This window comes from Silene latifolia, chromosome 9, assembly GCF_048544455.1.
Source record: "Silene latifolia isolate original U9 population chromosome 9, ASM4854445v1, whole genome shotgun sequence".
Taxonomy (NCBI): domain Eukaryota; kingdom Viridiplantae; phylum Streptophyta; class Magnoliopsida; order Caryophyllales; family Caryophyllaceae; genus Silene; species Silene latifolia.
The window spans coordinates 201,923,652-201,995,740 of NC_133534.1; the positions used below are offsets into that span (position 1 = coordinate 201,923,652).

At 37.6% G+C, this 72,089-nt stretch overlaps 1 protein-coding gene across 1 annotated transcript; it reads left to right on the top strand.

Moving 5' to 3' along the window:
* Positions 1–14,031: 14,031 nt before the first annotated feature.
* On the top strand, positions 14,032–32,151 carry LOC141600355 (uncharacterized). The gene is made up of 21 exons (XM_074420578.1): positions 14,032–14,250; positions 14,329–14,413; positions 14,532–14,571; positions 14,669–14,917; positions 15,081–15,180; positions 15,261–15,335; positions 17,814–17,912; positions 18,074–18,190; positions 18,636–18,751; positions 18,871–18,970; positions 20,944–21,299; positions 21,708–22,032; positions 22,809–23,008; positions 25,080–25,298; positions 25,551–25,737; positions 26,335–26,573; positions 27,712–27,804; positions 27,880–27,981; positions 29,212–29,569; positions 30,909–31,046; positions 31,129–32,151. The coding sequence occupies exons 1-21, from the start codon at positions 14,119–14,121 to the stop codon at positions 31,930–31,932; spliced, it is 4,134 nt and encodes a 1,377-aa protein (XP_074276679.1). The 5' UTR covers positions 14,032–14,118; the 3' UTR covers positions 31,933–32,151.
* The last annotated feature ends 39,938 nt before the right edge of the window (positions 32,152–72,089 follow it).

A 72,089-nucleotide genomic window follows, 5' to 3' on the forward strand; every position in this document is an offset into this window, starting at 1 on the left:
AGGGTTGTTAGACTACATGCATACTGATGTTTGGAGTCCGGCTAAAGTTACTTCTAAAGGTGGTTCGAAGTACTTTGTTACATTTGTTGATGATCATTCTAAGTATGCTTGGATTTATTTCTTGAAGCATAAGAATGAGGTATTTGATATCTTTAAGTGTTGGAAAGAAATGGTTGAGAACATAACGGTATAAAGTTGAAAACTATAAGATCTGATAACGGTACGGAATATACAGAGGGTTATTTCAAGAAGTTTTGTGATCAGGAAGGCATTGTGAGACACTGGACGGTAAAAGGCACACCCCCAACAGAATGGAGTTGCGGAAAGACTGAACCGTACACTTCTTGAGAAAGCGAGGTGTATGCGCTCTAATTCTGGGTTAGGTAGAGAATGGTGCGCTGAGTCGGTTGCTACATCTTGTTACGTAGTAAATTGGTCCCCACATTCTAGTTTAGGTGGAGACACGCCATATAGAGTGTGGTTAGGTGAACATGCGGATTATGACAAGCTAAGAGTTTTCGGATGCACAGCTTATTATCATGTAAAAGATAATAAACTTGATAATAGAGCTAAGAAGGCAATATTCTTAGGATATGCAAAAGGAGTCAAAGGTTATCGCCTTTAGAGTGTAGAAGATTCAAAGTTTATGATTAGCAGGGATGTTACATTTGACGAAAAATCTATGGTAGCTTTGTCAAAAGTTACGGTACCTAATGGTGGTGATGCGGTGATATCAAATAAGCAGGTTATTGTGATATAATCTGAAGACCAATCGGATTCTAGTCGTGGTCAGGTGGAGAATCGTCCTATCGTTGGTGAAGACGAGGAAGAGGATGAACGTGATCGTGAGGAGGTTCAGCAGCAGAATACACATGTTTTACAACAGCAGCAGCATGAATCTTTGGATGCTACTAAGCCAAAGAGGAAATATAAACTTGTTTATAAGCTTGGGTCAGACAAGCCTCTAAGACATTACGGGCAGGCAAATTTGGTGGAATATGCACTCTCGGTGGAGGATGATGAACCGGTCACCTTCAAACAAGCTATCAAAGACAAGGATAAAGAGAGTTGGTTTGTTGCTATGGAGGAGGAGATGCAATCACTTCACAAGAACAAGACATGGGAGGTCGTACCATTGCCTGCAGGGAAGTCTGCTATTGGTTGTAAGTGGGTGTATAAAAGAAAAGAAGATCATACTAAGTTATGCGGTACAAGATATAAGGCTAGGCTAGTAGCCAAGGGTTTGCGCAAAAGGAAGGAGTTGATTACAACGAGATATTTTCTCCGGTGGTGAAACATACTTCTATCCGGGTGTGGTTGAGTTTAGTTGCTCATGGTGATCTTGAGCTGGAACAACTTGACGTCAAGACAGCTTTCTTGCATGGAGACTTAGATGAGGAAATTTACATGTATCAACCTAAGGGATTCAGGTTGAGGGAAAGGAAAGTCAGGTTTGTTGCTTGAGAAAAATCTTTATATGGGTTAAAACAATCTCCCAGACAGTGGTACAAGCGATTTGACTCTTTCATGATAAAACAAGGATTCTCTAGAAGTTCTTACGACAGTTGTGTCTATATTCAGAAACTTTCTAGAGCTGATTATATTTATCTCTTGTTGTATGTGGATGACATGCTTATTGCTTCTAAAAGTAAGGTGGAGATAGATAGACTAAAGTTTCAACTTGGTAAAGAGTTTGAGACAAAGGACATGGGCGATGCAAGGAAAATACTGGGTATGGAGATTCGAAGAGAGCGGTCAAACCAGAAATTGTTCTTAAGTCAAAAAGGTTTTATTGAACGAGTTATTGAAAGGTTTGGGATGAAAGGTGCTAAACAAGTGGTTACTCCATTAGCTCCACATTTTAGGCTTTCTGGTAATCAGTTTCCTACTACAGCGGAAGATAAGGCAAACATGGAATATGTACCTTATGATACTGCAGTTGGTAGTTTGATGTACGCCATGGTGTGTACACGTTTGGATATTTCACAAGCGGTTAGTGTTGTCAGTAGATTCATGGCGAATCCGGGTAAGGCACACTGGAAAGTCGTGAAATAGATTTTGAGGTACTTGAAAGGTACCATTAACACTGGTTTGTGTTTTGGTGGAGATACATGTCAAATAAATGGGTTCGTTGATTCAGACTATGCTGGTGATCTAGATAGACGAAGGTATACTACTGGTAATGTGTTTAAAAATACACGGTGCTCTAGTTAGTTGGCGATCGGTGTTACAAGCTACAGTAGCACTATCTAATACAGAGGCCGAGTATATGGCAGTAGCAGAAGGAGTGAAAGAAGCATTGTGGCTGAGAGGTCTTTTAGATGATTTGGGTATGAAGCAGAATTATGTTAAACTAAGTTGTGATAGTCAAAGTGCGATTCACTTGGCTAAAAATCAAGTTCATCATGCTCGGGCCAAGCATATTGACGTAAGATATCATTTTGTGCGGGAAGTCATGGAGGAAGGTCATATTTCTCTCACGAAAGTACATACTGATGAAAATCCAGCTGACATGTTAACCAAGGTGGTGACAGGTACTAAGTTCCAATATTGTTTGGACTTGCTTAATATTTTCGCATATTAAGTCATGTGAAGGGATTGATAGTGAACTACGACTCGCTAGATCCCGGTTCAGGGTACGTAGGCAACCATGGTCACTGTGGTGCAGCCGATGACTAAGATAAAGCAATCTGTTCGTCCAAAATTTGAGGATTTTAAATTATGAACGAGGTGGAGAATTATGAGAATAGATGAAATATTTAGTAAATCTAAATATAGATAATGCAAAGCAGAGTTTGCTCGGGAATTGAGAGTAATAATAGGAAGGAAAATACATGTGAGGTTTGTAATTGTGTGAATGTTGTTCACTCAATTATTAGCATATAAGTTACTAAAAAATATTACAAGTTTTGTAGTTTTAATCATCACAATATATATCAACAAATAGACTGTCAGTTAATCAATCTTTTTCGTAGACATTTATATTTCTTCATACAAGTTTATTGTTCAGCTATATTATTTCTTGTTCAACTTTAGTGAGGATATATTTCATATTATTCTATTAGAAGTTTATAATTTCCGCTGCTACTCCAACAATTGTTCTATAGTACATACACAAATAAAAGGTAACCACGAACAGTAATAAATTTCTATGCTTCACTCTGGTGTTTTATGTATATCTTAAATTCATATGCTTCGCTCAGGCGTTTTATAAATCTTTGTACAATACGGTGTATCTTTATTTATAGCTAAACATTGTTGTTTTATTATTGTATAACTAGTTGAGATTCCGTGCTAAAGCACGACATTAAAGATTTAACATATTAAATTCAAAAGTAGAGATAATTTGAGTTTTGACTACTTCAAAGGGTAGTTTTTATGGTGACTGAATTAATGAACAAGGAATCGGTGATAATTATCACCAAAATTGTAACAAAACTATAATTTGATTGCACTCATAATTTTAGACAACGAAGTTAATGTGTCAGGTGACAGATATAAAATATGATTTTTGTACTTGAATTAATCAACCAAGGAAAAAAGAAGGAACCAGTTATTAAGTGCATGTTTGCCCTCAATTCTCAAAAATGAGTTTTTGATTTTCGAGCTTAATTTTTTAAAAATATTTTTCAAAAATAGAGTGTTTCTTACAGATCATATCCTTCAAACGTATTGCATATAGATAGAGATAATATTGAGCTAGATTTACTAAAATATACTCCAGACAACATATATAAATAAGGTATCATGTTGTTTCGAACTCAATATCTAATTATATGGTCACATTCCTCTAATAACCTTACGTTTTGAGATTTTTTTCACTTATTGCCTTATGTGTATGTTTAATTTTATTCCAGTAAATAATAGATGAATTTTAGAAGTTTATGTACTCCGTAATATGTTCATTATTGGTGATGGTAGAAAGAGTTGTTATGGCTTATGTCAAAGGATGTCAATAATCCCAACATTCATTGTTTTTTTTAACATGGAAGTTCTTGGTGCAGGTCTATATATGGTTGTTCAAGAAAAGATCCATGTCTGTCTCATCTTCATAACGGAGTCTTTTTTTTTCTTTTTTTGGGAAGTACAAAAAGATAAAGAGTGTATATATGCCTTAGTGTGGTGTTTCCGTATTTGTAGCTTCAATTTGTTGGTGGGCTTTCTTCCGCTACTAGTTTTAAACCCGTGCAAAAAATGCACGGGTCGTAATAACAGATGTTATTATTAATACATGATCATATAAATGAGTGTTATTAAATGTGCAATGCCGTAACATTATAAATAAGTCCATAATTCAAGATTTGACATAATAATATTTCATAATTTCAATAGCGGTCTTCATTCTGATGACATAATACGGTTTTTCATCATTAACGTAACTAACCAACATATAACGTACGTATAATTAAAGAAAAAACAGTTTTCATCTACGACAATGGTTTTTATCATTAATGTAATTAAAATAATCGATTCAATCGCTTCGAACCACTATCACGAGGATATCACCCTGGTTGGAGCTCGGGGACATTGCACATAAGTTGTATATGTGAGTAGTATTTTTTTTCAAAATTTGCTTTTCCAAAGCATGAGAGTCTAATATCTCCCAGGCTCACTACCACCGTCACCTCCATCATCTCTCCAACTCCCCTCAAATATTAAATAAAAATGAAAATCCGTCCACTTTCAATTTTATCTTATACCCCCATTCTCACTTGAAGGCCTCTTTCTATTCCCTTCAAGTTCCGATTGAAAAATCTCTCACATCAAATGTGCCCTCAAAATTTACTTCACACCTCATATAACAACATTTGCAGTCAATTATCGAAATTATATGTATGATACAAAAAGATCGATCTTTATGTATTTCCGACTATTGATTTCTTTAAAATTGATTTCTTTTTCTTCCATGCAGTATTGTTTTTTTTTTAACAGTAATTCACTATTTTTCCTTTTGTTTTTTTGTTTTTTTCACTATTCTTCAATTATTATGATTATGATGTCTTTCAGACCTTTATAGAAAAGTTATTTAAATATTGTTGTCTTTAATTATTTCTGTTTTTTAAGTATTTTTCCATATGTTCATCTCATTCAAATTTAAAGGATTTGACTTATAACATTAAAGCTAATTAAAGTGAATAATCGGGAGAACTTCTTGTAAGTATGATACGAAACTTATATGTCCTCCTTTTATATTTCTTTGCATTTATTTTAAAGTTTATATTTTTTTCGATTTGGAATGGGAACTTTTTCAAATCTACTTGTATTATACTGGTTATGTTATATTTAGTTCTTTTTATATTTGCTTTCATTTATTTTAAAGTTTATATATTTTCGATTTAAAAAAAAAACTCTCTTACGGAGTAATCTATTTTCTACGAATTTTTTTTATCTACCTCTACTATATTGTTTATGTACGAAAATTTAAAAAAATGACATATCAATATATTTTGTTGTTAAAATGTTAAGAAATAATATAATCTGTATTTGTGATGTTGGAATATAATAGTTATACTGATTTTTTTTATTTACCCAATGAATTTAACTACTCATTCCGGATGATTAATCAATATGCATTGTTTATATTTTATTTGTTCAGGTTAGAAGTAGGAAGACGATTATTTGAAAATTTTATTAATTTTTTGTAATTATAATTTATTAATGTGTAATTCTATAATGTATGATTTTGTGTAAATGTAATCTTAAGTAAATAAAATTAAGATGGTAAAGAAGAGTGTAATTAATTATGTAGAGATCATGGCGGTCCCCACGTCAGAAAAAAAAAAAGAAAAAAAAAATTATAACAGCCAATAGGAATCCTTTAAAGAACCCATCTTTTATACTATGTAGATTTGTGAGCCTCCAAATCTATCATACTTCGATAATAATTGTCGAATTTTCTAATATGTACCCTAAAGAAATTCAAATAACTTTAAAATTAAGTAAATTTAATTTTTAATTATGTAAATTTTATTAAACTACCTCTTCCAAGTCCCCATGGTTTCAAGATAGCTTATTTAATTTAGATTTTCCATAAAAAAAGAGAAATATACATTGATTTATGACATGAACCATACGAATAGTATATTAAATTGAATAAAAATGGTGAATACTTTATCAAAGTTACGGTTCGATTAGGATCATACTAGCATAGCTTGATCAGACACTACTTATTTATGTACATAAAGCAAAAGCGCCAAGCCATCTCATTTATTATGCAAATAATAAGGACTATATTTTTACCGATAATAAAATAGGGAGTAATTTTTTTACTGTTAATTAGCGTATACTCCGTACTTGGGTAATATAGCAACAAAATAAATAGTTTTTTTTAGTACACTACATAATACTGACAACTATAATATTTTAAAGTCGCTCCTTTTAAGTTCAGTTCAGCTATAATAAGTCCAGTTGATAAAATTTAAGCTCCTATAAGTTTAGTTCAACTCCTACAAGTTCAATTAAGAAAAGTTTAGCTCAATTTATACCCCGTTTTCTTTAAGTTAACTTCTTATAAGTTCAATTCAGCTTTTATATGTTCAGTTTAGCAAAACTACGTGAAAAAAATGGGGCCTTAGAGTATTATTACATCATAATCATAGGATATTACAAATTGGCCCGAGCATCGCCCGGGCATTAAATCTAGTATATATATAAAAGAGATTTTTTTCAGAACACGTGGTAATCTCCAACTATGTTAAAACACTTACAAAATAAAGTCAAATAATAGAAAATAAAAAACGGTATAAAATATTATAAAGGATTAAGATAATATAATATAATATAATATAATATAATATAATATAGGCAAGGTATTTGATTAGGACTCAAACCACTCCATCTTAAAATATATGTGGTATATATACCTCTAATCATCACATATTCTACCTAAATTTTTTTTACTGAGCATTAGAGAATTGTTTATTATTTTTATATATTTATGATTAATTAAGTTCTCTTAAATTCAAATTATTTGATGTTATGTATTCAATAATAATCGCTGTGTTTTTCTGCAGGATTATATGGGCGCATTCCCAATATTAATCATACGGAGTGAAATTGTTAAGTGTGAAACATTATGGTATTAGTTCCCTTTTGTTTATATATTGATCTTACTGGTTTTTTTAATGTTGGTTCTTTATTTGTTTTGTTTTAACAGTGAAGTTATATATGCATACGAGTATTTGTGTATAATAATATCAACAAAAGCAGGATGGATCCGGACTCCAAGAAAGACGATTGACCCTGGACCATAATATTATGCTGAGATCTTGAATATTTAATGCTTATATTAGTCTTTCAATCATGGTAAAGATCTATAAAGAGTTTAATACGTGTTACGGAGTATTATACTATGCTTTGTTTTACTTTATGAATTTTTGGTATATATTTCGTATTTAGCAAAGACTTTTGAGAACTTTCATACATACGAGAGCTTAATAATAGTGTACAAGTATATAATTGTTCCTATTTGAATCTATTAGGTTTGGTCATGAATAGATTCGTAATGGATGCGATTTTAAATAGTGAATTTGAATATATGAGTTCTTAATATTAGGTGTGGATTTTTTTAGTTCTTACGAGTTTGGATTGTATTTTAACACAAATTGCAAAGAAATAGATTAAGAACTTAAATTAACTTAAACTACTCCTTTCATTCCAATCATTTGTTTGTCTTTGATTAAAAGACCCGTCGTAAAAAATAGAAAAGATAAAAAAATAATTCTACACTTATTATCAATTATCATAGTATGAAATATATTAAATGAGTTTGATTAATACTAAGTTAGTATTTGATCTTATATTTAACCGTGTTTGATTTTACAAGGGCAAATGATTGACCTTTCAAGTTAAGGACTTTGTGACATTATGATTACAATGATTTATAACAAAACTTATTTTGACTAATCTTTATACATAATTTATTCTTTTTATTAAGTAACAAAAATATACTGTAAGAAGCAAAAAGAAATATACTTGGCCTTGGAATATCACATATATGATATAAAAGCTCTTAAGAGTATTTAAGTCTCCAAGTTTTTCAAACCATCTAAATTATAATTAATTTATTTTTGAAAACATCTAAATTATAAATTAGTATTAGTCATTGAGATTTTATCCAAATAAAAAAAACTATAATTTCTATAAAAAAAATTATAATTAATTTATTTTTGAAAACTAATATTAGTCAATTACAAAAATGGACAATAGTTAAAAAATTCCAATCTTCCCTTATTTAATGTATAATGTATTGCTTTTTTTTCCTTATTAAATTAAAAGCTAAAAAACTATAATAATTGTTAAATGTGAATCACATTATTTAGTTACCATGCATCACACGGGCACAAAATCTAGTGTTAGTAATATTATAAAAAAAGTTTATTATTCAAAGAACTTTTAGATTAAGTTATTTTTGTGTGAACCTATTTTTATTATTAAAAATAATGTTAGCATCCTAGATCTTTATGAAGAGAATATTTAAAAAAGCACAAAATAACAATAATAATATGACATTTTTATATTGGACATTAAAACATGTTAGCTTGTATAGTTGTATAAGATGGATAGATTAAAAAGAGTGAAGTTGACACGTTTTATTTATATAATCGGTTGGTTTTTTACTTACCTTTAATCAAATTCAGTTTCAATGTCAAAATTTATTTATACATCATAGCTAATTTTTGTACATTATTTAAAATGACAAAATTTATTTATACATCATAAGATTTTGGAGATTTTATTTGTATTAATTATACTCTATAATTTATATTATACTTTATACAAACACTATAATGTTTGGATCTAGAACTTTTCTATGTATAGAAATATAGGATACTAAATATTTTATTTGTGGCAAAGATTGCACATATAGTTATGGAAATTCTATTATTATTAAATAAGGTAATATTAATATAAAATATCAATGTTTAGAGCCCACCGAGTTTCTTGTTTTACAGAAAAAAAATATACTTACACATTGAATTTTTCGTTGGCCCACTAATATATTGAATTGTGGTGAATTAAGATGACAAAAAAATAGGCCCACTTATAGGAGAATGCATTTAGGCGGGAAAAACATTGAGTTTTCTTATTCTTTTAGTTTAGTGCGGATTTTTATATTGGACATTAAAACTGTGGACGCGGGCCCACGGGGGTCGCTCGGAAGGAAAAGCGAGCAAGCTTTTGCATTTGTGGAGTCGCCACCAATTTATTGTGGAAAATTGGAAACCGTTCGAATACCTCGTGCCATGTCAAGACACAAAGTAGTGACATGAACACCAAGAACTCGTTACCCTTAGCATTGTATGTCTAGAATGACTCTCGTTGATGCCAATGAACACGAGTGTTCACAGAAATCTAGAGTAAGGGGTGAGGGTACATACATATTAGGAAGCTCTTTTGATCGAACACCTAATCCCTCCCGCCTCGATAGCGGCCTCTACTAATGATTAGGGAAGTAATCACCTCTAACAACTCGCCTCTCCGTCATCTCCACCGCCAATTCGCAACAACCCAGATTATCACCACAAAAGAAGGTGAAAAAACCCACTAAAGATGAACATTACCCATGTATTGTAACACCAATTTCAATATTAAAAGAAAACCAATTACAAATACTAAAGTAGTAATTAATAATTCATTAATCAATCAACAATCCGAGTCAAAATCCTAATCAAGAAACGATAAAATCTACATAATGAAAACGAAATATAGCATTAATTTTTAAAAAAAAAAGAAAAAAAAAAGAAATTAACTCCAACAAGGAGGAGGAGCGTGATAATTAATGAAGGGTCTTCCATTGTTGTGGTCAAGATCCATAGTGTGCTTCAATTTATGAAAATATTTGAGAAAACTCCGAACCCGAATACGAACCCAATTGCAATCACTTCTAATATCACACATATGCATAACATGCTGAAAAACAAACATCTCGTAAAAAAAAATTGAGTTCTATTTCTGAGTTTTTATTTTTATGGGATATGAAATTATATGAAATTGGGAGAGAGTTTTTGAGCGAATATGAAGTATAAAAGGAGAATTAGTAAATAGAAGTAGTAATTGTAGAAAGTTAAGGGTTGATGTTTAGGTATGAATTGAAGAGTATAAGAGAGAGAAAGCTCAAGTAAAGAAAAGCATGGAGAAGGGCAATTTCGTCATAAATTTAGCTTTTAAAATAGAAAACTAGTTTTGTACCCGCGAAAATCGCGGACTTGTTCTATTTGTCCCATTTATTTGCTTTTGTTGACATCCATCTTTAACTAAAATATAAAATATTTTTTTTGTCGCGAATAAGCTATAAACTAAACATTTGTAAATATTTACTTTTTTTACATTATTTTTCATGATCATAGTAATATAGATAGAAGTTTTAATTTGAATTTTATTTCCATATATTTTAATACATGTTAATATTATTCATGAATATTTTGTAGTCAACAATTTAATGTAGCTAATTTTATAAATATAAATGTTTGTTTAAATTTTTTACAAATTTGTTATTTTTATGTATTTATGATGTACGTCATAAATAATTAAGCTAAAAACGGTTGCGTCGTTAGGTCGATAAACAAAGCACTTCAAGATCGCGGTTACATATCTGATAGGATTTTTTAAGAAAGTTAAATAGATACTATTAATTTATTTTTTCCTCAAAATCTATACTTTTTATCAAAAATATACATGTAAAATAGAGAATCTCGCCGATGATGAATGGAGATGCTTTGTAAGCCAACTAAAAGAGTAAAAAATATGTTTTCGTTTTTCACATTTAGATCCAAACATGTAATCTCCACTTTTTAATAGCCTCCTCACAATCAATAATCTACAAATTGAGATAGTTAAAATTAAAATTAAAATTAAATAAGCATCATCTTAATTACAAAACTAACTATACAACTTATTAAACGTTTAAAATTTTAAAATCTTAAAAGATAGAAATATGGAGTACTTTTAAGAAGACTATGAACGTTTGAATCACATGCACATATACACCTTATTTTTCACTTTTTCGCAAGTGTGCTAATTACAATATTTAAGATGGTTTTGAAATAAATCAAAAGTAACAATATGAGAAATTGTGAAGCTTTATAATCCAAGTTATTGGATTTTTCATTTACCACATATAAGACCTTTTAGCTACTATCTTTATTACTAATGAGGAATTATATGGATAAATTTTATGATTTAAAATTTTAAATAATGAGAGTAAATTCTTAATTTATTTTTGTAATTTAGTACATGATCTTATGGTTTTCACTAAAAAATATTATTAGTAGCTTTATAATCCAAATTATTAGACTTTTTATTTACTACATATAAGACCTTTTAACTACTATCTCTATGGTTAATGAAGAGTTAGATGGACAAATTGTACGATTTAAATGATGAGAGTAATTTGTTAATTAATTTTTATAATAATTTAAATCATGATCGGTATTATGATTTCCATCAAAGAATATTAGTAAATCTTATGAAGAATTTTAATAAATAAGTCTGATGTAGCCTTAATATTAACCAATATAAAAATGACATGTGAATTAAAATTAGATGTTTTAAGTAGCCTTTTAACTATATTGTATTTTTTTATTTTTTTTACAAAAACAGAGTTATAAAAAAAATAATTTACTAAGATCCTCTAAATTCGAATTAAAAACTAAAAATGTTTTTTGTTATATCAAGTGAGATAATTACGTACCAAATAAGTTTTAATATCATTAGAACATGGTTTAAGGATGGATATCAAGTTTTTTTTCAACTAAATCCTTATGTTGCCTTCACATTTTCCCATGTAGTTTTTTTTAACACACTATGTTAATATTATGAGAAGACAAATGAAGCATCACCTACAAAAATAGAATAAGAAACAAACATACATTTAACGATAATTCAATTAATCTTGTAAGAGGGTTTACATAAAGATAGTATAAAATAAATCTACCACAAAGCGATATTAGTGGATAAATTACAAAAAACTGTGCATTTTACAATAAGCTTATATAAATTACACAAACAAAACTCATATAACATACCTTATGTATAACGTAATTAACTGCACAATCCAACTTTGCAATAATAAGAAAATTGTACCATTCCATCTGCAAAAATAAATCAAGGTGAGAAATACAAATTGACATCAATAAAAGTTATTTAACCAATACCAAATAAAACACAAATCTTATGTATGATACTTTCTCCATTCTCATATGATGTACCCATTTTATTAAAATACTCCACTCATATATTCAACAAATGGGTACATCATATAAAAACGGAGGAAGTATAACTTTATTTTTTTCACAAATGCAAATGATTAATAAAAATTATATGCAATGGAAAGTTTCAATAACACATGAATATGATGCCAAAAGGTTAGAAAAAGAGGGTAAAAAATAAAAGTGCTTATTTTAAAGACTTTACTTATATTAACTTAGCATCAAATAAGGAGTTAAATTTTAGAGGAGAAAGGAATCATCAAAAAGGAAAAGGAAGAGCTAAAGAGAAAATGAAGAGTTAGAGATGAATAAGGAGTCATAAATGTGATAATAAGTATTCTATCTTAATTTTATGAATAAATATTATTAATTAGTCACATATTATCAAATAAAAGTTTCTTAGTGATTTTACGTTGTCGCATGTCTTATACATATGCTCAAGGTAGCCTTTTTATATTATTGTATAGATATGACATGTAGATTATGTTAGGTAATTTAACATGCCTTTAAGTTAGATATATAGATTTTGTATTTAGATTATAGAGTTATTGATTTTACATACATAAATATGGAGCAAGGAGAAATGTAATGTAAAAGGTTTGCACGAGAGTGATTTATAAATTATCTTATGAAATTAAAATAAGACATATAGTTGATGGTTGATAGTTTGTCTTACTTTTTAATTATATTTATAGATTATTATTATTATTATTATTAAATCCACTTTGCATGAGAGTGATTTAAAAATTATCCTATGAAATTAAAATTATCTAAATTTAGTTTTTTTACCATTAATTATGAAGTAACTTTTAAATGTGGAATTGATAAATTTTTTTCATGTGTACTACTATGCTAGTAATTCCACGTGGACTATATTTTGCCATGTCACAATTAATTGTTGCCATGTCACATTTGTCTACGTGGTGTTTAATGTCTAGCCTTTTAATAATATTTATAGATTTGAATTTTGACGGAATATGTCGTCGGAATGTGAAAATGGGTGCAATTTTTAACCTGAGAACATTTTATGAGAGTAAATTATTAAAAAGTTTTCATAAGGGAGTTATTTTAGAAAAGTGGTTTATAAAAGGGAGTAATTGTTAATTTACTCAGTTTTTAATCACCTAAAACGACATATAAAGAATAATGGAGGGAGTATTGGGTATAATTAAAATTGTATGTATTTTATTTTAAAACATTGAAGTTAAAACTAAGAAAATAAGAATTGAAAAATTTAATTTATTTTTATTTATAAGTAAAGATATTAAATGTTATTTATAAATTATATTATTTTTTTTCAATTATAATAATAAATTTTTTAAATAGGTCGCGTAAAGCGCGAATACTACCTCGTGCTTTAATAAAATTGGATTTAAAATTAAATACTGTTAATCCAATATACTAAACCGTAAAAATGAAATCATAAAAAGTAGTCGTATGAACTTGTTAGTTATAGAGATGACAAGTTTTTTGAGATTAAGAGCATTTCGACTAACCAAAAATATACTAAACCACCGAAGTGGCTTGGGTCTAGTGGTGTTACGGGAGTGCCGCAAGGTACGTACGTCAATCCTTGACGTCCCGGGTTCGACGCCCTAGACGGGAGCGCTGAGGTATTTGCATGGTGGCCCTTTGGGGTCTGTTGAACGGGGTGCCGGCTTTCCATGCTGCCGCGTATTCCAAGGTTTGGGCCAACTGGACATCCCCTTATGATCTCTGGTGTAAAGACACTCGTCATAGTTCTGACTAGGCGGATCCAATAAGGGTTGAAAGGAAGGCCATTTCCCTTGCTTGCAAAAAAAAAAAAAAAAAAAAAAAATATACTAAACCGTAATAATTCAAAATAGAGTTGTAGAGTCTTGATCATCTGTGCAGATCTAAGAAAGTGAAGAGATCTGGAAAAGAAGGAATGTTGAGATTAAGAGCATTTCGACTAACCAATGAGAAGATAGTGAAGATACAGGTCCACCCTACTCATCCATGGCTTGTCACCTCCGACGCTTCTGATCATGTTTCCGTCTGGAATTGGGAACACCGTCAGGTCAATTCCTTCTTTCATTTTCCCCAATCTAATCAAATCTAATCTAATCGTATCTAATCAATTCAATCAATTATTTAGGTTATCTATGAGTTAAAAGCTGGTGGTGTTGATGAGAGGCGCCTCGTTGGTGCCAAATTGGAGAAGCTCGCCGAGGGCGAATCTGGTAACATTCCTTGCTGTTCAATCCTCATTTTCTGCTTTTTTAGATTTTTAGATTCTTCCTTGTATATTGATTCAATTATGGCATTCTGTGTCCCGAAACCGTTGCTGTTGCTTTTCAGAGTCGAGAGGGAAACCTACTGAAGCAATTCGGGGAGGCAGGTCAGGATTTTAGATATTTAATCTTGACAGGATTCCTAATTTACTAGCTTATAAGAGCTGACAAATGCAACTTATTTTTTGTGTTTTGTTTCACAAGTGTTAAGCAGGTGAGTTTCTATGATGACGATGTACGCTTTTGGCAACTTTGGCGTAATCGCGCTGCAGCAGCTGAGTCCCCATCTGCAGTTAGTCATGTCACTTCCGCTCTCAATTCTTTGGCTCCAGCTACCAAAGGAAGACATTTTCTAGTTATTTGTTGTGAGAATAAAGCTATTTTTTTGGATTTAGTCACAATGCGTGGTCGTGATGTACCCAAGCAAGAGCTTGATAACAAATCTCTTATGTGGTAATGCACTTGTTTTCTCTTTACTTGAGTCCGTCTGTTTCATGTACCCAAGCCAGAGGAATTATTTTTAAGTGCTCCTCTTAGCTTTCATAGTCATACCTGTTGCCTCTCGGTAAGATATAAATAATTATTGATTAATTTGATGTGCAACCTGGGATTGCAGTATGGAATTCTTGTCTAGATCCACTGCCGGCGAAGGTCCATTGGTTGCTTTTGGTGGATCAGATGGTGTAATAAGAGTTCTGTCAATGATAACATGGAAGGTTAGACAACAAAAGTTGGATAATTTTTCTTCACTTTTGATGTTCCTTTGGTTGATGAAGGTGCTTATGTATTGCTGCAGCTTGCTAGAAGGTATACGGGTGGCCACAAAGGAGCTATAAATTGTCTTATGACATTCATCGCTTCTTCAGGCGAGGTAGTACTCACTCTTCATTAACTAAAGTTCAAGTTCTGACATAATGTATGTTACTTGTTCTAATTTTTCTCGAGATCTTGATTAACCTGTGACTGGTGGTTAAAGTATTCGTATTCATGAATGAAGCGGGATTGAACTGGTACATTTCCCATTGAGATTTTAAATTGATTAAATTAACCATGCCCTAGGTTGACCTCTCTGCTTTTATTGCCACTTGCCAATAGTTCTTTTAAAACTAGACCTTTGTAAAACTTGGTTTTTCTGTTATTTGATTTTCTGTGTGGCAAGCCTAGAAAACATAAGATCATGGATAAACTAGGTATTTGAGAACTGCTTAAGCTTACTCCCACCATTTCTTTTTTGTTAGCCTTATTTTCTCTTGAGGTTGTCTTAGGATACCGCTGCATACAACAGAATTTTTGTTTCTGTCATATTGGTCTTCGGGAAAGTAGCAAATAAACCCCATACGTTTGACACTATGTGCATATTAGCCCCATATCTTTCAACAAGTGCAAATAAACCCCACTACTTTGTACTATGATGCATTTCAATCCAAATGTTAAATTTTTGTAATTTAAAAATATAAAAATGGAGCTAACATAATTAATGGATATTATATAACCATATATGGTATTACTAAATTGTTAAAACCCAATTTTACCCTTTTCTCACACCAGGCCTTTACCTGCCCCCCTCGAACCATCACACCACCATCTTCACCACCTACTTCCGACCACCACAAACCTCCTGAGTTTAATTCAAAATCATAATCAACCACCAAGAACTTTGCCTCTTTGCCTCCGACCACCCTTACCACAACCCCATTTCCATTGAAACCGACCCAACCACACGAACCACCATCCCTCACCCCCCGAAACCTATAGTCTCCCCAAAAATCCCCATCCCAATCATTGAAAACCTTCGTCGGAGCGGGCGGATTTGAGGCCGATGGGTGGCGTGTGCATAAGGTCGACGTAATGCGGGTTAGATGGTCTAGTGGTGTATGTCGGTGTAGTTAGTTGGTTGTGACTTGTGGTGTAATGGGCTGTGGAGGGTTGTCACAGGTGGTGGTGGTTGTGATTGTGGCATGTAGTGGGAGAATGCAGTAGAGTAAAACATATTGAGAAGAGATTGTTAAGGGTAGGTGGGTCTATAAACCAATATAAAGAAGAAAAATCAAATTAGAAAAAGAAAAAAAAAAGTTGTAAATTGAATATCAGTAAAACAAATAAAATGGCGGTAAGTTGCACCAAAAGCTAAAGTAGTGGGGTTAATTTGCACTTGTTGAAAGACTTGGGGCTAATATGCACATAGTGTCAAACGTATGGGGTTTATTTACTACTTCCCCGTTTTTTTATTTGGTTAAACAAACTCATAAAACTTGAGGTCAGAGGCCAAATTTGGCAGTTCACCATAGTATCAATATTGGTGAACTGTAGCCAACAAAAAAGAACATAGGCATGTGAACAGGCACGAGCTGTTTTGAACCAACTAGTAGTTGGAGGTAGACATGGAAACCGCATTGTCTGTGATTAGTTACAAAAATTATACCTACAAATAACAATTGAGAGCTACAAAGTTTGTGGATGATGGTAAATAGGAATTAAAATATGCCCGATGAGATGAGGTAGATCTATCTCGCCATATGGTTCATTTCCTGTTGGAAGCTACCTTGCTTGTACTGTAGAATTTTCTTTAATGCTTATATTGTTTAACTAGTTTAGACCCCGTGCAATCATATAGATTTTTTTTTTATTTTGAATAAATTACTTATACAATAGTGGTATATCTCATTAATTGTTCATATTTCCCGTCATTGTACTTTACATTGAGAAAAAAGTTTTATATAAATTTGATTTATATTTTAATTAAAAATATTATAGTTTAAATTTGGGTGTTGATTTACGTAGTACACAATTTACTCATTATAGTACACTTAGGACCATACTACCCCTCTCATTTCCCTCCCACATTCTACTGCACAAGAAAAAAAGGAAAAGCAAACAAACATGAAGTTCAAGAATTTCACGTATAACCCCACCACCCCATCTCTAAAAGGGTATGCAAAAGGAAAAGCAAACACACATGAAGTTCAAGAATTAATTTTAATGAAACCAGAATAATTTAATGAAATAAATCATAATTATTAGTTTCCTTATTTAGTGAATGCACATAATTGTAATTAGCTTCCTTATTTAAGAAGATGCTTTTTGGAGGGAAAAATTGTGAGAATACCTATTCTTTTAGTAGATAGGGGGATTTCTTCCCATTTTTGATGGGCCACAGAGAAGATATTCTTTAGGCTTTGGGGGATCCATTATGAAAATGACTTGTAAACCTTTGTGCACTTCCATTTTCACGAAGTAGCAAATGGTAAACAATATCTTTTGGGAATATCTATGTCCAACTGGGACAGCTTCGAGTGAGTCCCTTTTTATGGTTGGATTTCAAGAATGATGTTATTCTGCATGATTGTAGGGGTTGCTGGTTTCAGGGGGAAGTGATGGTTTACTAATAATGTGGAGTGCAGATCATGGTCACGATTCACGAGAGCTTGTACCTAAGCTCAGTTTGAAGGTATATGATCGGTTCTCTCCCTTGTGATGATATTCTAAATTGTATATATTTGTGAAAATTGTCATCAGAGGGAGAACCTGGAAAAATTATGATCTATGATTTTATCTGTTAACAGTTTAGATTTTCGCTCAACTTACTGTTGACTATTTGATCACTCGTAGGCACATGATGGTGGGGTTGTGGCTGTTGAATTATCTAGAGTATCTGGAGGTGCCCCACAGCTTATCACAATAGGTGCTGACAAGACACTGGCTATATGGGATACAATCTCCTTCCGGGTAGGTTGTAATTTCTGAGAAGTGGACCATGTTATGTTGTGAGATTTCTGGTAAAAGCTTGAGTTATTTAAGCTTGGCTCATTATCTATGGGCTATTTATCTGATTTATAACCTAGAAGCTAAAAGCCAGCAAAACTGTGTATACATTTCTAGCTGCTCGTTTGAGAAAATATTGAGCGGAAAGTTAATACCGCTGGTGACGAGTGTCAGTGTGATAAATTTCGGCTGTTGGTTTCACTTTCTTCTTCCCAGTTAGATGCGTTAAGTTTTTAACAAAAAAGGCCCAAGATGTCAAGCTTTCACATTTCACTTTCTACATGGTATTATGTCAAGGTTTGAGACTGTGATCTCGCAATGTGGTCCCAGTAATCTTCTAAATTTTGATAACTTAGTCCTGATGCGATGTCATTTTATCATCTTCTGATAATATTGCTTCTCTTCACAGGAGATGCGGCGGATAAAACCTGTTCCAAAGATGTCTTGCCATAGTGTGGCATCCTGGTGCCATCCCCGCGCTCCAAACCTTGATATTCTGACTTGTGTAAAGGACTCCCATATATGGTAAGCATCTGCAAGTCCTTGAGATCCACTCTTTCAATTCACCTGTAGTTTATTATGGCTGTGGCAATTGAAAATTATTGGATTTATGATCCTTTGTGGGGACCGTTGTATTCTGGCAGGGCGATTGAACATCCCACATACTCAGTGCTAACTAGGCCATTGTGTGAACTAACTTCACTTATCCCTCCACATGTTCTTTCTCCGAGCAAAAAGCTTCGGGTATGTGCTTAGATTTTATGTAAATTGTTTTTTTTTTCTATAATAATTCTATTCAAATTGTTTAATTTGGTATATAGGGTAGGCTCAATATGGTGCACCGTGCATGAAACCTGATAATATTGATCGGTTGGTCTTTTTGGGTTTGTGTTAGATAAAGTGACATTATTTTGGCCTGTGGTTCTGGTGAGAACTTAGTTCAAAAGCACGGTTCGTGCGCGCCTAGGTACCTTTGGCTTGCCTTGTACACAAGGCACACTATTATGTAATTTGTATGTTTTATTTTTTTTGCGCTTTTACTATACCTTACCATTTGCCCCATTATTTCTAGGTTTACTTTACACATTTACCTTGTTAAAATTTAAAAAGGGTGTTGGTGCGCGAAATTATATGTTGAAATATACAAGTATAGTTGGAAAAATAGTATGCATCATGCACATGAGATGTGTACCTTTGTACTGTAGCCCTTATTGCCTAGGTGCACCTCGTGCCTTTTAGAACTAAGGAGGACACCTGCTTTTAGGGAAAACTTCGAGTGTTATACCGTTAGGAGTTGAAGTTTCTAATCGTAAATTGGCGGACCTAATCTGCTTCCTAAATGCTGAGAGCACTTCCTTGCCAAAAATCAAAACCGAGTATTTGAGTAGTTAGAAGTTTAGAACTTGTCTTAATTTGCTCTTAAAGTTGTTCCTCAGAAGGTTTATTTTGCCATCTCTTATTGAAAATAATTTGGTCTTAGACCATCCACATTGAAGAGAAGGCCCTCTTCCTTTCTTTTATTTCTTGTAATTTTCTCAGTTGTACACATCACTTTCTCTTTCTTTTACCCCACTTCCCAATTTCTTCGTCCTCTTCCTCTCTTTTTCTCCACATCAAAGAGGATGCTCCCTTTTTTTCCCCCACCTTTTAAGTAGATTCCACTAGCATTTTTTTTTTCTCTTATATGGCACTTGGGCCAAGACAAGGAATCCTCCATAAATGGAGGATGTCTTCCTCTTCCTCTTCAAAGAGGATGCTAAGAGGATATTGCCACATTGAAGACGACATCCTCTTAGATGAGAGAGAGTGCTAAGAGGATGGTCACTTCTCTTTAATGTGAGTGCTCTTACACGTGGTGGTATAGTTCTGAGAGTGACACTTAGGCCTTGTTTGGATAGAGGAATTTAGGGAAGGGTGAAAAGAGAAAGAGAGAGGGCTGATATCACATGTTTGGTTGGTAATTAGGTTTCAGGGAAATTGGGGGGAGGGGCGTCAAATTTCCTTCTTGTAAGCCATATAAAATCTTTTCATCGTAAAAAGTATTTGAACGGAAAATGCCCCCGGCCTGTACCATTCCTTCCTGTACTCGTATCCAAACAAATGGTGATATATGTGCTTATTTATCCCATAGGGTGCTGACTTACTTTGGAACATTTTGTAAATGCATGTGATTTGGACGCTGGAGGCAGACATAAGGAATCTTGTCCGGCACTGTGCTTGTTATATGGTGGATTGGTAGTAGTCTGTTTCTCTAAGGGGTGGTTATTGTTATGTGATCCATAGTAGTTTTGGCAGGAAGGAAAAATAATTTGTAGTTAGAGCATCTAACTCATCCAAGATAATGTGATGATTGTAAGGAAGCTTCTCTGGTATTGTGCTTGTTGTATGGTTGTTGTCTGTTTCTGTAAGGGCTGGTTATTGTTATGTGATCGTGTATGGTAATCTGGCGGGAAGGAACAAAAATTTGAAACTCACCCAAGAAAATGTGTTGATTGCTTGGACACTGGAGGCAGAAATAAGGAAGCTTGTGTGGGGATTTTAATGGATGTATTGTTGTTGTCTGTCCCTGAAAGGGCTGTTTATTTTGATGTAATTGCACATTGTAGCCTGTCAGGAACTAAAAATAAGTTGAAAAGAGTATCTAACTCATCCAAGATATGTTGACCCTGCTTTTATTTTTTTGGTTATATTTTAAATTTATGTTTTTGGTACTACAGGTTTATTGTATGGTAGCCCATCCTTTACAACCCCATCTAGTTGCTACCGGAACAAATATTGGTGTGATTATTAGTGAGTTTGATTTTCGAGCTCTTCCACCTGTCGCTGCACTACCATCACCACCAGGAAGTCGAGAGCATTCTGCTGCGTATGTTGTTGAAAGAGAACTTAAATTGTTGTCTTTTCAGCTGTCAACAACAGCAAATCCATCTTTAGGTGGCAATGGTTTATTGGCAGAGTCAGCGAGGTTAAAGGTAGACTCAGAAGCATTGCTGATTAAACAGATTAAAAAGCATATCAGCACGCCTGTACCACATGATTCGTATTCGGTTCTTTCTCTGAGCAGTTCAGGAAAGTAAGTTACCTTGTATCCATTTTGTTTTCATCATTTTGAAAATCTGTTCATCTAATTTATCTTGTGGTAACCATTGATTAATAAACCTCTTACGCCCCTTCTTGTTTTAAGATTCTGTTCTGACTTGAAGGCTAAATATGTTCCACTCTACTACCTTTTCTCAGAGTTTACAAGGATTTAAACATAAAAGTTGTACATTAGTTCTTTAAATTGTTGTCTATTTTCTTTTGACAATTCTCAACTTAAATCTTCATTAATAATTACTTGGAACTTGGCCACAAGAGTGAAAGTATAATCCTTCCAGAAGTAGAATATAGTTGATTATTTTGTTTCTGAAAGAAGTCTTCATTTGTTCTATGGTTGGTCAAGAGATTATGTTTCTTAACATCCTACTTCGGTTAAACACAGGTACCTTGGTATTGTATGGCCGGATATTCCTTATTTCTCTGTATACAAGGTCAGCGATTGGTCGGTCGTTGATTCAGGGAGTGCACGACTCTTGGCATGGGATACCTGTCGTGATAGGTTTGCTATACTAGAATCTGCTGTGGCTCCACGCATTCCTATAATTCCGAAGGGGGCTTCATCTAGAAAAGCTAAGGAAGCTGCTGCTGCCGCCGCCGCCGCCGCTGCGGCAAGTGCAGCTTCTTCTGCCACTGTCCAAGTTCGTATTTTACTGGACGACGGGACTTCTAATATTTTGATGAGGTCAATTGGTGGAAGGAGTGAACCGGTATTGCTCTCCTTTAGATATCAGTTCTTTTAACTCAATGTTTGATTTTGTGGCTTTAATGAATCTCTTTAAATCAATCCTGCCCTCTCTATTTCAGTGTGGTTTATTTTAGTTTTGTGGGAGGTGAAAACTTTATTCTGCGGGATATATGTACTTCCGTTGGCTGATGGGCCGAGTAAATCTCTTGAGACTTCTATGATGAAATTTTGCTGCAGTGGATGACACCTGTCACCTACAGTGTATTCAGTGAATAGGCAGTTTAGACTTTGTGATGTCGTTAACTCTGGTTGCATGTTGCGATTTGTGGGGTGTTAGATGAGAGGTGACATAAGTCCCAACCCCTGTTCCTTAACTTTGCCACGAAAGGTAATGTGAACGTTTTGGAGTTGGAGTAATTCCTTCTTAATCTCGTTTCTTTGGATGTCACTTTGGTGTAAGAGTTAAGACGTATAAACTGTGGTAAAAGAAATTATGAGATTGTTCCTTGTAATTTATCTTCAATGACTTTACATTAAATTATGGTGATATCTTGACTACTTAATTTTGAGATGAGTTCTGGTTTTGAGGATAAAGTTATACTAGTACTTTATTCTGGCACTTTAGGAATGAATATACTCGCCACTGTGGCTTTAGTGTAATAGCTGGGTTTGCTGCTTGTGCTTTGTGCTCACTGAGATCCTCTCTTGATGGTATATGGAAATTAAAATCTTTAATCACTGTGAGGTATTAAACCATTTCTGGATATTGTGTGAGGGCTGAACTGTTCTTGTGGCCAGGTTATAGGTTTGCATGGAGGTGCATTGCTTGGTATTGCGTATCGGACTTCTCGCCGAGTTAGTGCTGTTGCAGCCACTGCAATCTCAACGATTCAGTCAATGCCTTTGTCTGGCTTCGGCTCTGGTGCTTCCTCCTTTAATGCGTTTGATGATGGTGTTACCACTAGTGCTTCTTCCACGCTGAATTATCAGCTCTATAGGCGAGTGATTATGTTTCATGCATTTTAGTTCTCTCATGTAATAGTCATCATTATTGATTTTGGATCTAATTTGTTTTGAAGTTGCCAAGCTATCTCTATTTGACGAGAACTACAAAGCCTTAATCTCAAAATAAAAATTTCGGGTTGGCTGACCAATCGCCATAAGAAACTATTGTTATAGGACACACCAATAGAAGACATGAAAGCATATAGTGTAAGAAAGATGAGGAAATGAGACAAATAATAAGATAGAAATAAAGAGAGACGAGACAAAAGAGTGATTAGAAGCAACAGCGGAAATGAGAAAGAAACAGTGAACAAAGGGCAAGTAAAAAGTGAGGTGAAACAAAGAGTAAGAATAGCAAGAAAAAAAAAGCAAGGAAAAAAGAGAAGAAACTAGGGTAAATAAAAGATAGGAAGCTTCATTGGCTCAGTTTGAACAGCTTTAAGAGTTTGAGTCTTGTTGGAATATAAAATCCACATGTGCGTGTCCCATATTGTTGGGAGAAGAGAGATTGTACCACTTTATAGACCAAGAGGGCTACACCTCCTATTGCCAATTGGTTTTAGGATGAAACTTCCCTTGTATTTGTACGTGGTTCGTCTCTCCTCCGTTCGGGTAAGGCCCAAGCCCATTTTCATGTTCAAACATTGTATTAGAGCCCAAGGTTTCATCCTGGGTTTCGAAGTTAAACTGGGCTCAAATTATGCCACCAGTGGAGAGGAGGCCTCATCTGAGGATTCGTTAATTCCCACTTCGGTGCGCTCCCATGGTTTCGAAGGGACCTCACATATGAGGGGCGTGTTGGAATATAAAACCCACATGTGAGTGTCCCACATTGTTGGGAGAAGAGAGATTGTACCACTTTATACACCAAGGGGGCTACTCCTATTACCAATTGGTTTTTGGTTTTAGGATGGAAACTCCGTTGTGTTTGTCAAGTGGTCCGTCTCTCCTCCGCTCGGGTAAGGCCTAGACCCATTTGCATGTTCTAACAAGTCTAATTGTTTGTAAGCTTTTTTTACTCTTAGAGTTTGAATAATGTAAATGTGTCTCGTACGTCAGACTAGCTTGCCTTGCACTTGCGAAACAATCTAGAGTTTATTTTTTCGTCGCTACTCTTTTTTTGCTCAGTTTTTTCTCCCTTCTATCTACTTTTTATTGTTTCATGGCTCCTTAATTGGCCATCAAGATTTTGTGTACGAAAAATTCTTAGATCCTCTAGGAGGACAATAAATGTGTCCTCTCTAACCAATAAGAACCTTTCATTTCTAATATTTTCTTTATATTTGCCTTTATATTATAAGGAAAATATTAGAAATGAAAGGTTCTTATTGGTTAGGGAGGACACATTTATTGTCCTCTTGGAGGACCCAAGCATTTTTCTTTTGTGTACTTGTGATTTTTTATCTAAATAGTAATCTGTATCTTTTTGTGTAAGATAGGTCACTGTATTGCCAACATGATGAAAAGATTCTTAATAACTAGAGCTGCACATCTCCGATTTGCTTATAGTTCCAGCCATATAATAATTGATACCAATATTGAGCTTCAAAAATAAATGTTTGGAAATGGAACTCAATATCAAAGTTGGATAAATTTGTGTACTAAATTAAATTCTGAATGTAATTGCCCACTCGGTTAAAGCGACTCCATAAAATAGTTGAAATTCACGCTCTCGTCTTTGAAAAGAGATCGACATGATTAAACCTCAGGGCCTAGTGGTGCAGCATATCGGTAACGGTAAAAGTACAGCTGATGGGAGCTTTTAAACATACAGATGAATATTTGATGGAAAAAACAAGACAATATAGAAAAAATAGAATTTTTCTTCTACTTTGGCTTTGGTTATTTTCCTTATATAAGCTTCATAGAGCTTAATACTTTTTAACGTCTTTGAGCTAATGTCATATCTCTACCAATATTTGTACTCCTACTGCAGGCATATTAGTAATCGGTCATTCCTTACGCTTTGGTTTCCTAAAGATCACATTGTTTACTATATGTTTCATGCTGTTACTTGTTACATACTTCATTGCTTAGTACTTATTTTAGAAGTCTTGTTTGCAGCTGGGAGACTTTCCAACCTGTGGGAAGTCTTCTGCCTCAGCCAGAGTGGACAGCGTGGGATCAAACAGCTGAGTATTGTGCTTTTGCCTATCAACAATATATTGTCATATCCTCTTTGCGCCCGCAATATCGGTATTTGGGAGATGTTGCAATTCCCTATGCAACTAGTGCAGTTTGGCATCACAGACAGCTATTTGTTGCTACTCCGACTACTATAGAGTAAGCTACATAGGCTAAACTTAATTTAATGATTGAATCTCTTGTGATTAGATCTCTATTATTTTCGGTTGTGGTTAGCCAACTGATTCATTTGAGTGTTTCAATTTAATTTTGATTTCGGCTGTGAATGCCTATTGTCTTGGTTAGCTAACTGATGTGCTGGCTGAGTATCCCTGTCAGAATCCGTATGGAGTTTCGAGCTCAGTGTCTCCTTAATTTTAATTTTGCTTATTAATATTACAATTAATTCAGGGTGGTTTTTGTGGATGCTGGGGTCGCTGCTATCGACTTAGAGACTAAGAGGATGAAAGAAGAACAGAAACTGAAAGATGCACAAGCTAGAGCCGTTGCTGAGCATGGTGAACTAGCATTGATTTCAGTAGATGGTCCAAAAACTGATATAAATGAAAGAGTTTTACTGAGACCACCAATGCTACAGGTATTGTGCTATCTTTAAGGTTTTGACTTGGCATGCTTCTTTCTGCAGCTCCTCTCAGCAGTTCCTCTTTTTGATCTTGGGGACTTGTGCATTTTAGGTTGTCCAAGCTTGATTTGACACTCTCGTTTTCTGTGTCATGGTCTCTTATAGGGATGATTTGTGTTAATGGTAAATTTCTGTGGCAATTAACACACTCGTGATTTTCTGATAAGTTGTTGAAAGTGAGATGATAGAAGTAGTGTTTGCAAAATGCTCATTAATTCCTCAGGCACAAATGATCCAGAATTTGTAATTTCCCAAGATGATGTCAACTTTTTCTATTAGGAGACTCAAATGACGTAGGCACATTACTCAGAAACGACTTTATTCCATGAAATTCCTTGATCATTTGTTACTAGCTCCAAATCAGTGGAGGTACTATTTGTTTGGTATTTAGATTTGACGCCTCTTCCCATTTTTTTAGCCGTTGGTAATGAAGACTGAAGAGTCGACTGTTATGTGTGAAAACAATCTAGTTTGCCAACAAAACAATTTTCATCTACGTTCCTGCATGTGTAAATATTATCTAGTCGTTGATCGATGATAATATCATTGCAGGTTGTAAGACTAGCTTCATTCCAGCATGCTCCTTCAGTGCCGCCGTACTTAACATTACCAAAACAATCAAAACTGGATGGGGATGAAGGAGTACATGAGGAAAGAAAAGCTCATGAGGTTGCCGTTGGTGGAGGTGGAGTAGCTGTTGCTGTGACTCGGTTTCCCACAGAGCAGAAACGACCTGTTGGGCCACTTGTGGTTGTGGGTGTTAAAGATGGAGTACTTTGGCTGATTGATAGGTAACTGCTTCTCTAAGTTGAATCTCTGAAGCATCTCTTTGTTGGGAATTCCCAAAGGTTTTCGTAAAGGTGTTAACAGATGCACTATATAGCTTTCTGAGGAACACATAGATTATTAAGAATTAATTTGTAACACTCGGGTATAATTTTGCGTAATTTATTTTTGCAGTACGATTTTTACTCATTTCAGTACTTTTTACATCAAATTTTCCATTTGTTACCCTTAACTAAATAAAATCAAACCTAATTCTCTCTACGCCTACCTATTATTGAAACCTTAATCTTCTTCAACCTCTTTAAAAACTCAATTATGAATGATTATTCATTTATTCAGTTAATTCTTTAATCCTATATTAATAATTAACTCTTTCTTATAATTTTGTTTTTTAATTAGGGTTTGTATTAATTAATTTAGGTATAATTAGTTTGGTATGGTGGTGATTTATGGCGTCATCGGTGTAGTTCGACGGTGGTCCGTCGATGACCTGAGAATGGTGGTTGGAGCCACGGTATGGTGGTGGGAGGATTAGGTGGTTGTGTGAGGGTTCGGATGTGTTGGTAACGTATTACATTAAAAAAACTAATCAATATAGCAAATTAGTACGTAGTACATACACACATCGCAAACACAATTTCCTCCGTGCTACTCAATGCAGTACATAGTAATCTACTTTTTAGTACTTTGTAATACTTAGTTGGCTGATGAATCTCTCAGTGAACATTGACGACAATTGCTGGAGTATTAAGTTTATGAAATTAGAAGGAAAGGAGGTTTGAGATTAGATGGAGAATTATAATTAGAGAGAAGTTAGGGAGGGAAATTGGGAAGAAAAAAAATAAAAGGGGTATAATTGTCAAAAGTGTACTATGATGAGTAAAATGTGTGCTGCGAAAATCAGCACCCTAATTTTATCATCTTGATGTTTTTATGTGTAAAGTTTTTTGGGAAAAAAAAGAACTTTAGGATATGTGAAATTTCTATTTTTAGGGTAAATGAAAACAAATCGATATAGATGTTGGTAACCAATCACTGCTGTGTTGTTCTTCATTTATGTTGTTGCTTCCGTCTCTAGCATATCCCTTGTATTACTTAGTTGCTTTACACTTGTACTGTTTTATACACTGAATTTTTCCGTAGGTATATGCGTTCCCATGCTTTATCTCTCAGTCATCCTGGTATACGTTGCCGTTGTCTTGCTGCCTATGGTGATGCTGTCAGTGCTGTAAAATGGTATTGTTGAACTGTTCTCATTCCTCTAAATAGCTACTGTATAGGTTCATGTACTGAATTCCCCTGCATTTTCAGGGCTACTCGACTTGGTAGAGAACATCATGATGACTTGGCACAATTTATGCTTGGGATGGGCTATGCTGCAGAAGCTCTTCATTTGCCTGGAATATCCAAGAGGTGAAAAGATCTTGGTCATGATGTTATTGGATTATTTACTTTGCTGATAGCCTGACACCACCAACTAGTCTTTATTTTAAGAAATTTTGGTACTTATTACTCCCTCCAATCCACACCAAACTTCCCATTTTCCTTTTTCTCTTTCATACTTCAAATTTATTTGTTCTGTTCGGATTTATTACATGTTTTTACCAACTTTCTTTTATATTAATACTTGGTTCACTTTTAAGGTATTCCGGACCCTTAAGTTTTATTTCGGTTTTCTAAACCGTTTTAATCTTTATTCTCGATTTAAATTCTAAGTTTTTATAAAAGAAATCCGGACTTCGATTTTAAAACCTATAAGTTTACCTTGACTTTTGTATTATGTTTCACCCCCCTTGTGTTTTTATTGGGTGTGGGAATGCGTTATTTTCTAGACGCTATTGTTGGATAAGTTAAGTTATCTTTTGGGAAGGCAATCAAGATCATTGAGGTGGGAATGCGTTGTTTTCTAGACTTTTCAATGATTCAGAAGAACCTTCTTTTTGAAGCTATTGTTTTCGTTTCCTGCAAACAATTGGCGGGCTTGCCTAATTTGGTATTTAAAAGATTTGATTATCCCGTCTTAGAAAGGGATTAAGTGAAGTGATATGCTCTTAATGAATTTGGCAGAAAGGGTATGCCATTAGGGGGATACTTTAGAATATGAGGGGATAATTTAATTCCTTCGAAAAATATTACAGTATTGTTTTTGTTTGTCCTGCTTTTAAGTAAATAGTGGTTTTCTTTTTCTTTTTTTAATCAAATTAAACAAGTGCCTTATAAGATAGTAGTTTCAATAGATAAATTAAATATCCCTACTGCCAATTTGCCATTGATTGTATTGTTGAAGCCAACCCCCTTGCCCTCCTAGAATAGTGTCATTATACAGTTTGCAGTCATCATCAAAAATTTTAATGTCCATATGCAGTCAATTTGCCATCTTTCCAACTTGTGTCTCTTATGATTTACATATTCTAGCAGTATCATGAGGGGAGACTTGTACGCACTGGTTTACATAACATTATAATTGATAATTTGAAACAGATGAAGTTGTTTCTTTTCCAGTTTTAAATTTTACTATGTATTCCTTCATTTATTTAAATAGGTAATCTGTAACGGATGTAATTGATTTGGGAACTTGTTATTACAGCAGTTTAATGCTTGAAGGTGTATCTCTTTATAATATAATAGTTTTTTTGAATATAGGTTGGAGTTTGATCTAGCCATGCAAGGGAATGATTTGAGGAGAGCTCTCCAATGCCTCTTGACAATGAGCAATAGTAGGGAGATAGGGCAAGAAACAGTAGGGTTGGATTTAACAAATTTATTAAATGTAGCTGCGAAGAAAGAAAACATTGTTGATGCTGTTCAAGGTATAGCGAAGTTTGCAAAGGAATTTTTGGATCTTATTGATGCAGCAGATGCAACCGCACAGTCTGAGATTGCCAGAGAGGCTCTTAAACGGCTAGCAGCTGCCGGCTCCGTTAAGGGAGCTTTGCAGAGTCAAGAACTAAGAGGCCTGGCTTTGCGGCTTGCTAATCATGGGGAGTTAACACGCTTGAGTGTATGTTTCTCTAAAGCTTTACTGACACATGATCTAAGTATTTACATAAGGGTATGTTTGGTGTTCGGATATAATGGTGGGGAGGCAGGAAGGGTGTGGAAAAGAGTGGGAGGTTAGAAAGATGGGAGGTTAGAAAGAATGGAGCATTGTATTTTCCTTCCAAATCTTGCTTATGCTTGAAGGGGTTTAATTTGGCTTGTTGGGAAAAAAATCGCTTTAATTTTTCCTCCAACCGAACTTGCTCTATCCAAAAAATGGTTTGACTATATGTAATACGCCTTTGCACGAATATGTAATAAGTGTACATATTGTTCACTTCTTAGAATATATGTCATTGACACAGATTTTTAAACAAATACCGAAATATGTCTTAATACGGATAGAATATACGGGTGAATAAGTTTGTGGTTCACTGGGGTTTTCAGCGAATCTGATCCAGACATGTGCTTCCCTCCCTTTCTATTTATATCCCTCCATCAAAACTAAGGGTAAGATTAGTTTCTCAGGCCAATTATGATGGAATTTGCACAGCTTCTACAGAGAAGATGCTACAGAGAGACCCTTCTGCAGGACATGCATGGAGAGGTTTCTTTAGTCTAGGCTAGGAAATGCCTTTTGGAATCTTGTCGTATATTGAAATAAAAAAATGACTAATCATCAGTGTACATCAGTGTCTATATTTCTGGTCTTTAATTTTACAGTTTCATATATATTCTCCTACTGAAAACCACTGTTATTTCGGTATCCTGATCTCAGAAATTTCTTTTGAGGTAATTTCATCTTAGGGTGCTGGGCGGTGTTAGAGTTTAGTCCTGTTTGGCTCATACGTGTCTTTTTTTTGCGATTCATGAGATTTACTGTTCGTTGGCCTGTAAGATGTATTGGAATAAGCTCTTAAAATCCCTTGTGCATCTTTTCTCATCTTGTAGCAAATGGTTGTCTTATTTTCAGTTAAGTGTCCCATGGAAGCAGTTGCTAAAATGGTAAAGTCGGCTGTACCCCATACACTGCCAGAGTGCTAGGAGCCTAAAGCCTCTTTAAAGGCGCATTAGGATAATGGTCATGATATTCTACCATTTTCAACTTTGCGTCATTGTTTCCTTTTGTGATGTTGGAAGGAAAGAGGGGAGGGTGTTAACCTTAAATTCTGTTGCCAAATTAGCTTGAGTGCACGAGTCAGATTCGAATCTATTACAGCCTATAAGAATTATATAGTGTCGAGATTGTCTACTTTTGGGACGGGGTTGTTACTTTTTCTGTCATCTGTTGCTTTTGTTTTATTGTTACTGTATTTCTTGGTCTTCCTCATTAATCTAAATTTGGTGTTAATTCAATGCAGACACTGGTGAATAACTTAATCTCACTTGGTTTGGGACGTGAAGCAGCCTTTGCAGCTGCCCTTTTGGGTGACAATGCTGTCATGGAGAAAGCATGGCAAGAAACTGGAATGCTTGCAGAAGCTGTACTTCATTCTCATGTATGTTCACTTCAATTTACAGGCAGTCAGTACTTTCTCACTGTTGTCACATATTTTCTGATCACTTCATCAATGGTATCAGGCTCATGGACGGCCAACTTTGAAAAACTTGGTTGAGTCTTGGAATAAAATGCTCCAAAGCGAGATTGAGCATACTAGACAGACAAAGACAGATGCAACGGCCGCATTCCTGGCGTCTCTGGAGGACCCCAAGCTACCAAGTTTAGGCGACACTGTTAAAAAGCCGCCTATTGAAATTCTCCCTCCTGGTATGAGCACTCTATCTCTATCTATTTCTGCTCCAAAAAAGCCGACTCCTGCAACATCGGGTTCCCAACAAGAGCCTGGGAAGCCTTTGTTATTGGGAGCACCTCCTCCAGTAGCTGCAATTGGTGGGACACCGCCTGCAAACAATGAAGCACCGCCAGCAGATGGTGGAACACCACCAACAGATGGTGGAGCACCACCGGTGGATGGTGAAGCCCCACCGGCTAATGCTGAGGTGCCACCAGCAAATGGTGAAGCACCACCAACAGATTCTAGCGACAAGAGTGTTACACCCCCTGTGGTCTCGAACCAAGCAGTACATACCACGGACTCGAGCAAGCCTGAAGGAACACTTTCAGAAGAATCTATGGCAGAAAGAACTCCAGTACCAGCTGATTCAAGCTCACCAGATGTTCCTGTAACAAGCGAGTTAAGTCAAGGAGTTGATGTGCCTGCAGCTGCCACAAGTCAACCTGAAGCTTCATATACAGCTGATTCAAGTCAGTTTGCGTCAGGTGCATTGACTTCAGATTTACTTCTAATTGATGATGGTGGACCAGAGGTCGCTAAGCCAATCACATCAACATCTTCACTAGGAGGTCTAGAACAACTTTTCTAGAATGTTTTGGGTATGTATAACTTGTGAATGTAATACGAATGAGTTGGTAGATTTTGTATAATTAGCAATTTACCCTACCTAATATATAGTCTTCGTCTTGGGGTACTACATTATTGAGCCATTGTTTTTGTATGTATCATCATTGATTCCCTCAATTTCTATCTGGTGGTCTCGTTGTGGATTTACTATGGACCTATTATTTGAGTAATTTCTGGTGTACTTTTATTTTTTGGGGATAATTATGGTTTCTTGCTAGCAAAGCCTAAATAAACCAAACTCCAGTGACCGAGACCACTAAGAATAAGAATAGTCAGCGTAAAAAATTGTAAGTAGAAAGTACATAACAAGGACAAAATGCCAACATGACTTTGGATTCAACTGGTCTCCCTTGTGATGGGTTACCATTTGTGGTGGATATTTTGTGAGTTAAAATGGTAACAAAATGGGTTAGTGGAGAAAGGGGACCACATAAATAGTGTTGTAGAGAGAGAAAAAGTGGGTACTTTGTGAGGTAAAATGGTATCCGTCACTCAAGAGTGACGGATATGTGCCGTCACAATCAAGAATTTGTGCTTTGGATTACCCTTGTGATTCTTATGAACAAGATTTATTGTCTAGTAAATAACTAGTTCATGACCCCCTTGAAGTAAATCACGCAAAATAAATCCGAGCTCGAAAAAACTTTTGAAAATATCTGAATTGATTACCGATTAAAATATCTGAATTGATTACCGATTGAATGTCCGAGTAACCTGAATAGTACTCGTAACCTAATTCAGTCCGAATTGAATAGAAACTAAACCAAACTCAATATAATCGAAAGATGGTCGGAACTTGAATACACCTGAATCAATAATAACTTTAATTGATTGACTTAATAAAATGTTTATTTTCTTATAAAATCACCCACTTTATATGTTGTAATTAATTATTTATTTATTAATTATATTTTAAATTGTTACATTCGAACTGAAAAATATAAGGAATATTAAGCTAATTTCTTGACTTCGACATCAAGATGATTTGAAATTCACCAGAACTGATATTGATCTGAACAGATCTATATCTAACTCCAATTAACATAATCGCTAACTGAAATGAAGCCGATGAAATCGAACGAAACTGAAACTTAGATCAATCCGAAGAAAATTGAATTGATTTAACTTGATCGAAATCAAACTGATTGACCCGTTCCTTTGTCTATTTAAGAGCAATTTTGGGGATGTTTTGCTTGATATTTTGCCTTCTAGATTTTAAATCTGTTATCCTGATAAAAAAGATAGGTAACATGGTATGAGTGGATTGCAAGGTAGAGCATGTAACACCCCTGATTTTTGGCTAAAATAAAAACTAATAATTATATATAAAACTCGTCAAAAAAATTCACGCTTATAAAATTTATAAGCAATATATCGTAAAAAAAAGTTGAGACGATAAAATTAAAAGACGTATATCACTAAACAAATCATCTTACATATTGGAGTACAAGTACACCAATGGGATTAGGGTGACACTGCCATCCCTAGTCATGTATATTTAGACGTGTCAAGACTCGACCCAACCAGTAAACCCGACGCGACCCGTTATTCACAGTCAAAGACCTATAAATCTTGACTCGTGAGTCGCGGCCCGCCTGACCCGAATCAGAAATGACTCATTTTTTTAGGGTCAAAACCTAATCCAACCTGTTAGACTAAAGGTAAATCAAGAATATTATTAATAATTATATATTAATTTTGAAATAAAATATAAAAAATGAGGACTTTGACAGGGGGATCTTCTCTTCCCATGTCTTTTTATCATCTGTATGGAAATGTTATCTAGACTATTAAGAGGGCTTTCTAGGCATGAGGGCTTCTCCTACCATCCTAAATGTTAACTCACCTGATTGCTGATGATCTCCTAGTTTTTACTAAAGGAGATTTACTCTCAGTAAAAGATGTTGCAACTTGTCTTACTCTTTTTGATGAGCTGTCTGGACTCCAAGCAAACCCTGCCAAAACCAACCTGTACTTTAGTGGAGTTAGTGACGTGGTCAAGAGACTCATTCTAAATGACACGCCAGGGAGAGTTCTCATTTAGATATTTGGGGCTCCTTCTATTCAATGCTCGAATTGCTAATGATATATATCAACCATTACTGGACAAGATAAGAGCAAAAATTATCCCCTGAGTTATGCAGGTAAATCACTCCTTATTAACTCCGTGATACTCCCTCCACAAACCTATTTTCACCCCATTTGCTTTATTGCGGTCTCCAATACGACACTTTGACCGTGTTTTTCGAAGTTTATATGTTAATTTTTTTTCTTGAATTTTTTTTTCGTGAAAGATGTCATGAAAAAAAGTGTAAATATTTTTGTTTTATAGTCTAATAATATTTATTGTCCAACTTATTTACGGTCAAAGTTCGGAAACTTTGACCACCCAAAAGCAAATGGGGTGAAAATAGGTTTGTGGAGGGAGTATTTGTTATGAATAACTTCTGTGGGGAAAGTGTTCTCTTGCCAAAGGGTATAGTAAAGAAGATAAACAAGATTTGCAATGATTTCTTGTGGGGGCATTGAGGATAGTCAAAGGAGGCACGTTTTCATGAGCTGGAAAGTTATATGGCAACAAAATTGCGAAGGGGCGTAGGTATAAAGCAATTCATGGACTATAAAACCAGTGTATATGTTGTACGGTGTAGAATCTGAGCTATGTGTCAAAATATCCGAGCTTTATATTAAAGAATATGAGCTTTATTAGAAAGTATTGAGTTCATTCATTTACACATTAAAAACATGAAATTTAAATTAGCTAAGAAAGAATACACGTAAGCTCGGATTCTTATACTTGGTTGTACCATGCTTATGGTACAACTGGATGTATAATCCTATTTGTGGGTATAAAGAAGATCTTGAGTTGGAATAGTGCCTGATACGGCTATCGCAACCCTATCAAAAATAAATCAACCAGCTCAACTAATATAGTAGAAGTAAGTCGGATATCGTACTCCACAGGGAGGCTATTATATCTACTTGTTATCTAGTCCGTCACGGTAACATATTGAGGTGTTTGAATTTGTTTTCTAAACTACTAAATGAGGTTAAGGCAGAGAGAAAAAGAGCAACAAAAATCGTAAAATGAAATAAGATGTGATCAAATAAAGAGAAGAATGCCAGGATGTCGGTTCACCATGGTATCACACAATTCTGCTAATGCTGAGGTCAGTCGGTCTGATGTGAGAAGGGTAGAGGAAAGGTCATCTCGGTCCGCTATCCGCCCTAGAAAACTACTAACTTAGCTCTCGCCCTCATTAATGTAGTCTATTGTTCATAACAAGTCTGTTCATACCAATCTCTCGATCTAAGTCTGAATTTAACCGGACTAACTAGTTTAGAAGTGTGCACTCAACTAAACGATTATAATTAAATTGCTATGAGTCAGTTCTCACAATCAAAACCGTCTAAACTAATTATAACATCATTGTTTTACTACCATGGCTCCCCTAATCCTAGCACAAAAGGATTTAGCTACTCATGGCGATGAATAAAACAATAACAACGATTAAAGTAATAGAAGACAAAATATAACGATAAACAAGGTGAAATAACATAAACCTAATAACAATACTAATTAGAACAGAAATTAAGCGCAAGGATTGAATGAATGCAAAAGAAAGACTTAATTAAATAAAAAGAGTAAAGAGAGATTACTAGGTTTGAGATCCGGAATTTGAGAACGAAGTAACGTCGAAAGAGAGAAATTGTCTACTGAGTAATTAGGAGTAAAGTATCAGATTAAGAAGTGTGTTTAAACCTAATGATGTCTTCTCTTTATATAGAGAAGATATTTTATTAACCTAAAGGTAATTAACAAAATAAATAAGTTCTCGCGAATAATAGCAAAGTGCTCGATCGAGTACTTTGAGACTCCTCGATCGAACACTATTCCAGCAGATCCCCTCGATCGAAGAAATAATGTACTCGATCGAGGACCTTCAAATTAGCACCTCTCGATCGAGAACAGCTGGGTCTCGATCGAGCATTGTTCACCACCCATATTCACTCGATCTAACGGAAAAGGCTTCGATCGAGTACTTAGCCACTGAACCAGCTTCCTTTCTTCGTTGGTTAGCTTCTGAGACTACTTCACGCTTCCTGAGGCATATTAATTCCGCTCCAATTCTTCCATCTCCATAAATGCATGCTAAGGGAACTGGAAAAGGCATGCCTGCCAATAAGACAAAGAAAACTAAAGTATATGATTCGGGGGACATTTGTAGCATAACACTATGTAAATTACATAGAAATACGTGCAATAAAGGCTCTAAAAGACTATATGAAATGCACGTATCAAACCTCTCCAAACCAAACATTTGCTTGTCCCAAGCAAATTATATGCAAAACTAACTAATGGAATGGAAAAGAAAACTCAGAGCTAGCTCCAAGTTGTCCACTTAAACCGATTTAATGCAAACAAAACTGACACTTATAGCCAAACTAGTCAAGTGCAAGCGAGTTGTATGATGTTTATAATAAAGCTGAACTGTCGACCTTGCAAGACCTTTAAAAATGGACTCTCACGGGTCACTCTTCTCTCATGAAGCAAAGGGTAAGCATATGAATGTAAGAAGAGAAGAAAATAGTCGCTCACCTAAACTACGACCCACATAAACATGCATGCAGTTAAAATGATAGACAATTCTAACTACCATACATACATTCCAACCAAATAAAGTCCGTCACAGCGAGGGCTTACAAAAGTTATGGGAAAGTGAAGCGATGGGAAAAGAAAAGGCAAAACATTTTGGATATGTGAGGTAATAGTCAAGCTAGCTACCTAACAAAACCGAGTGAACCAAATTCGATTCTTAATCCAATAAAATTAAGCACAAGTGCCCCTTATTTCGGCACATACTCACTAAACCGTATAAAACATACTCCTCATAAAATATAAATAAAGCATAGGAGTGAAAACCTCCGTTCAATCAAACTTTTTTTTTTTTTTTTTTCATTTTTTTTTCATTTTTTTTTCTCTTTTTCCTTTTTATCACGGTTCTTCTGTTTCTTCTTCTTCTTTTTTATTCATTTCTTCACGTTTTTTTCATTTTTTTTTTCATTTTCAATTTTTTCATATATATCATCCGCCTTCCTCCATAAATTGCCAACTCCAAGTAATGCAATGCAAACCAAATCCGGATCAATAGACAAAATACCGCAAAGACATATACTAAACTAGCTTGACAAGGCAGGCTAAATTTGGGTGTAGCTAATGGTCAAAAGGCAAATTTGGCTAAATGTGGAGTTAAATGGGTAAAAATGAGAGAAAAAGGAATCTAAGCACCTCCCTGCATGTGACACCAACCACTAACCCGAATGTATGTAGGCAAAAAGTAATTGAATTTCATATACGTGCAAATTAATGAAACATGCTATGCAAGGAGTATACTACTCACAATCCTACATGAACTGGTCATAAACGACACCATTTTTAAGGCTCTAATATCTTAGAAATTATAAGTAGTTTGCCAAAATTATCAGGTCAAGTCTATTTGTTCAGCTATATATAACATTAACTCGTAGACTATGCAAATGACAAAGCTAGTAAGATATATGGATGTCAATCTCACCCGCACCCGCTAAATATCCATCCACCCGATTTAAATGTACGAACGAAAACCCGAAATAAATGGATGATGAATGGATAATGGATAAAATAAATGGATGACGGATGTATGATGGATGAAGCTAAATCCAACCCGTCACCCATCCGCCACCCGCTATTCTTCCCTTTTTGAAAAAAATACATATTTATATAAAACGTAAGCTAGTCAATACTAATCTACTTACTTTTTATATGTTCAAGCAAACATTAAGTTACAAGATTTTTGAAGCAGTTAGTCTAATACTAATTTACCTTACATATTTTTGGGTAAAATAAAATTCAATACCTTTTTAGGTTTATAAATATAATTAAATCATCACCCATTTATCACCTGATCCACCCGTTTCATCCTCGGATGATGGATGGACGGGTGGTGGATGATAAGTTTCACGGATGATGGATGAGTTGGATGGTGTTTTTAATGTGATGGATGGATGCGGGTGAAGCTTCACCCGGCCTGAACCCGATCCATTGACATCCCTAGTAAGATATCAGTTTTGTTGAAAGGCTTAAGTGAAATGACTAAATGTAGTGCAATTTCATCACTGAAATTCACTGTTCCGACTCAACCTATATGTAAAACTAAACGTGAAATATTTTGAATTTTCGAATTTTTCGATTTTTTTTAAATTTTTCATAATTTTTTGAAATTAAAATACAATGCAAGCGAAAATGCAATAAACGTGAATGCAAAACATATGCAAATGCAGACTCAAAGGATGCATTACCCTCCCCAAACCAAAACGGACAACGCCCTCGTTGTCCTCCAGCATACACCAACAGAATAAATGGGAGATGGGAAAAATACAACCAATATATAAACAAATGAAATAAATGAAATGGAGATGAAAAAGAATAAAAAGCAAGAAATACTCACAATATATACGAACTTCCCCAAACCAGTCAGCAAACTGGGGAAGTGAGTAGACCAGTAGCTACTCGTCAGTCTCCTCCTCGTCAACCACCTCGTAGGTGGAGTCCGTCTCCTCCTCTCCTCTTCTCCTCTGACGACCTCCCGCGACAAGCTCAGCTCTGTACCGCCCCTCCTTTTCAGTTGTGTCTTCCCCGCTCGCTGGCTGTGGATACCTCTCCGCCGGGAACCGGTAGAAAGAAGGATGTGGCCAGTCAGCTGGGATAGGACGTCCTCTCATCATGTGGTACTCATATAGAGGGAATAAGGCAAGTGACTGATCCCGCTCTATACGAGCCACTCTACAGCGCATCTTTAAAAGCAAAGCGCCACGACGCCCTTGGTCCATGACCTCAGGCGCCTCAAAAGTAGGAGGAGCAACAAAATTAGCCGGCAAAGCCGACTGAGGGACAGAGGGTGTTGGTGTAGGGGTAAGGATAGGTGTAGGCGTGGACGTGGACGTCTGCCTAGCCTGTGTCTGTGTAGACCCCTCACCGACTTCCCTAACAGTGGGGGAAGTCCTCTTCCGCTTCTTAGATGCGGGGGTAAAGTCTAGGCGGTAGGAAGGAAGAGGCGGTGGTAACCTACCCGACACAGTAGTCAAGGGTAAAAGACGGGGTAGGTCAGGTGAAGGTAAAGTCACAGACGTGGAACTGCCTGTCTTCCACGTCCGTTGGTCCTTTGTTAACAAATACATAGCCAACATGGCTAGAATATCAATGACATTATCCCTATCTAAAAATTTAAGACTACGGGGAAAGTTGGGAAAAAGGCCACGGGTAATGCGAGTCACTAACCCGCCACAAGCTATCGTACCCGTCGCTACAGTGTTAAAATGTTGAGCTGTCAAGTAAGAAGTGTTAAGAACAAAAGAGTCACCGCTATCAATGTTCAGGTAACCCGCTAAAATGGACAGCTCAACATTGTTAACATCGTTGGGCTCGTGACGACCAAAAATGGTCTCTCCTAGCAGACGGATAAAGTAGCGGGCTGGGGGAAGGTGGACGTGAGCAACACGTCGCTGACCAAAAGGAGTCTGTGCAAGTGTGGGCCAAAGCAGAGCCAGGAGCTTCATAGGAGGCTCCTGAGGACCGTCACTAACAAAACCCAACCGACCCCCAAACTCAGCTAAGGTCCAGGTGTAGGTCGTGTTGAACAGTCGAAAGGAAATGAACTTGCTCCCGGGGTCAGATGCATAGGCCGCAGGTGAAAAGGTGAAAGAGCTAAAAAATTCTAAGGCCAACTGTCTGTATGTAAACTCTTTCATTGTGGCCAAACCCGACATCCCCGTTCCGTTGAGCAGCTTAATAACGGGCTCAAAAATCCCCAACTTTTCCAAGGGTGGTCGACGCAAGAAACGGGTCGATGTCACGTCACAATCCATCAAATGTAAGAAACGAGTGCGATGAAGCGGGTTTATAAAGCATACATGCGGAAACTCAGGCAGAGTCTCCAAGGAAGTGTAGACGGCGTACCTAGAAGCGGTACGTAAAGCGGCAGCTCTAAACCCCGTAGCCTTTCCCGCACGAGAACCCGAAGGAGCTGCAGCAGTAAGAGAAACAGTAGCGAGGCCAACAGCATTAGTAGTGACTGGTGTGGGTACAAGGGCGGTGGAAGTGGTGATAGCAGGTGTCGACACAGCAGGGGTCAACACCGGAGTAGGGACAGTAACGGCAGCACTAGGGTCCACCTCCGCTGTGGTGGTAACAGTAGCGGCAGCAGTAGCCGCGGTGGTGGTGACGGTGGTAACAGCAGGGACCATCCTCTCAGAAACAGACGGAACAGTAGCGGAAGTAGAAGCATAGCTAGTCGATAAACTACTATCCATCCTATAATCACAAGACAAGTTCTAATCAAAATGCAATTAACACAATCAGATTTTTCCCCAAATCAAAATTTTCGAAACCCTAATTTCGAAATTAAGCATGGAAACGCAATTAAACATGAAATAGGAGGGAAAAAACTTACTTGTGACACTTACCCAACACAAATGATCAGCTAAAATCAACAAAAAGCACAAATCAATCGAAATAAATTCGATTTTCGCGAACCCTATTTCAAATTTAGCCCCAAATTGATCGAAAATTAAAGGAGCAAACAAGGGGGATGATTTAATTGATGAATAGGAAGGTATTGGGTAATTTAATTGGTAAACTAAGGGAAGAATTAGGGATTTGATGAGAGATCGAATGGGAGTGTCGAGGGATTTGGGGGAAATAAGATTGAACAAATGAAATAGAAAGAGGGAAAGAGATACTCCCTCGTGCTCATATCAGGTCATTGTGCTCGATCGAGTGTTTTGAAACCACTCGATCGAGAACTTCCCTCCTCATTTGCTCGATCGAAGACTCTAAAGGTGTTCGATCGACTACTTTTCCCCTACTCTGCATTCTGCTCGATCGAACGCTGTGAAGTTATTCGATCGAGGGCTTTTGCTCTTCAATTTTGCTTGATCGAGTACAGGGCAACTCGATCGAGAACCCCTTAATTTTGACCTTTCGATCGAGAACTGTAGATTACTTGATCAAAATATTCATCTTGGCATTTTGCTCGATCGAGCACAATAAGTGTTCGATCGAGGATATTCTCCTGGGCACGCTTTCCAATGGTCAAGTATGTTCCCAAACCTGCATAAAACACAGAAATACTTCCCGCAAAAATACCAAAACCACAGTACGTAGTCTATATTCGGTCTTATGCTAATTAAATCTAACTAATCTAGACTATTGTCTAAAAGCAATTAAAATGTCTAACAAATTCAAATTACAAAATGTTTATACAAATGGGATGACGTCCCCTTTTATCTTCCGAAACACTTGAATAGCCCAAAAGAGGGCTTCTGACTGGAGGAGGTCCCCTCAACATCGCGGACCGTCCTTTTTGGCTTCCATGAACTCGAATTAATTGAAGGAGAGTAGTCCGCATCCAAGTATGCCTTTACTCTCTTCTTTACTTTGTCATGCTTTTTCCTTTCATGGCCTTTGTTTTTGGCATCTTCTTTATCAGTGAGCTAAAATTCCACTGTACTTTTACCACCGGGGTCTCCAATGTCCAATCCGCCTAGACCTGTATCAACAGAAATGATAGAATGGTCCTCCATTTTGCTCCCAATTTGGGGCGAGGTGTTAAAACCGCATCACATGATTCAACATTGTTGATTGGAGGTTCGGTGTCAGGGTCAGTAGAGGGTAGTGCATTGCAGGGCTGGACTTTCATAGGATCCCTGCGAACGCTAGACTGATAAAAAGTCAACTCCTCATCGCCTACCTGAAAAGCTAAAGTCTTCCCTCCGATATCTATTACTGCGCAAGCGGTAAATAGAAATGGTCATCCTAAAATGATAGGAGTATAAGAGTCTTCGGGGATGTCCAAGACTACAAAGTTAACGGGAATAAAGAATCTCCGTATCTTAAAAGGTATGTCCTCTAAGACACCTAAGGGCCGTGATAAAGTACGGTCGACCATGCACTGTCATATTAGTACAATGAAATTTAGTCAAACCAAGCCTCTTAGCGAGAGACAGCGGTAAGAAACTCACACTAGCTCCCAGGTCGCATAATGCATTATCAATTAAATGGGTCCCAATATAACATGGTATAGAGAAACTACCCGGGTCAGACAACTTAGGTGGGGTCTTATTTTGAATAAGGGCAGTGCCCGCTTTAGTCAAAGCCACCATCTTATGGTCATTAATGTGCCTCCTATGAGCTAAAATATCTTTCATGAATTTCATATAGGAGGGTACCTGGGTTAGTAACTCAGGGAAAGGTACATTAATATGAAGACTTTTCAAAATTTCAGCAAATTTACCGAATTGTTGTTCAATCTTCTTGCTCTGCAATCGCCTCGGAAATGGGACCGTAATCGGGATAGTTAGTCCTTCATTCTTCTTTGCCAAAGAATTATCGCAATCAGCATCAGATTTACTCGATCGAGCATCAATACCTTTCGATCGGGTAACTTTCTCAGTAATAATGCTCGATCGAGCACCTTCATCTACTCGATCGAGGATAGTATTTTCAGCAGTGCTCGATCGATCACTTTCAGCTCCTCGATCGAGGACTTTTTCAGCAATATCCCTCGATCGACCACCTAAAATCAATCGATCGAGGACTTTTCTTAGATTTAACAATTTCTCGTCAAAAGACGACTGTTCATGCACAGTAACTTCAACTTCTGGGTCAGATGGTTCAACATTCTTTTCTGATATTTTGGGCCCCTCATAGGAAAAACCACTCCTCAAGTTGATCAAATTTACCGTCTCATGATGTTTCTTGTCGGGTTGTGACGGTAAATGCCCAGGTTGCCTTGAAGATTGATTAGCATCCAGTTGAGCCATTTTAGATTCAATTGACTTAATGGAGGCATCTTTCGCCTGGTCTCTCTTTTGCAATTGAATTGTCAATGATTGCACCATCGACTTCAACTCGGATATATCACTTATGCCACTAGAAGAGGCACCTTGTTGCGGCGGTACGAAAGATGAAGGCTTTTGAAAGCCTTGTTGTTGAGCTTTATGAGGTGGCACATAAGCTTGTTGCTGCGGTGGAGGTGTAGGATTCAAGACATTTTGAATAGTGCATCTCAAGTTAGGATGAACTCCAGCTTGGTTTTTGTAATAGGAGCCTCCTTGCCTATATTGTTGAAAGGCATAGACTTGCTTCTTTTCACCTAAACAATCCACGGTAGTGTGACCATCATTACCACCACATCTCTCACATGAGACGGTTTCTTGTCTAGACAACAAGTGAACCGTCTGTTAATTCCCCGCGGCCTGTAACTCAAACTTATCAAATCTGGTATTCATAGCTTCCAGCTGAGCCACAAGTGCACTATCAACAGTAGAAACCGTTCTAATACCACTTCTAGGATTCCCATATTCAGCACAATGGGTGGCCATCTCTTCAACAATTCCCCAGCCCTTATCATCATCAATATTTTTCTGGAATCGACCATTGGCTGCAGCATCCAAAATAGCGCGGTGGTCATCATACAACTCATTGTAGAATTGGTTGCACAAAAACCACTAGTTAAACCCGTGATGAGGGACGGACCAGACCAGTTTCTTAAACCGATCCCACGCTTCATACAAATTGTCTTCTGGAGTTTGTTTAAAACTCGTAATCTTCCCTCTCAATGCATTGGTTCTTTGTGGAGGAAATTAAAGTATCTTTTGTAAAAAGCGAGAGCCAAGGTTTCCTAATTGGTCATTCCAGCTGCAACTCTATCCAAATCAGTTAGCCACTCTCGGGCTCCATCAATCAGAGAAAAGGGAAAAAGGGCTTCCTTTATCTTATCTTGAGTCACTCCCTTAGTAGCGGGAATGGTGGAACAGTAATCAGTAAAGACCTCTATATGCTTTCTCGGGTCTTGCCAGCTACTCCCCTGTATAGATTCCTCTCAACCAAATTAATGTAAGAGGGCCGAATGTCGAAGGTATTCCCATCTTCTGTTGCAAGATTGAAACCCTTGGGAATGGAAGCAGCCGTTGGCTCAGAATGGCTCGCAATATTAGGCATCTTCACAGATTCAATAACTCTTGCAGAAATAAAAGTGTCTTCCTCTAAAGACTGATCTTCTGTAAATGTAAAATTTTCAAGGTCATGTTCAAAAGTACTCAAGGCTTCCGTTTGACGATTCTTTCTCAACAAGCTCTGTCTATGGTGAAAAGTCCGCTCCGGTTCAGGATCAGCTGGCACTAATTCTGACCTGTTGGACTCGGGCATACACAAAACTAAGAAAGAAAAATAATAAGAACTATCTCAAGGAATTAGAAATCCCTTGAGACTAAGATAAATGAAAATAGACAAGTGAATAGGCTAATCGCCTCCCCGACAATGGCGCCAAAATCCGACACGGCTGTCGCAATCCTATCAAAAATAAACTAACCAGCTCAACTAATATAGTAGAGGTAAGTCGGGTATCGTGCTCCATAGGGTGGCTATTATATCTACTTTTATCTAGTCCGTCACAGTAACAGATTGAGGTGTTTGAATTTGTTTTCTCAACTACTAAATGAGGTTAAGGCAGAGATAAAAAGAGCAATAAAAATAGTAAAATGAAATAAGATGTGATCAAATAAAGAAAAGAATGCCAGGATGTTGGTTCACCATGGTATCACACAATTCTGCTAATGGTAAGGTCAGTCGGTCTGATGTGAGAAGGGTAAAGGAAAGGTCCTCTCGGTCCGCTATCCGCCCTAGAAAACTACAAACTTAGCTCTCGCCCTCATTAGTGTAGTCTACTGTTCATAACAGGTCTGTTCATACCAATCTCTCGATCTAAGTCTGAATTTAACCGGATTAACTAGTTTAGAAGCGTGCACTCAACTAAACGATTACAATTAAATTGCTATGAGTCAGTTCTCACAATAAAAAACGTCTAAACTAATTATAACATCAATTTTTCACTACCATGGCCCCCCTAATCCTAGAACAAAAGAATTTAGCTACTCATGACGATGAATAAGACAATAACTAGGGGTGTAAACGAGCCGAGCTGAGCTCGAGCTCGGGTGGGCTCGGGCTCGGCTCGAAGCTCGTCGAGCCTAAAAAATTGAAGCTCGAGCTCGGCTCGGGAAAAGCTCGAGCTCGACTCGAGTTCAAATCGAGCTCGTTTTGTCATTATATATTTTCCATTTCTCACCTTTTAAATCTAACTAAATATAAATATTTTTGAAAAATAACTAAATTATAAAATAGTAAAAAATATTATATCATAATATACTTATAAAAATGTCTAAATAACATATAATTTGAAATAAAAATAATACTACAATATATAGATTATATAAAAAAAATTATAAACGAGCCCAAACGAGCTTCCGAGCCGGGCCTTGCTGAGCTCGTGCTCGACTCGTATTTAGCCAAGCTCGGCTCGAGCTCGAGCTCGAGTTTGTTTTAACCGAGCACGAGCCGAGTTTTGACTGAGTCGATTTCGAGGGCTCAACGAGCCGGCTCATATCATTGACAGCCCTAATAATAACAACGATTAAAGCGATAGAAGACATAATATAACGATAAACAAGGTGAAATAACATAAACCTAATAACAATACTAATTAGAGCATAAATTAAGAGCAAGGATTGAATGAATGCAAAAGAAAGATTTAATTAAATAAAAAGAGTAAAGAGAGATTACAAGGTTTGAGATCCGAAAATTGAGAACGAAGTAACGTCGAAAGAGAGAAATTATCTACTGAGTAATTAGGAGTAAAGTATCAGATTAAGAATTGTGTTTAATCCTAATGACGTCTTCTCTTTATATAGAGAAAATATTTTATTAACCTAAATGTAATTAACAAAATAAATAAGTTCTCGCGAATAATAACAAAGTGCTCGATCGAGTACTTTGAGACTCCTCGATCGAACGCTATTCCAGCAGATCCCCTCGGTCGAAAAAATAATGTACTCGATCGAGGACCTTCAAATTAGCACCTCTCGATCGAGAATAGCAGGGTCTCGATCGAGCATTGTTCACCACCCATATTCACTCGATCGAACGGAAAAGGCTTCGATTGAGTACTTAGCCACTGAACCAGCTTCCTTTCTTCGTTGGTTAGCTCCCGAGACCACTTCACGCTTCCCGAGGTATATAGTAATTCCGCTCCAATTATTCCATCTCCATAAATGCATGCTAAGGGAACTGGAAAAGGCATAATTCCCCTACTTTCGGGTCCATTCCTACCAATAAGATAAAGTAAACCAAAGTATACGATTCAGAGGACATTTGTAGCATAACACTACGTAAATTACATAGAAATACGTGCAATAAAGGCTCTAAAAGATTATATGAACTGTACGTATCAGTGCCCAAATGATGAAGTAGATTTGGAAACTCATATTTAGGCCTAATTGTCTTTGGTCAAGGTGGGTTCACTGATACATTTTGAAGGCGAAGGACTTCTGGTAGACTCAACCCAGCATCAACCACTCATGGTATTGGAATAATGTGATAAAGATGAAAAATCTTTTAGTTTCCAAGTCTGGATCATATGTTCAAGAGGCTGCTTGGATTAGTCATTGTTCTGAAAATGGAGCTTTCTCTACTAACAGAATGTATTACTTACTCAAAGGATGCATGTTGACATGATTGTCGCAACCTATCAAAAATAACCAACTGGTCTCTAACTAATATAGTTAGGGAAGTCGGGATCGTGTCCACGGGGAGACAAAAATTGTGTTCTACTTGCTAACTAAAGTCCGTCCAGGTAACAAATGGGATTGAATGATTTTGTTTTAACTAAACTAAAAGTAAAAAAAGGAAAAAAAAAACAAAGAGTATAAAGAGTATAAAATATAAGGAGAGGGAACTAGGATTGTCCGATCATTACGGGTCAAAAGTTGGGTTACAGATCAGTCTAAATTTTCGGTCTAAAGGGTAGTGATAAGGTCCTCTCGGATCGCTAATTGCCCTAGAATACTTCTAACAGGCTCTCGCAACTTATTAGGTCACTCTAATGTTTGTAACAGGTCTAACCCTCACCAGGCTCTCATTCTTAGGTAGGGGTTTACCAAATCAAATTAATCAATTATGGCCACTAATCGATTAATCGCAAATTAAATGCTACAATTAACAATAAAGACTATAATAATTGACTGATCAAATAACCCGATTAATAACCCCTAATCATCCAGCGATTCCCTAAATCCTAGCAATAGAATTAGCTACTCATGATGCAATTAACAATCAAAGCAATAATGATAGCAATGATAAGAGAATTCATAATAGAAGGATGATAGGAAAAATTGAACATAAAACAAGAGCAATTAAGGGAGAAAGAAGTAAAAAGACAAGAAGAATTAAAGATGAACAAGGAAAATAAATTAAGTTACCGGAGATTCAAAAGAGTAATAGAGAAGAACTACAAGAATTGCTCGATCCAAAGTTGAGAAAAAGTTACGTAAAGAAGTTTTTGGAGTAGAGAAAGATGCCCTAATGAAATAAAATTACAAGCCTTTTATACTAAGTCCAAAGAAATAGAACGAATAAGTAACTAATAAGCCCAAAGCTCGAACTGAAATCCGCCCAACGAAGCACCTGTTGATCGAAACTCAACCTCTGTCGATCGACACACTTGGACCCTGTCGATCGACACAAACATTAAGTCGATCGACATACACTAATAAATCCAAAAATTCATCTTTCTGTGACAATGGCAAGTCTGTCGATGGGTCATCCTCCTCTGTCAATCGATACACTTGGACCCTGTCGATCGACAAAGCAACTCCTCATAGATCGTCCGTCTACAGCTTCCAACACAAGGTTGAACACGGACTTATCTCCTTCCTTAATCAATGGGTTTTGGCTCATAATCGCACATTCGGACCTAAAACCTACATAAATCACACAACTCAATCAGTAGCGAGAAATGGGAGGAAATAATAGTGAATTGATTAGAAGGGAGTTAATGAATTGATTGTTAGTAATATCGTATAATTATCATTTGATTATTGTTCTTATTCTAGTTATTTGATTTAGGCCTGAATCGATAATTAGTATAACGAATTAATACTTTGACCAACTGGGTTAGAATTAATATGGGCTGCGATAATCAGATAAGTAAGGTTTAATTATAGCGATTGCATGTTAAATTGAATCTAAAGGGCATAATAGAATTAATCAATCTTGTGACCTTAGATAATTTGATTGGCCTTACAATTGATTAGAATACACCCCCGGATAATTGACCTAGTGAACTTGCGCCCTAGACTTCTTAATATTATTGTTTTACGATCTTTACGTTATTGCAAAAGTAGTTGTTAGCCAACCAAACCAAAATCTCCAAGAAAACGGTTACTTTAAGACACTATAAGTATTAGCAAAGTGAATATTACCGCCACCATGTGGATTCGATACTTGTCTTAACACTTGTTATTTTGTTAGTACTTAGATAGGATTATTTTGATATAGGTGATACGAATTTGCCTTATCACAGAGGCCTGAGACAAGGTGATCCTTTGTCACCATATTTATTTATTATATGTGCTGAGATGCTATCAGGTATGTTGAGAAGGGCTGCTGAAATGGGTTCTATACATGGTATTAAGATCGCTCTGCATGCCCCGACTGTGTCCCATTTATTTTTCGCACATGACAGTATTATTTTCGTTAAGGCTAAATAAATTGAGGCTAGGGAGGTTATGAGGATACTTGATCGGTACCAGCAGGCTTCAGAGCAGATGGTAAGTTTGTCGAAAACCACCATCTCCTTCAGCCGCATGACTAGCACAATAAGGCGACAGCAGGTCGGTGTTGCGCTACGAGTGAGGCAGGTTGCGGTTTAGGAAAAATATCTGGGGTTGCGTACGGTACTGGGAAGGTCTAAGAAATGTCTTACGGATCTGATTCGAGATAAGCTTAGCAGAAAATTGCAGGGATGGAAGGGTTCGTTACTCAGTAAGGCGGGTAAGGAGGTGCTTATTAAGACAGTGGCCCAAGCTATACCTACTTATGCGATGAGTGTATTTAGAATTCCGTCTAATTTATGTGATGAGATGCGTTCTCTTGTTTCGTAGTTCTGGTGGGGTATTGAGAATGGTAGAAGTAAGGTTCCTTGGGTTGCATGAAGGATACTTTGTTTACCAAAAAGCCGGGGGGGGGGGGTCGGGTTTCGAGATTATGTGAAGTTTAACTGTGCAATTTGGGGAAGTAGGCTTGGCGGTTGCTTAAAGGTAAATACTTTCCTTCTACTCCTTTTTTAGAAGCTAGTGTTGGCAGTATCCAAGTTACTCCTAGAGAAGCATTTGGGAGGTAAGAGCGATGCTACCACTGGGACTTCAAAGAAGGGAGAGGGTTGGGCTTTCCACGGCGGTTTGGCGAGACCCATGGGTGGGGGGTTCTCATACAGGGAAGATAATTTCGCTTAGGGGGAGTCGGATCCGGATATGCGGGTTGCGGATCTTATGGTGGAAAGAAGGTGATGTGTGTATGTTATATAAGGTTTTTACCTCATTTTTACACGCATTTCTATGTTATTTATGTGGCATCCAGCTACAAATGCCCCCGAATAGTCTACTTTGGTTTGTCTTGTGTAAATTGCAGGTACATACCAGAAAGGAGCAAAATCGAGCCTAAACTTGTCTTATTCGCATGCATTTTGGAGAATAAGGAATCGGAGCCCGGAATCTTTCACTAAGAGATGCGTGAAGTAGCCTTGGAAGGTGCCAAGGAGTCCACACGTGCTAATACAGCTTGATCGACCAGTTTTGCTACACTATATGGTCGATCGAATGCTTTCTCCATCAAGAATCACTCGATCGAGCTTTGCTGTTACTCGATCGAGATAGCTGTTACAAGGAGTACTCGATCGAACTCCATCTTCATTCAATCGAAAGGATTTTCAAGACTTGTTCTCGATCGAGTGGTTTCATTCCACTAGATCGAGAGGCTTTGTGTTTTATGCGAGCTTTAGACTATTTTCGAGATTGGGCTTTGTATTTTAGATATAAGTTATGACGGCAGTGTGATACTCCTTCTTCTCTTCTCTCCCTTCCCTCGATACTTTCCTCTCTACTCTCTTAGACTTTAATCTTGAACCCTAACAACGGATTATTATTGCTTGTAATCGGTATTCTTACTTTACTCTTGATCTATTATTAATTATTGGTTTTATCTCCTTTTCTTCCTTTTTATCTCTTTTGTTATTTCTCTCTTTCATACCTTCGCTATGTTGAATTTCTGCGGTTTATGTATTGTTATTATTCTTTTAATGACTATGCGTAGCTAATTCTCCTTTGCTAGGATATAGGGGAGCCATGATTTTAGGGAAATTGTGAATTAAGTGATTAGGTCCGATGCATATTTGATCTATGTTGTTAATCTTTACATATAACTGTTCTTGTCTATTTGAGTCGACTTAAATAGGTAATAAATCACGGTACACCTTGACCTAGATCGGAAGATTGGAAAAGGTAAAACTTGTAGCAAACATTAGGACACTTTAGTGAGGGCGGAAGCTAAGCTAATAGTGTTTTAGGGTGAATTGAGATCGGAAGGAGATATTCATTGCCCTATAGATCGAACTTACATTGACCTGAGATCCTAGATTGCATTTCTTTAGAATCATGGTGAACCGACTGTCTTAGCTGTTTTCTCTCTGCTTGCTTATTTTCTGTTCTCTTACTCTCTTTCTCCCCTTTCACCTTATTAGATTAGAATAAATGATTAAAAACCCCCAAGAACTAGTTACCTTGACGGATTTAGTTGAGTTAACATTTTCCCATCTCCCTGTAGAGATCGAACCTACTTGCCACTGACTTCTGTTAGTAGTAATAGGTATTTATTTTTGGTACCTGACGACGGTATCAAATTTTGGCGCCGTTGCCGGGGAGGTTGCGTAATTTTATTGCTTATATTAAGTTTGTCTCTCGTGTCAGGGAATTTATTCCTTGAGATTGATCTCATATTTTTCCAAGTGCTTAATTAGTTTTGCAGGAAATTTGTTAGGAGAGAACATTGTCATACCTGCCTTGCTGTAGACTCTATTTGCTAAGATGCCGAACATCGCCAGCCATTCAGAACCTACGGTGGATTCTCTTCATAAAGGTTCTTGTTACCCACTACAGATTCGGGGACCTTTGGGATCCACCCATCTTATATACAGCTGGTTGAGAGAAATCTCTTCAGGGGAGTACCTGGCGAAGATCTTTGTAAGTACATAGAGCTCTTTACAGAATACTGCTCCACCATACCTTTAGCTGCTGGGGTGACACAGGATAGGGTTAAGGGAGTTCTTTTCCCCTTTTCTTTGACGGATGATGCTCGGAAGTGGTTGAGAGATTTGGACAGGGAAGCTACCGGTATTACTGACTGGAATTCCTTGGCTCTAGCTTTCTACAGACGTTATTTTCTACCACAGCGCACTAATGCGTTGAGAAGCCAAATTACTGCATTTGAGCAATTGCCTACTGAAGATTTGAATGGGGCTTGGACTAGGTTCAAGAGGCTCGTCCGATTTGTACCTCATCATGGCTTTAAGCGTTAGTTCTTATGTACCCAATTCTACAATGGGTTATATCTTGACCAGAGAGCTATTCTTGATAATGCGGCCAAGGGGAGGTTTCAGAAAAATCTTAAGGATGATCAAGGATGGCACCTTATTGAATAAATGGCCATACACGTGGCCGAATATGGAAATCCTCGAGGAAGTAGGTACGAAATGAGTTGGCAGTAGCTGAGGTGGAAAGTCCTAGTGGAAGGTTGAGCAGTCCGGAGATTTTACACACTACGGGTGTGCATGACCAAGTTTGTGTCATAACTGAGCAGGAGGTAGTTTGTGGTAGATGCGGTACGGAGGGGCATGACCCTATTACTTGTATGGCGGATGTAGAGCGCGTCCGTGCCTATCAAAAGTTCAAGCAAGGAGTTCCATTCTCTAAGCTATATGAAGATTTGACAACAACAAGTACCTCTAGCCCTTCTAAACCAATGCCTCAACCGATTGATTCATCCTCTACAAATGGAGAGCTCGCAGAATTGAAGTCCCTAGTGCTAAACTTAACACTTCAGCTCGGAAGGAAGTCCGATAAAAATGACAATGCTATAGTAGAGTTGCGAGATCAAGTTGCGCGTCTCTCATTCGCGCAAAGCCGAGTGAATAAATCACCTCCATGTGACCCGGTCAATGCCATAAATCTCCGAAGCGGTCTTACTTATGATGGACCGAAAGTGCCGGAAGACGGGGTTATGACAGCTGATGAGACCCCAGATATTGATTTTTAGGAGTTAAGTGACGATATCCATGCTGAACATCATCCTGCAACTCGATCGAGTGGTCTTTTAACTCGATCGAGTGATTTAACCTCTCCCAGTACTCGATCGAACACAATCCCTGCTCGATCGAGAAGTGCTCCAATTGAAGAATTCGATCGAGAAGTTAATTCCTCTCGATCGAGTAACTTGGCAGAAAATAAAATTCGGTCGAGTGATTCAGAACCTCGTTCAAAATATGCTTAAATTGAAGAACTCGATCGAGAGGTGAACATTACTCGATCGAGTAATTTGACTGAAGAAACCGTTCGATCGAGTGGGATTAGTGCTCGATCGAACATCTGTGCCAGCGGAAGTTCAACTTCAAGGTCTAGTTCCGCTACCGTGTCATCTTCCCTGGCTGTGGAGGTGTCACGTTCTAATAAAGGTAAAGAGAAGGTCGCGGGCTCGCTTATTGCTACCAGGGTTTCTTATCCGGGACGTCTGAAGGATGCTAAGGTCGAGCGACAATACGGTAAGTTTTTGGACGTGGTCAAGAATCTCCAGGTAACCGCCCCTTTTACTGAACTTATTACCCAGTGATGGATCACTTTTATATATACTTTTATAGCTCCTTTCATACCATTTTATATACCGTTTTCGTGCCTTTATATCATTTACATGCCTTATTTCAATGAATTGTCGATACTGCCGCTATTTTGTGTTTTAATGCAGAAATGACGCGTTATGAGGATAATCAAGCTAAGATGAGCGTAGCGGAGATGGCATAGTAGAATACACGAAGCATGGCACGAGGAACGAGGAAGCATGAAGGCTAGAAGTGAAAGAAAGGAGGAAACCGTCTATGAAGCTGGTTCCTCGATCGAGTCAGGGAGGGCTCGATCGAGCAATCGTCCTCGATCGAGTCACCTCAGGCTCGATCGAAGAACCTCTCTGGCAGATTGTTTTCTGGATTTTACTAAAACAAATATTTGTATTATAAATTAGAAACTCGTTGGATTTTATTAGGTTACGCTTTATTTTACTTTCATACGGTTGAATACTCTCTCTAGCCTTAATCTTTCCTTGCTACGGTACTAATCTTTCTTCAGTAATCAATCATTCAAGTTTATGTTATTCAATTATTGTTCTTATTTCATGCTTTTAATTATGTCTTCAATCATGATTATTGTTGTTATTGCTTTAGTTATGAGTAGCTAATTTCCTCATCTAGGATGAAGGGGATCTAGGTTAACTAAAAAGGGGAAATTGATTAATTGCTAGTGAAATCGCATAAGTTGTCGTTTGATTATTGTTCTTCTTCTAGTTAATTAACTTAGGCCTGAGTTATTAATTAGTGTAGCGAATTAATCCTTTCACCGACCGGGTTAGAATTAATATAGGCTGCGATAATCAAATAGATTGTATCTAATTATAGCAACCGCATGTTAGAATCGATCTAAAGGGCATAATAGAGTCGACCGATCTTATGACCTTAGACAGCTTGGTAGATCTAGCAATTGATGAATAGACCCCATATAATTGACCTAGTGAACCGGAAATCCTAGAATTTTAATATCATGGTTTAAACTTCTTTTTACTACTCGCAATTAGTTGGTTAGATCAAAACAAAACAAACCCCCAGAAAACGGTTATCTTTAGACAATTTAAATATTTACAGACTTAACTTTTACCGCCTCCCTGTGGATTCGATACCTGTCTTACTGCTAGCTATTCTTGTTAGTCTTGAGATAGTTTTACTTTGACTTGGTGATACGACTTTAGCCTTATCAAATTTGGCGCCGTTGCCGGGGAGGCAACAATTGTTTAGTTTGTTTGTGTTTATTTTGTCTCTTTTTCTCATGGAACCCAGTTCCTTGAGACCGTTCTCACACTTTTCTTGTTAGTTCCGTGTATGCCCAGGTCTAATAGGTCCGAGATTATTCCTTTTGATCCTGAACCAGAGAAGACTTTTCGCTACAGACGGAAATTTAATCAAGAAGTGGGTCAAGTAGAAGACTTGAGTATACTTGACGTCGAGACGGCGAGCTCAACACAGTCAGCCGATCAGTCCTACGAAGAGAACGACATTCCTATTCCCGAGATTCCAGTTGAAACCGCTATTCCCGAGACTACCATCATGCCTACTCTAGCCAGTCACTCCGAGCCAACCTTAGCTTCTATCCCACAAGGATTCAAGCTGCCCACTACTGATAATGGAACTTTTGAGATTCGGCCATCTTACATCAACTTGGTGGAACGAAATATGTTTGGAGGGGAAGCTGCTGAGGATCCTGCGAAACATATGGAGAAATTTGTCACCTACTGCTGTTCTATTCCTTTAACAGCTGGAGTGACACAAGATCAGGTTAAGCAAGTGCTTTTTCCTTTCTCTCTGAAAGATGGAGCTGCTGAGTGGTTGAGAGATCTAGATATGGAGAATGAAGGAATTACAGACTGGAATTCCTTAGCTCTTGCTTTCTACAAGAGGTACTTCCCACCTCAAAAGACTAATGCATTGAGAAGTCAGATTACTAGTATTAAGCAAGGAGCAACTGAAGATTTGAATGAAGCTTGGATTCGCTTCAAGCGTTTGGTCCGATCAATTCCCCATCATGGTTTTCCTAAGTGGTTTCTTTGCAACCAGTTTTATAACGGGTTGTATGCCGATCATTGTGCCCTTTTGGATTCTTCTGCTAATGGGAGGTTTCAGGACAACACCGATGATGATACCGCGTGGAAGCTAATTGATAAGATTGCCACCCATACTGCCAGGTATGGAAATCCTAGGGGAAGCACGCGAGGTACTGGTGTTGATAGTGCCCTAGCGGCACAGCTGGAGACAATTTCTGCTCAGATCGCCGAGATAAAGACTACCCAATCATTGGGTAGTAAGGAGAGAGTTCATGCTATGAGTCAGCAAGTAGAGGAGTCTTGTGCTAGATGTGGTTTAGACGGTCATTGTGCAGGTGATTGTTTGAGCACATTGGAGCAGGTTAACGCCTTTCAGGCCTACAGACAAGGTGCATAAGGTACACCCTTCTCCAACTTTTATAATGAAAGAACGAAGGAGCATCCATTCCTTCAATGGTCTAGTCAGAACGTGCAAAATCCACAGCAACTGCAACCACAGAAGAATACTTATATCCCTCCCAATAATCGTGGTAATCAACCACAAGGAGGATATCAAAGGCAAAATCAAGGAGGCCAGCAGTTTAACAATCAATATCAGCAGCCTCCTCAACAAGCTCCGAACAATGAGATGGCAGAGTTGTGCAATCTTTTGCAACAAACTTTGTCAATGCAGCAGAAGCAGACGGCTCAAATTTCCGAGCTGATTGCCTACAATAAGCTGCTAGATAATCAAGTGGCTCAGATGGCACTTCAAAACCCATCAAAACAGGCCGTGGGTCTTCCTCCTCAAGGTAAACAAGCTCACGAGCAAGCTAATGTTATTCAGCTGAGGAGCGGTACTTCTTATGCGAATCCCGACCTGCAAAGCCTTGATAATGATGTGCCCATTACGGATGATGAGGTCCCTTATATGCATCCCAAAGGATTGGGTAATTTGGAGCTTAGTGATGATGAAAAAGAACCTGACAAAGTTGAAACACGAGTTGACAATAAAAGCAAAAAGGACGAAGAAGCTGAACCTGCTGAGGTTCCTCGATCGAGTCAGCCCAGGCTCGATCGAGGAACCAGTGTGCTCGATCGAGTCACCTCCAGGCTCGATCGAGGCACCTCCTCGACAGACAACGGTGTTTCAAAACTTGATTCTAAGGTCAAGCAAGCCGAGCCCATTACTATTGCACTACCTTGTCCTCATCGGCAACAAAAATCCAAGCTGGATAAGCAGTTCGGTAAATTTATGGAGGTCGTGAAGAATCTACAGGTAAGTGTTCCCTTCACTGAATTAATTACTCAAGTGTCGGCTTATGCAAAGTTCATGAAGGAGATTTTGACAAGGAAGAGATCCTTTGATGCGGTGGAAACTATTGCTTACACTCATAAGTGCAGTGCCATGTTGCCAATCAATTCACCACCTAAATTAAAGGACGCAGGAAGGTTTTCTATCCCTTGTCATATTGGTCATCTTGCTATTAGTAAAGCTCTTTGTGATTTAGGAGCTAGTGTCAGCGTTATGCCTTATTCTATTTGTAAGAAATTAAATATGGGTCCGTTGACAGTTACTAATATGACACTACAGATGGCCGATAGATCAGTTAAACACCCATTGGGGGTGTTGGAGGATGTTCCCGTTCGTATTGGGAAATTTTTCATCCCTGTTGATTTTGTTGTCTTAGACATGGCTGAGGACAACCAAATCCCTATCATTTTGGGCAGACCGTTCCTTCATACTACGGGGGCAGTTATAGATGTTAGGCAAGGGAGATTGACTCTAGCTGTAGGGGATGATACAATTGTCTTTAACTTGGAAAAAGCATTAAAACATCCCATGATAGAAGAAACTTGTCATAGTATAGATGTTGTTTATTTTGCTATTGATGAGTGTCTTCCTATGTGTTTGGACAGGGATCCTCTGGATATTGCCCTGGTTTCGGATTCAGCTGATCAGACGGGTTCATGGAGTTCAGAATTTCATGAGATAGAGAGGCTTCTAACTGGAAAGGAAAGCTCCCATCAAAAGGTATATAGTTTGGGTAACACACCGAAGGTAACTGAGGTAAAGAAACCTGAACTAAAACCCCTTCCCTCTCATTTTAAGTATGAATTTATTGATGATTGTTGAATGAACCCAGTGATTGTCAATGCTAGCCTAACTGAAGGTCAACTTTTTACTTTGTTGACTGTTTTGAGAACTCATAAAAAGGCCATTGGGTATAGCATTGATGATCTGAAAGGTATTAGTCCTGATTTTTGTATGCACCGTATTCATTTGGAAGAAGGCCACAAGCCTAGTGCACAGGGTCAGAGACGACTAAATCCTCCAATGCTGGAGGTGGTAAGAAAAGAGGTACGGAAATTACTTGATGCTGGTATTATCTTCTCTATATCTGATTCTAAATGGGTCAGTCCTGTCCAAGTTGTACCTAAGAAGGGAGGTACTACAGTAGTAAAAAATGATAAGAATGAATTGATTGCTACTAGACTTGTTACAGGGTGGAGGATGTGCATTGACTATAGGAAGTTGAACACGGCCACTAAGAAAGACCATTTCCCACTTCCTTACATTGACCAAATGTTAGAGAGATTAGCATGTCATAGTTATTTCTGTTACCTAGATGGCTACTCCGGTTTCTTTCAGATACCCATTCATCCTGACGATCAGGAAAAGACCACTTTCACATGTCCATATGGTGTATTTGCCTATAGGAGGATGCCTTTTGGTTTATGTAACGCTCCTGCTACTTTTAAGCGCTGTATGATGGCCATATTTTCTGATTAAATAGAGTCTATCATGGAAGTCTTTATGGATGATTTCAGTGTATATGGTACTGATTTTGATGTTTGCTTGAGAAACTTGACTAAAGTTTTGCAGCGCTGTGAGGAGAGCAACCTTGTTCTCAACTGGGAGAAGTGCCACTTCATGGTCACTGAAGGGGTGGTACTCGGTCACTTGGTGTCAGGTAAGGGTATTCAAGTGGACAAAGCTAAGGTTGAGGTAATTGAGCAACTCCTGTACCCGGTTAATGTTAAAAGTGTGTGTAGTTTTCTTGGTCGTGCATGGTTCTATCGCCGCTTTATTAAGGATTTCTCTAAAATTGTTCACCCTCTAACTCGGCTACTCCATAAAGATACACCTTTTGTGTTTACTGATGAGTGTGTTAAGTCCTTTGACAGGATTAAACAAGCTCTTATCTCAGCTCCCATAATCCGATCTCCGGATTGGAGCCTTCCTTTTGAGATTATGTGCGATGCCAGTGATTATGCAGTTGGAGCTGTTTTGGGACAGCAAAAGGACAAGGTGTTACATGCCATTTACTATGCAAGCAAGACTCTTGATGATGCGCAAATTAACTATGCTACTACGGAGAAGGAGCTTTTTGCAGTTGTCTATTCTTTAGACAAATTTAGAGCTTATCTTGTTGGTTCTAAAGTTATTGTTCATACTGACCAGGCAGCTTTGAAATATCTTTTAACCAAACAGGAGGCTAAGCCACGACTTATTAGATGGATTTTATTGTTGCAAGAGTTTGATTTAGAAATTCGTGATAAGTCTGGTGCTGAGAATGTTGTTGCAGATCATTTGTCTAGGCTGAGATTTGCAGGAAGAGAGATCTTGCCCATTGATGACTCTTTTCCAGATGACCAACTTCTAGCTGTAGCTGCAAATACTCCATGGTTTGCAGATTATGCCAACTATTTGGTAGGAGGTATGATTCCTCCTGATTTATCCTATCAGCAGAAGAAGAGATTTTTGCATGATGTGAAGCGGTATTTCTAGGACGATCCATATCTGTTCCGGGAGTGCGCAGACGGTATCTACAGACGATGTATTCCAGAGGGTGAGGTACGTACCATCCTTTCTCATTATTACTCTTCTTCTTATGGTGGTCATCATGGTCCTTCTAGGACATTTGCTAAGGTAATGCAATCGGGTTTTTATTGGCCTACTATCTTAAAGGATGCTACTATTTTTGTCCGTTCTTGTGATGCATGTCAAAGGACGGGCAATATCTCGCAAAGGCATGAGATGCCTCAAATTGGAATCTTCGAGGTGGAGATTTTTGATGTTTGGGACATTGATTACCAAGGGCCATTCCCTACTTCTCATGGGAATCAGTATATATTAGTTTCTGTAGATTATGTTTCTAAATGGGTGGAGGCAATTGCCACCCCCACTTGTGATGATAAATCTGTTGTTAAGATGTTTCAGAAGATTATCTTTCCACGGTTTGGAGTGCCTCGCGCGGTGATCAGTGATGGAGGCAAGCATTTCAATGAGCGTCATCTTAATTCCCTTTTGAGGAAATATGGCGTTACACACCGCAGAGGATTGGCTTATCATCCTCAAACCAGTGGACAAGTAGAGATTTCCAACAGAGAGCTGAAACAAATCTTTGAAAAGGTAGTAAGCAAGAACAGAAAGGATTGGAGTCGGAAGCTAGATGACACCTTGTGGGCTTACCGTGCTACATTCAAGACGCCGATTGGAGCATCGCCGTACCGTCTAGTCTATGGCAAATCTTGCCATTTACCTGTGGAGCTTGAGTACAAGGCTATGTGGGCCATAAAGGAGCTGAATATGGATCCCTCACTGGCGGGTGAGAAACGCCTGATGCAGTTGAATGAGCTTGATGAGTTTCGACTGCATGCCTATGATAGTGCTCGAGTGTACAAGGAGCGAACGAAGAAGTGGCGTGACAAGCATATTTTGCCAAGGGAATTTCATGTTGGTGAGAAAGTTCTCTTATTTAACTCTCGTTTGCGTTTGTTTCCAGGTAAGGTGAAGAGTAGATGGTCTGGACCGTTCACTGTAGCTGATGTGAAAAAATTTGGGTCAGTTACACTGCAAACTGACAAAGGACAAACCTTCAAAGTGAATGGGCAACGATTGAAAATCTACTATGAAGGGGCGTATGTTGGGGTAATAGAGGCTCTGGACCTCTTTGCCATTGATTCTTCTTGCTGATGAAGAATTACGGTCGTGCGGGACCGCAAAAACCAGCGCTACCGAGAGGCAGCTCGGATATTGTAATTTATTAATTTGTAAATTTAGGATTTAAATTTCAAGTATTGCTTTTATTTTCTTTGAACTTTGAGAGATGAGAGGAGGGAACTTGATATGCTTTCAAGTATTTTGCAGATTTGACGGAATTTGAAGTTGGGAATAACAACGAACGAAAAAGGACGCCAGCAGTTAGTTCCTCAATCGAGTCAAGCTAGGCTCGATCGAGGAACCAGTGTGCTCGATCGAGTGCAAGTGGGGCTCGATCGAGGCACCTATAGGGGAATTCAAATCTCTAAAAATGAGAGTTGGCCTTCCCAGATTTTGGTTCCTCGATCGAGTCACCCCAGGCTCGATCGAGGCACCTAAGTGAACCGGGTTCCGCGATTTTTCCAAACCGGTTTTGTGCATTATTTGTTCTTAATTTTTCCAATTCCTTTCTTCATTCCGTCACTCTTCTTATTTCGACTGCCCTACTCCCCTTTCTCTTTTCATTCTTCATCATTCATCATTAAATCTCTCCTAAAACTTGTGTTTATTTGCTTATTAAGTGTTTACATCAATCTCTTGTGCTTATTTTTGCAATTTCATTGCTATATTTGCTAAGGTAAGTCCCGATTTGCTCTCTTTTGTCCCAGAAAAATCTGAAATTTCTTGCTTAAAACTTCAGTTTATTGCATTGAATCTTCCATTGCTCATATACAATTGTTATTTTCTTGCTTTTTAGCCCCTTATTTGTTGAATTTCATGCCTAATTTGCTAATTTGGGAATTAGGGTTCTTCAAAATCCGGGTTGAATTTATGCATTAAATTGGTTAGAAATTGTGTTCTTATGCTTGGAATCTTCATTATTTGATATATAATCATGATCCCCTAACTTTTTGGATGGTTTAATTGTGATTTTGAGTCTTAAAAATTGATTTTTCGACCCATATTTGCCAAAAAACGGGACTGTTTTTGCCTTTGATGGGGGTATGATTGTATACTTGTCTATTTTGCAGAAAATGTCATCTACTAGGCAAGGAAACAAGAGGTCACGGGAGAGGAGCGCTCTCATTCGTCAACCCGAGGTGATACCCGAGGTAGTGGAGTCTTTCGAGGAGGAGGACTTATCTCCTTTTGATGATTATCCTTTTGTTGAGTTCCGTGACAAGGAACAACGGGACAGGTTCGAATTTTTAATGACCAAATCCATGAGTGCTACTAGATGTGTGGATAGGAAAATTTTACGAACCTTGAAGATTGATGAGACTATGTATGGCATGTTCATCGAGATTGGTTTACAGGGTCTTTTTCTGCTTCATGAGTTGTCTTACCCTGCTTTGACCCTTGAGTTTTTAAGGTCATATGCCTATTTCCCCAGTGACCACTTTATCAAGTTTAGGTTGCTTAACGTGGAACGGTCTTTGACTTTTGACCGTCTTTCAGAAATCCTGAGGATTGATAAACAGACTGAGGGGGATTTATACAATGCTAGTGGGATGTCTGCCATCCGATATTTTCCCTTGTTTACTGGCTATGCGGATGCAGATGTCAGTAGTATGTCTTTGTTGGATGTCCAACATGTCTGTCTTCGATTGTTTCTACGGTTTTTGAGCTATTTACTTTATGGGCGGCACGACAAGAGCAAGACCTCTACCATTAAGGTCTTGATTCTTGCTAGTTACCTTAACCCTTATTGGGAGGAGCCATTGCAGTTTTCTCCCCCTGCTCTTGTGAGCTCAGCCTTTGACCGTATGATCGGGAGATATGGGGATCTTGATTGTAGTGCCCTCGTCACCAAGATTGCTCGGGCTGTTTGTGATTTTCAGGGAGGTGACCCCTACGAGCCTATGGATGACCATGAGCCCCTTGCTGATGACGACCACTTGCGTTATGATATCTCTTACATAGACATTAGGAATGGGAAGGACCATTACTGGAAGGTCCAGGATCAGTTTTACATGCTTTTACCGTGTGACCGTCTGCCGGCTGTAGACCCTCTTGAGGAGAGTACAACTAGGGAGAGACCCCCACCTGTCACTTATTTGATCCCACAGGACCTCTTGGTCACTTTTCCCAATTCCAGTACTAGTACTACCACTGGTGGGCGCCGGAGACGTCGTCAGCCTGCCACCCACTTGCTTGGCTCTTTCCAGCCTACTCTTTCTCCACCTCCTACAGCCTATCCTACTCAGGGCTATCATTTTGACCCAGTTATTGCACGAGAGGTGAGGATTCATGAGGGCATCAATACCGCATTGACTGAGCGGCGTATGTGGGAACAGATGGAGACTATGACTCTTACTTCGGGGGGACAGTACACGGGCGTTTCTCCTAGTTATTACACCACTCCCGGTGATGATAGCCGTGTATTCCACCTTTATGGAGTGACTCCTGCTGAGTTTGGACAGTTTAGTACTGATTATGGTGCTTTGGGTCGTCCTTTCTACACTCCAGTCCGTCCCCATCAGCCTTCTTCTATTTTTCCTGAGGTTGTCGATGTCCCTTTATCACAGTGGGGACAGTTTGGTCAGTTTGGAGCATCTACTTCCGGTACTGCTATCCCGGGAGGTGGCCGTTCTAGAGGTTGTGCTAGACGAGCAGGCCGTTCTAGAGGTCGTGATACTCCCGCTCCTGATCCTGAGCTGCTGTCTTTGTATGCTGAGATTGATGATTTTGATGATGATGACGGAGCCCAGTAGTGACAGCTGGTCACTACATCCCTCTCTTTCCAGCTGGTTTGGGGGAGGCTACTGCATTACAGCTGGTATTATCTTTCCTGTTTTTGTTTTATTGCATTTCTTATTTTCCCATCTTCCCTTTGTTAGTTGTGTCCCATAGGTTGCTGGATTTCTGTGTGATTGCTATGCTGTAGACGTCACAATGAGCACATTGTGACATTTAGGTTTGGGGGAGAGTATTTATTTCTGTTGTGTGTTTATTTTATTGTTGTGTGTGAAAACAAAATCCAAAAAAATTGAAAAATTTATAAAATACAAAAACATGTTTTATTTTGAGCCGAGTCTTGGTGAATTGTGTAACAATGATGATAATTTGCTTTGTCTTTGCATTTGAGTCCCATTTAGTTGTCCATGTACATTGTTTTGACCTGTTAGTTATGATGAACAAAGCTCTTTACTCAAGTCTTGACCGTCACAATATGCCTTATGCCGAGTAAATTTGACTTTATTTTGTTGGTAAACCACTTAAATTTCTGAGGTCTTTAGAGCTTCCTAGGCCGGGAACATTAATAAACCGGTCTCATTGTTATTTAGGCTGAAGAGTGTGGTCTCCTTGTGGAATATGTACCATCAAACTGCATAAGTGTGACATTAGTTTCTTAGCTTTTGCGCGTTCATATGATTGAGTACATGAGGAATGGCGGTTCTTATTGTTCAAATATGTCGTACATTACCCAGTTTTTGTTAGCCCGTTTGAACCATGTAGCCATTTTATGCCCTATTTCTTAGCTACATTCCAGAAATTGCCTACCTTTTTCGGGACAGTCGCAGTTGCTTGAGTCTTTATTGTTATAGCTGCTTTGGTTGGGTTGGGACTTTTATTGTCATGTGGGTAGTAGCTATCTTTTTGTAGCAATTGTGTGACCTCCTATGTTGAAAAAGAGAAATATTATGTGTAACACCCCCATACTCCAAGTGCCTTACCAGGCCCACTCAGGTATAAAGATGTTACCATCTCGGTTCCCCGAGGCAATGATAATCATAAGACAATAACGAAACGACATTTAAATAGTATAAGTTTAGTGAAAGAATACAAACCAAGACCAAAAGCCCAAAATACGGGTTACATGTTTTGCAAAGCAACTGTCTAAACAACTAAATGAAAATGTCTAACAAACGACTCAAGCTACAACGAAAGACTCTATCATCTGAAGGTGACACATCCCAGCTAGCCCATGTATCTCGCTCGACTCATACCTGCTCAACAACTGCTCACCATCCTCGAATGGATCACCACAGTTTTTAAAACAATAAACGGGGTCAGTACTAATCATACAATTTATATAACTCAACAATACAACAATCAACACGGCTCAGTCGTCACAGATATACTCCGAACTCCATCACCAACTCCACAATACTGACTACAGACTAAAGTGTGTAGCCCTGCCAGAGTACCCATCGCAACAGGTTACTCCTCGCCGCCAGTGGGGGACCGCAGCCGTTCCCACCTAAGCCCCGCTCATCTCCGTCGAGCGATAAACCCAAATCCATTAATGTGCACATCCCTTTTGTGGCGGGTTCTACAGAAGGCGAATAATGGGCGTGAAGCCACTCCCGCAAGTGACTCCACTCAGCCAGGGACGCACCCCGAAGAACACATACAGATACAATCAATCACAACTACTATCAACAATCAAAACCAACAACCGTCACAATACTCGTATGATAATATCAACAATCACAAATCACCATCAACACATTATGGGACTAATACTGAGTAGGGAAACCCTACCTGGAATGCAAAACAGTCAGACGATCTCAACAACTGTTATAAAAAAGCCTCCTCTACGAATCCTCCTCCTAACATAACATCACATATATCACTAACCACACAAAACTAACACAAATCCCCAATTCCCAAAATTAGGGTTTAACGAAACTTAATTAAATATAACAAATTCGGTACGTAGATCTTACCCTCGACGCAAGGATCACAAGAATGTAAAGAAAGATGAAATCCGACCTTCCAAGCTCCGGGATTTGTCAATAATGCGAGGAATGCAAAGTACGTAGGTTGGAATCTCTTTTCAAAGTGATTAGGTTTGTAAAAGCGTATTATGAAAGTGACGGAAAGGTTTAAATACTAATTTGCATTATTAACGAAACCCGACAAAACATTACCCGCAAACCGGGCTACTCGATCGAGTAACTGACGTACTCGATCGAGTGCCGCCTACTCGATCGAGTACCAAGGCTACTCGATCGAGTACCCTACATGTCAGAAACTATTTTAAATCGCAAAACACCCTTACTCGACAGACTAAGGCCCACTCGATAGAGTACCCAGAGACTCATAAAACCGTAGTATTATATTATGAAGCAATGAAAAAGAAAAGAAAATCGAAAAAGCACAGATAGAAGAAAAAAAAAAGAAAAGAAAAAAATGCTTGCTTCATTAAGTTTTGTTAGGAGGTCGTGAGTGGTAATTACTGGAGTCTAATGCACATTTGGAGAGCGTTTTCATTCTCTCCTATGTTGTCAAAGTTGAGATAATTTCTCCAGTTGGATGATTGTTGTATTTATTATTAGTTTTGGCTATTGGTTTAGCGCTGCGACTACCGTCTTAGCCTCACATACCCATACGTGCTTTTGCACAAGCCACTTCTATACCCATGCCACTTTGCCACCATTCTGTCCTTGATACATGTACTTGGTCTATTTTGTGAATGCGCACTAGTTGGAGAATCTTCTATCACATTAAATTGCATGCATATTTCATAAGTTGAGTGAGTGTCTTTATTCTTTCTATCTCACATATATCTCACCCCTTATGAGTGCATGAGTGAAACCGCGAGAATCCAACAAAATGGTCTTACAAGGTTGAAAAGTATTTGGCTGAGTCTCGGTATCATGTCACATCTTGAGTAAGAGCTGCGTTAGTCTATTACCCGTGCCTTTAAATTTGTTTTATTGGCACAATTCTTGGTCATTGCTTTGTTATAGATATGGGTAGATGGGATTTGTATGTGCCTAGACATTTGCTTTGAGTTATTCATTCACCATATGTTTGTTGTCCTTTGTTCGGTTTGATTGCTTTGCTTGAGGACAAGCAAAGGGTTGGTTTGGGGGAGTTTGATGTATCACTTTTATATATACTTTTATAGCTCCTTTCATACCATTTTATATACCGTTTTCGTGCCTTTATATCATTTACATGCCTTATTTCAATGAATTGTCGATACTGCCGCTATTTTGTGTTTTAATGCAGAAATGACGCGTTATGAGGATAATCAAGCTAAGATGATTATAGCGGAGATGGCATAGTAGAATACACGAAGCATGGCACGAGGAACGGGGAAGCATGAAGGCTAGAAGTGAAAGAAAGGAGGAAACCGTCTGTGAAGCTGGTTCCTCGATCGAGTCAGGGAGGGCTCGATCGAGCAATCGTCCTCGATCGAGTCACCTCAGGCTCGATCGAGGAACCTCTCTGGCAAATTGTTTTCCGGATTTTACTAAACCAGATATTTGTATTATAAATTAGAAACTCGTTGGATTTTATTAGGTTACGCTTTATTTTACTTTCATACGGTTGAATACTCTCTCTAGCCTTAATCTTTCCTTGCTACGGTACTAATCTTTCTTCAGTAATCAATCATTCAAGTTTATGTTATTCAATTATTGTTCTTATTACATGCTTCTAATTATGTCTTCAATCATGATTATTGTTGTTATTGCTTTATTTATGAGTAGCTAATTTCCTCATCTAGGATGAAGGGGATCTAGGTTAATTAAAAAGGGGAAATTGATTAATTGCTAGTGAAATCGCATAAGTTGTCGTTTGATTATTGTTCTTCTTCTAGTTAATTAACTTAGGCCTGAGTTATTAATTAGTGTAGCGAATTAATCCTTTCACCGACCGGGTTAGAATTAATATAGGCTGCGATAATCAAATAGATTGTATCTAATTATAGCAACCGCATGTTAGAATCGATCTAAATGGCATAATAGAGTCGACCGATCTTATGACCTTAGACAACTTGGTAGATCTAGCAATTGATGAATAGACCCCATATAATTGACCTAGTGAACCGGAAATCCTAGACTTTTAATATCATTGTTTAAACTTCTTTTTACTACTCGCAATTAGTTGGTTAGATCAAAACAAAACAAACCCCCAGAAAACGGTTACCTTTAGACAATTTAAATATTTACAGACTTAACTTTTACCGCCTTCCTGTGGATTCGATACTTGTCTTACTGCTAGCTATTCTTGTTAGTCTTGAGATAGTTTTACTTTGATTTGGTGATACGACTTTAGCCTTATCACCCAGGTACCTACTTACGCAAAATTTATGAAAGACATTTTGATGCGTAAGAGGGAGCTTAGTGAATCCGAGACTGTTGCATTTATGGAAGAGTCTAGTAATTTACTTCTTAATAAAGCTCCACCAAAATTGAAAGACCCGGGTAGTTTCTCTATTACCTGTACCATAGGGAATGAAGTGATAGACAAGGCTCTTTGTGATTTAGGAGCCAGTGTCAGTGTCATGCCTTTTCTATCTGCAAGAAGCTTAATATGGGTCACCTTAAAATGACTAACATTACATTACAGATGGCTGATAGATCTGTAAGACGGCCCTTAGGTATCTTAGAGAATGTGCCTGTCAAAGTAGGCAAGTTCTTTATACCAGTGGACTTTATTGTTTTAGACATAGCTGAGGATACCCGGACCCCAATTATACTAGGAAGACCATTCTTATGTACAGCTGGGGCCATTATTGATGTCAAACAAGGGCGTTTGAGTCTTGCAGTAAAGGATGATGCAATCACTTTTAGTCTGCCCAGTACACTTGCTCGGCCAATGATAGAGGATACTTGCTATTCAGTTGATATTGTTGACGAGTCTGTTTATGACTTCTGGTCGGGTTCTTTTATAAAGGATCCACTAGAAGTTTTGATGCTTTTAGATGAGTGTGCAGATAACCCAGATAACAATGATGCTGTGTTGGATTTTCTTGAAGCTGCTTTAGATGAGCATGAACTCACCGACGCTGAAGGAGAGATGATACCATCGTTTCAGTACCAAAAATAAATACCTAAAACAACTAACAGAAGCTAGTGGAAGTAGGGTCGATCTCCACAGGGAGGCGGTCACTATATACTTGTTAATTCTAGTCTGTCTACGGTCACAATTGGGGGTTTGAGTTGTATAAGCTAAACTAAGGGAGATTAAGGCAAGAGAAAAGGGTAAGAGGAACTGATAAGAGAGAGAAAACTAGGATCGTCGGGTCATCAATGAATATCGGTTAATTGCAGCTAAGGTCGTAGATCGGTCGCATGTGTCAGTCTAAGGGGCAACGAATATCTCCTTTCGGTCTCAATTCACCCTAAAATACTATTAGCTTAGCTTCCGCCCTCACTAAAGCATCCTATTGTTCACTGCGGGTCTCACCCCTTCCAACCTTCCGGTTTAGGTCAAGGCTTACCAAGATTAATTAAGCTAAATGCATCGATTCAAGTAGCTAGTTACAATTAATTGTAGTGATTAACAACAGAGACATAACAACAACGAAAGATCTGTAAACCTAATTAGCAACTAACAGTAATTCATTGAATCCCCTAAATCCTAGTATGAAATTTAGCTAGACATAATAAATAAAATAAAAGCAGAAGATGAAGAAGTAAATAACATTGCAAAATAAAGAGAGAATAGAGAAAGAATTACTAAATAAGATCCGGAAGAAAGGCAGTGTTCAACAGAGAGAAAGGGAAAAGATTAATGTATCAGGTGATGTGTTAAAGTGTCTGTCGTCTTTCCTATTTATACGAAAGACAAATTATTTGACCTAAAAACGAAATAAGACTGAAAATGCCCGAGCCTAATAGAAAACCACTCGATTGAGCAATTTAGAATCACTCGATCGAACAGATTCCTGGCAAAACCTCTCGATCGAGTAGAAAAACTACTCGATCGAGGAACTCCAATTATGCGCATTTCGATCGAACATAAATGTTACTAGATCGAAGACTTCTTCTATCCAAAACTACACGATCGACCACAAAAGCTTCCGATTGAATGTCTTGGACTCAACCAGCTACTTGTTTCGTTGATTTCAGGTTTGACTTGGTGAATTAGCTTCCGAAATGACTTCACGCATCCCATAACCGCAGTATTTCCGCTCCAAATCTACTCATCCTCCAAATGCATGCTAAATGGATGATGAAAGGCTTGATTCCATCACTTTCAGGTCCATTCCTGCAAATAAAGCAAAACAAACCAAAGTAGAATATTCGGGGCATTTCGTAGCATAAAACTACGAGGATAGCATAGAAATACGTGCATAAAGAGGCCTAAAAAGACTATATAAAATGCACATATCAAATCTCCCCAAACCGAACCTTTACTCATCCTCGAGTAAACTGAATACAAACTAAGGAACGGATATGAAATCTCAGAGCTAGCTACAAATGCCCACTTAAACCAATTTAATGCAGCAAACTAACACTTATAGCAAATCAGTCAACTGCAAACGAGTTGTAGGATGTTTATAATAAAGCTGAACCGTCGACTTTGCAAGACCTTTAATGATGATTTCTCACGGGTCACTCTTCTCTCGTGAAGCGAAGGGTAAGCATGTGAATGTAAGAGAGAAAGAAATATAGTCGCTCACCTAAACTACGACCCACATAAACATGCATGCAACTAATATGACAGACAATTCTAACTACCATACATACATTCCAACCAAACAAGGTCCATCATAGCCGAGGGCTTACAAAAATATGGTAAAGTGAGGCAATCGGTAAGAAGAGGCAAAACATTTTTGGGAATGTGGAGGTATAGGCGGCCAAGCTAGTACCTAAACAGAACCATATAACAACATCCGATTCTCACTCAATTATAGAATTAAGTACATGTGCCCTTCATTTGGCACTAAAACTCACCAAACCGAACTGAACATACTCCTCAATAGATATAAGTAAAGTATAGGAGCAGAAACCGTCAACAATCAGCATCTTTTTTTCCTTTCTTTTTCTATTTCTTTTTCACGGTTTCTTTTCTTTTCTTTTGATTCACGTTTTTTTTTTCATCTTCCTTTTCTTCATAAATTACCAACTCCAAATCATCAGATACAAGCCAAACTTGGCACGATAAATTATATACCGCAAAAAACATACACTAAACTAGCTTGACAAGGCAGGCTAAATTTGGATGTAGTTAAGGGTCAAAGGCAAATTTGGCTAATGTGGAGTTAAATGGGTAAAAATGAAAGAAAAGGGAATGTAAGCACCTCCCTGCATGTGACACCAACCACTAACCCGAATGTATGTAGGCAAAAAGCAATTGAATTTCATACTTGTGCAAATTGATGAACATGTTATGCAAGGAGTAACTACTCACAATCCTACATGAAACCGATCACAAATGACACAAGTTTATACGGCTCTAAATCTTAGAAATTATAAGTAGCTTGCCAAAATTTTCAGGTCAAGTCTATTCGTTCAGCAAAATTTTAACATAAACTCGTAGATATGCAAAAAGACAATGCTAAAAAGAATAATAGTTTATGCAAGGCTTAAGCAAAAAGACAATTGCAATGCAATATCATTATAGAAATCTACCGTTCCGACTCAACCTACATGCAAAAGTAAACGTGAAATTTTTTTAAAATTTTTTTCTAATTTTATGGGATTTTTGATTTTTTATTAAAAATAAACAACCATGCATACAGAAATTAAACATGATAACATAAATGCAATAAAAACAACATGCAGACATAGATATGGATGCATAACCTCCCCAAACCAAACTGTACAATGCCCTCATGGTACCTAAAATAGGGAAAGGAACATGCAAACTAAAAAGAAAAGAGTGGAGATACGGAAAACTCACAAGAATACGCGAAGTAGGGACCTCCCCAAACCAGCCAACAACATGGGAGGTCGCCAACAGCTCCATAGCAGCGTCATAGGAAGCGAATCCAAGTCAAAAGCACTCGATAGCACTCGATCGAGAGGATTTAGTACTTAATCGAGTACATTAGGCTGCAAAACTGTTCGATCGAGGAGAAAGGCTACTCGATCGAAAATCTCTCTTTGGCAGGCACTCGATCGAAAGGATGGTGTGTTCGATCGAGTGAAAACAGCAGCAAAAGGGGTCGATCGAGTATATAAAGTACTCGATCGAGCCATCCATGATTGACTCCTGTAAAGACGCAACATAAACAGCCCGCGAAACTAACAAAACAAGCGTAGCTGATCCAGTCTATGGTTTAAAAACCAATTATTACAACGCAATTGAAATGTTTAACAAAACAACTAAAAATAAATATCCGGGTTGCCTCCCGGGTAGCGCTAGTTTCAGACAGGTCCCAGCTCGATCTTCTTTTCTTCATTCAGCTACTCCATTAGTCAGAATCGAAGCAACGCAAAGCTCTTAGCAATAGATCATATAACTGCACATGTGCTACACAAGAGCATAAGTAGCACCAAAATAAAGAAGGAGCATGTAAAAGCAATCTAAAGTACTGTCTCAGCCTGATAAATTTTCGATGACAAATACGGTGAAACATTATCAAATTATTTAACCAACTGGGAGGGGGTAGAGCATTGAAACATGAAGCATAAGTTAAATGAGGTAGTGTACTGTTTATACAAATAATAATAATATAATTATCGTTAATCACCTCGGGTCTGTCGCTCCTAACTTTGGAATCATTGATAAAAGAATACATTACCTCTTCCGTGCTAGGAACGTCTACTAACTCAGCTGCCTCCTCGTTACCCTCCTTGGTGGGTTTTGTCCCGTAAATCGCAGCCTCTAGAGCATCCAAATCGGCTTTGAAAAGGGGAGACTCACCGTAACCATGGTCTTCAACAATATCGTCATCCAAAACGATCCAAGATGACATATCATTACGCTCCATGGCCAATATGGTCGATCGAGTAGAGATAATACTCGATCGAAAGCTTTCCTCTTGAATATTGCTTGGTTGAACAACATGATCTGCTCGATCGAGGTCTACCTCATAACCGCTACTCGTTCGAGTGGTATCTTCTACTCGATCGAATGCTTTCTCAGATATTCCACTCGATCAAACATTGTAACCAGTTCGATCGAGTACTTGTTGCTGTACAACGCAGAAATCTTCAAGTAATGCTTCGTTTTCAGATAGATCATCATATTCCGAGTCATACAAATCATCAGTAGCACTAGGCAACTCGGGTCCTTCATGGGAAAGACCACTCTCGGTGTAGGTAACGCATACCTTCTATGGTTGCCTAATGTTCGACTCAGCAGCTAGCTGAGCTATTTGAGACTCTAGATTAACGAGTTGAGCTTCTTTATGTCTATCGTCTTCTTGCAGTCGGAGTGCAAGTGTCTTAATCAAAGATTTCAACTCAGCAACGGCTTCTTTCTGTTCATCAAGAGAAGGAACTTGTTGCTGCGGTAGCCAAATAAATAGAGGCTTTTGATAGCCTCGTTGATAAAGTGGATGTGGCGGCACAATTGCAGTAGAATGACTAGCTTGTCTACGCTGCCTAAACGCATAGACTTCGTCGCGCCAAATTTTGACACGGTCGTTTCCCGCTAGACAGATGACAGCATTGTG

Excerpts from the sequence above, each read along its gene's own strand:
- LOC141600355 (XM_074420578.1), top strand. The coding sequence starts at position 14,119 with ATGTTGAGATTAAGAGCATTTCGACTAACCAATGAGAAGATAGTGAAG. Across the intron at positions 15,181-15,260 it reads TGTCAATGATAACATGGAAG|CTTGCTAGAAGGTATACGGG; the intron begins GTTAGACAACAA and ends GTATTGCTGCAG. Across the intron at positions 25,738-26,334 it reads TGAGACCACCAATGCTACAG|GTTGTAAGACTAGCTTCATT; the intron begins GTATTGTGCTAT and ends ATATCATTGCAG.